Here is a 59,417-nt window from a genome sequence, read left to right as displayed (position 1 = left end):
CTGTATAAGATGTTTTCAGTTTTCTAGATAACTTTTAAATTAATTTCATATTTTTATATTATTTATTTTATACAAATTATTGGTTAAACTTTTTAAAAATATACATTTCTTATGTGTTTTTAACATCTTATTGTTTTTGTTATTTTTCCACGACATATGGGCTGTTTGTTTGTTTCACAACAAAAATAAAAATAAAAAATGGGCTTTTTGTTTTTTCTCGAAAAATAGAGAAATACTCGTATCTTTTTTACTTACAAGTTACAAATGTAACTATAGTTAAGTCAAATATCCAAAGTTCCAAACTATTTTCATTTTATGATGTTGTTTACTCGTTTAGCAAAAAAAAAAGAAAAAAGACAGATATCTTATTGTAAATAGCTAAATTTGGGAATCAGGTAGTAGAATATTTGGTTCTTGTGATGACAGATACATTTGTACATAACCTTTAATTCCAAAAGAAGTGGATAGCTATATGAATTTGGCCCTACTTTATTCGACATGACCTTTTAAATATTTGAAAAGCCATGGGCCAATTTATGTATTATATAACCGTGATAACAAAAACAATTTGTTCGTAGGAATAAATATACTTATAAGTTATAACATAACTTATCTAAATTACGTGACTAAGTCTATGTAAATAATGTTAATATTATCCCTTTTTTTCCTTGGTAATAATAATATATCATTCTTGTTTGGCACTAAATTGCACGTTAAATACCTGACAACTGTGTATCAGTGTATGGTTATAATCCAGTTTCAAAGAGATTCAGATAATTGTTTTTTTTATGAGGATTTCGATCGGCTGTGTTTTTAAAAAATAATTTCTAGGACGTGGACAGACTTTGGAGTTTGTATGATTTAGATTAAGACCAATGTATCATATCGTCACGACTCACGTAGATTGAATCTTGGTTTAATTGATTATATTATTTTCCTTTGACATTCAATAATTGGAGATCTCAGACTTTTTGATAGAAGAACAACATTAGAAAAAAAAACATTACAAAATACTAATACACGTAGTATAATAGTTTGTGCTACGTTCGTTATTATGTCATTACAAAAAAAAAAAATGAGAGACTTAATTCACATATTATTTGTTCTTGAAAAATAAATTATTTGTTGTTGACAAAAAAGGTGATTAGACACGGGAACTAGAAGATCCGTAACCTCTTCGATGGCATTATGGCTAGAAGATATGGTAGTAAGATGAACACGTTTTTTAAGAATATTCAAAACAAAAAAAAGAATATCAAAACAAATTCTTTTTTTTTTCCAAACTATTTTCTTTTTCAAACATATTATATATATATATATATATATATATGTGTGTGTGTATTGTGTATGTATTGTTGCATTGTTCCTGATTCAGAACATATATGTCATATAATTGATAAAAGAGAAATGGTAGAACCACGATAATTAACTAGTCGATTTTATGGTTATGACATATATATATAGATTATAGACTCTCACTAATCTAATTTTTTTATGAGTTACAGACTTACATCTATAAACTAATCAACAATTACATGACTCGTAATCTCTTTATATCATTATTACTTTCGCAGGGAGTTTCAGATCCTATAGTTTATTTTATCTTTAGTCGTAGCACTCTCATATATGGTGAAAATTGGACTGCAATGCATGAATACAATATTGTTGATGACTTAATGTGTACACATGCATATTCTATGACTTAATCTTACAATCGTTACAAAATCTTAATCATGAATAACTTAAGAACATTTTTTTTTGTCAACACATTAATTAAAAAAGATCTTACCATAATTGATAGCTCAATTTAGAGAATTTTTTTTTACAAATGCAATTTCAGAAGTTTAGAAAAGAGTTTATATATATATATATATATATATATATATATATATATATATATTATACTATAACTTAAGAAGTTGGACCAACTTCTTGACTCTAGTTTTGATTTGGTTCCTCAAGTTTGCCATTAAAACTACCTCAATATGATTGAGATTTTTTTCTCATATATTCTTCTACACGAAAAAATAATCCTTATCATATTTTATGCTCTATTAAGTGTTTGAATATAGATTTTTCTCTATCAATCAAAGGAAATTTTAAAGATAATTTCTGAAAATAGTTATAAAAAAAAAAAAAAAAAAAAAACTTAGAATCTATTGATAAATTATAAATTACATATAAACTCATTTAAAAATAGTAAAAATTAATCTTTGTTGTGATCCTCCAAAAAATAATAAACACAAAAGTTCTCCATGGTGATCCTCCAATTAAAATTTGTTGTACGTTATTTATAAATCGTATTTTTGTTCTAATACACTGATTTATATACATTTACAAATCTTTTATGTGTGTTACTATTAAAAGTGTATTTTTTACACCTAAATATATTTTATGTTATAAATATATTTTTTATCACCACCTAGAAAATGTCTATATGAACACATTAAGCCAACTATTTTACTTTCACTTCTGCATAGTTTTTTAATTACTAAAATTATCGGCTCAAAAAATATTTTGAATAAAAAACATATTACATAATATACTAATCAATGATGTATCATCACAATAATGTATGACCACCATGGAGAAAACCTCGGCTCCGCCCTCATCCCTTATGGAGAGAACCTTGCGTCCAACCTCCTCCACCGTGGAGAGAACCTTGGCTCCGCCTTCCTCCCTTGAGGATATAACATTGCGTCCAACCTCCTCCACCTTCCTCCCTTGGGGAAATAACCTTGCATCAAACCTTTGACACACCATGTGGAGAGAACATGTTCACGTCTTTTTGCTATCTCAAAATGGCTTGCTCCGACAACCAATTAAAGTAAAAAACTTTTTCTAACGTCACAAAATCTTTTGATAGTAACTAATTGTTAAATTTCTCAATGTATTTGTAGAAGTATCTTTGACACACCATGATGTAGCCTCTATCTCTATAACGCCTCAACCACTACCTTGCTTTGTGAGCCCATGTCCACTCTCAGTCCATGGGCCCACCTTCCTAAATGGTCCCTACATCTATTCCCGGCCCATGGACCCACCCATATTCGATGGCCGGTTTGTTACGTATGGGAGGCTTTAAAAACTTGTTTACAGACCCTACAAATCAACAAATGATATTTTCCTGTGTTTTGTCCTCACTCGCACAGTTTTGACAATCACTTCCAGGAAAGTCACCCATCATGAAGTTCTCTCAGGTGCCTTGACCAGAAAAATAAGTGCATTTTGGTGAAATATGTGGCTAAATCAATTCTTTTAAACCTTTCCGCAAACCAGGGTGTCACAGTCTTTGAGCTCCTATGGATCTATCAACAACGATTTATGTTCTTCTAATTTATCTATCAATGTTTGTTGTAACCTTGTGTTTGATTAGCCTATTTTATTTATCCATTAGGTTGATGAGCTTCTACTCGTTATCTCTCATTGGAACTGAATGAATGAATAATGGCAACAATTATGTTTGAAAAAAGGTTTATAACCAACCATTGAAAAATTAGAAGAAAATTAATTTGACATAATTAAAGAAACAATAGAAAATTATAAGCACTGCAATATATGAATTCCAAATAATTCAAAGATAAAAATATAAATTAAATAAAACAATCTAAAAATACTACAATAAATTTTAAAATACAATATTAGGAAAAGAAAACACATATATTAATTTTTCTTTTGGGTCAACATATTAATCTTACCTATTCCCAACTGAAAAAGTAAAAAGTATGAAAAAATTTTGGTTTAAAAATAAGAAAATTTTATTTTCCCATTAAAAAACATTTCTCAATCAAACAAAGTTGAAAACATTGTTTTTGAATAAATTATTTAAATATGAGACGATCTATATTTATATAAAAGTGTGTATTTACAAAATTTAAAATTGATAATTAACTGTATATTTTCCTTAATCCTTTTTTCTATTTTTGTAGAATTAATAACTTAAAATTAAAAATAAGTAAATAATTATTATAATTTCGAATTTTATGAAATATATATATATATAATCTCCTTATAGTTATTTTTAAAAAATTTGTATTTTTAATAAATTTTGTAATTTTTGATAATTATCTTTTTACATTATTAATTTTTTTTTAAACAAAATATTTTATATTTTTGTTGTAATCAAATTTCTCTTTTTAAATATTAACTTTTACACTTGTCAAAATCTGAGATTGATAACTTGACATATGTCAAAATTTTGTTAGTGACTAACTTTCAAAACCCAACTTTATATAATAAGATATCATGTATATATTACCATAGCGTGTCTTATTAAATAACGTAACTCTCAGTGTTTACTATTCACATCAGCTATTTGTAGGTTTCATGTCTGATTAGAGAAACACTTATCCATGTTTATTTAAAGGCATAACTTTACAATAATTAAGGTGACCTAAAAGCTTGTATTCCAAAAACAGAAATGTCATAGACATATGGTTCAAAAAGAAACTGGTTTCTATTTAATTATCTCAAAATATAAGATGACCAAAAAAAACTTGTCTTCCAAAAACAAAAAATGTCATAGACATATACTTAGAGGGGGTTATTGGTTCTATGATTTTAATGGATTTAGAAATCCAGACAAAAATCATGTGTTATTCAACCATTGATTTTAAAATACTTATCAAAATGATGTGTTATTGGTTCTATGATTTACAAATATTTGTTAAAATCTCATGTTATTCATTTAATGATTTGTTTTTGGATTTCAAAATCCATATTATGTTTTAAGTGGATTTGAATGGATTTGAAAGTGTAAAATAGAAGGATTCAAATCCAAGGATAAAACATGTTATTTCAAAATCCATGTGTTTTGATTTCTAGAATTTACAATTTCATATGGAATTAGAAATCACCTTTCCAATAACAGCCCCTTAATTTTTTTTCAAATAAATTGGTATGCATAAAATAAGATGACCAAAAAATAAGGTGACCAAAAAAACTTGTCAATCTTCCAAAAAAAAAAAAGGAAGCTAAACAGAAAAATAAAATCATTGATCTAATAAAATACTTATAGTAAAATAAAATAAAATAGAAAGTATGCTAAGTCATAATTTCAATAAGGTCATCTATGCATAAGAGGATAAAGAATTTATTGGAGCTGTTCTTAGGCCTAAAGCTTGGCCTTCTTTCATGCTGCAGTCTCATATTCTAGGAGTTAGTTTAAATAATATTTTAGATTGGAATTTGTTCTTAGAAGATAGAAACTCAAATCTTGGAGCTATGAGCTCACCTATAATAGCTAAGAGCGTCATAAAAGAGGATTATCGCCAATCGTATGTAACAACCAGATTCATTTGTTGGTTAAAACATATTTTTGAAGAGAATATGACTAGAATCTAGGGTAGTTTTAGCTTGGTTTTGCTCGGTTGATTGTTTTTGATCTTTTTGTAAATCGTAATGTGTTCCCGTTATTCATCAATATATAATCTTTCAGTGAAAAAAAAGGAAATAATCATAAAATAAATAGCCGAAATTTAGTCTTAAAGGGTCTTAGGCCTTATTTATCGGGAGGTTTATGATAGAGTTCTTAGTGTTTTGGGTAAAAAAAATAAATCAGAAATAGAAAAAATGGGAAGATCTCCCCTTATATAAGAGACCGAATATATGTTTAAGAGACGATACGTGTCGCCATTCTATTGGTTGAAAGAATAAAACAAAAGAGAAAAAAAACATTTCCCGATTTATTTCTTTTTCGTCTCTCTCTCTCGGTTGCGATTGAATTGACGAAACAAACGATGAATTTGGAATCAGAAGCTTGAAGGTTTTGAATCGAATGACCTGGAATCAGAGGAAGTGTATGGATTCGAAGGGAATGGAGGGAAAGAGATAAGTAGCAAAGGCGATTTGGAAGCCAATCGCCAAAGAAAGAATCGACTAACAGTTGGAGATGGATGCGGTATGAAGTTGGAGTCGATTAAATAGGTAGAGAGATTGAATCAATTGGAATCAGAAAGGTAAGTTTCTTAGTAGAATTGTTTGAATCGGAAATTGATCATTTGATTTGATTCCTGACCGTAATGCTTATGTAAGTTTTTGTAATGCTTCTGTGAAGGTGGTGAGTTGTTTGATAGGATCGTCAAGAGAGGTCATTACAGTGAGAGAGAAGCTGCTAAGCTTATCAAGACTATTGTTCGGGTCGTTGAGCCTTGTCCTCTCTGTTTTCTGCAAACCAGGTTTTCATTTTTTCTTGTTCTTTGTCTAATTTTGTTCCGTGATTGTGTTGGTGATGTTCATGAGTTACTTGATGTATGTGTTTAGATTTGATTACTGCATTAGTTAAGTGACTCACTCCCTACTGTGTTGATTTATGGATGAAGCATTAGAACTTGATGTTTTAGTGATAGAACATAATGAACCGTTGCTTAAGATCCCATCTTTTTAATTCTGTGACTCTTGAGTTTGTGTGTTTGTTTTCAGTTGAATTAGTATGTTTGGTTCGTATGTTTGATTCGTATGTTTGGAGTATAAGATATTCGATCCTGTGACTGTTTATTCCTGTCCGTTGAGGAGGGCAGGTGTTGGTTCTATCGGGTAGACGTAAGGGTAGTTTTGGGAATCTTGTTGAGAAAGATTTGGATAAGGAAACTTGTTTGCGATGCTGATAGGCAGGAGATGCTTAATGTTAAACTTGAACAAGTCGCCGAGTACATGGGTGATCCAGCTGATATTGGGTACTCACTACTGAACCACATTTAACTGCAAAATCATGTGTCAATACTTACATTGTTAGCATTCAATTGGCTCTCTCTGTGTAGAGAAGACACAGTTTAGCTTGTTGCTTATATAATTTGCAAGTTGGCGTTGAGTAGACTTTTGAATCTGCTTAAGTTACAAAAGAGCAGACTTTAAGTTTTTATTATATTTGATGAACTATGTATTTCTCTTTATTGTGGCACGAGAGCTATGGATAAGTAGTTATTATTTCACATGTGTAATGTGTGTATGTATACTCATTATTTTATTTTCCTGATGAAAACAGCAAGCAGTAAAGAGAAAGCAACAAGGTTGAGGAGGGCGGGTGTATCCCGACAGCTTCCTGTATCTCCTGAACGGTCAAACCTAGTCTCGAGGTTGCTCATTGGCCAAGACATCATCCCTGAGCGGGTTATAATCTTGGTGAAGAAAGCAACAAGTCACTTGGTGAAGTTAGGTTGATTCTGTCTATGTTAATTATGTATATGAAATGTTTACACATCTTTGAGTTTTGTCTTTGAGTTTGCTTGCAAAATGATTTGGTTGAGAATATTTGGGCAAAATTTGGAGCTAATTAGTATTAAAATTAATCATTCTCTCTATTTATAAATTGCACTTCTGTTGTAATATGTATTAATGTTTTATTATGTTTTGTATGTTTGAAAATTAATAAAAATGGAATATTTTTTTAATTTTATAAAATCTTAAATGTTTACATATTTATACCACTTCTATTCTATTTAAAAATTTTAAAAACAATATTTTCAAAAATAAGAATCTACCAATAAAAGAGAAAATTTTATGCAAGAAATCATGGGTTCTTATATTCCAAATAATACACAATTAATTCATAAAAAATTTAAGAACTCCCCTTATATGAACCCCGATAAACTTGCTCGAAAAGTCAGGGTTCGAATCATCTGCGATAAAGTCCACGTTATTGTTCAGATCGAAGACCGTAAATGTAAATCAACGGCTGTAAAATTAGCCACTTGTACTTTTATTACACAACAGAGAGAATAATACTCTCTCTTCTCTTCTCTTCTCTTCTCTATATCTTGTCTCTCCACTATATAGAAATTGGAATCTTCTTCTTCTTCTTCTTTGTTCGTTCGTCTCTCTTTATATAAAAAAAAAAGGGGACCGTACACGTCTCTCTCTATTTCCAGCAAAATTCGAATTCGTTTAAATTTTCTCAGTCCCGTAATTTTCTGGACTTCCTTCCTTTTTTTTTTTTTTTTTTTTCCCTTTCTCTTTGTTTCGTTCGTCGTCGTCGTAGAAAGAAGAAGAAGATTCTCTCAGGTTTTTAGCTTTCGAAGCTTCGAAATTTCGAGTTTTAACCTCTTTGAATCAGAATTGTTTCTTCCTGGAAGATATTTAGATTAACCAGAAGAAGAAGAAGAAGCTGTTGTTCAAGGTAAGCAAATTCAGATCCACCGTTTTGTTTTGTCTACTTTTGGTTAAAGCTGTGTGTTTTTTTTGTTGGTTTGTTGGGAAATTTTAAAATCTGGGTTTTTTAAAAAGTTCGACCTAATTCATGTCCCGTTGTGCTTGTTAGATTTGGGTAATTACCAAAAACGGGAAATTTTAACAATTTGGTTTAGGTTGTTCTCTCGTTTATAATATTTAGCCTTTTGGGATTTGTGCTTTTTTTTTTGTGTGTGTGTGTGTGTGTGTCTCAAAAGGCTCAGATTTGGATTCACTTTTTAAAACCCTTTGTGTGTTTTAATAATGTTTTTATGTTATAGCTAAGTCATACACAGCAGCTTCACTGTTTAGTCTCAGCTCTGTTTTATATCTTTTGTTACTGCAACTTTTCATGTAGAGATTTATTAAGATTATTTTTGTTTAATGATGTTAGTACAGGATTGGTTTGAATGGACAGCACGGAAAGATAAAAGAGATTTTCCGATTGTGCTGATCCATCCATAAATCTGACTAGTTTTTTGTACTTGATCGAATCTGGGAGGGGTTGGTGGATCTAGAAGATAAACAATGTTGGCATCACATCTCGATTCACTAGCGTCTAAATTGACGACATCTGATCACGCCTCTGTGGTTGCGTTGAATCTCTTTGTTGCACTTCTTTGTGCTTGTATTGTTCTTGGTCATCTTTTAGAAGAGAACCGATGGATGAACGAATCCATCACCGCCTTATTGATTGTAAGTTCCCACTGAATTATCTCGAGTAGAATAGAATAGGGAATCAATCATCTTGAAAATTGACATTTTTGAGCAAATGTGGTTTGCAGGGACTTGGCACTGGTGTTTCCATTTTGTTGATTAGTAAAGGAAAAAGCTCACATCTTCTCGTCTTCAGTGAAGATCTCTTCTTCATATATCTTTTGCCACCCATTATATTCAATGCAGGGTCAGTCATCATTTCTTACATAATAGTCTTTTTGTACAGTACGAGATCTGATACGTTTTAGTACCACGGGTTTTACCTACCAAAGTTAGTTACGCGAAACATGCATTATGTGGTTTCTAGATGACAAAAGTTTGGAGAAAGCTTTACAGATGTGTTTATTTATCTGCTTCTATAAATATAACTGTCATACATCAACCTTTTTCTAGTACTTGTGATTGTAATATATAAGGAGGGCATGATGTCTTTTTTTCTTTCTTTCTACTAGTTAGATTTATCCACGTGCAACTAAAAGTGGTCCTAGCTTTGTCTTAGTCATGGATTTACTCTGTTCAGCTTCATGCGCTTTCCCAAGATTGATAATTTTGTTTGTTCTTTTTGTCTATTTTTTCAGGTTTCAAGTTAAAAAGAAGCAGTTTTTTCGCAATTTCGTGACTATTATGCTTTTCGGTGCTGTTGGGACTATTATTTCTTGCACAATCATATCTCTAGGTAACCTTACTTACCATTCAGTTAAGCTGAAACACCGCTGAAGGCTGCATTTGGATTAGGTTCAGATAGTTTTGTATATCTTACTGATTATCTGGTGGTGGTGCTTGAAACACAGGTGTAACGCAGTTCTTTAAGAAGTTGGACATTGGAACCTTTGACTTGGGTGATATTCTTGGTAATGCCTGAACTAAGAGCTTTTGCTTTATTGGCTTTCTTTCTTTCTTTCCAGGGAGACTTGATTTGTTTGTTTGGTGTTTAATTCTCAGCTATTGGTGCCATATTTGCCGCGACAGATTCTGTGTGTACGCTGCAGGTAATGTGATTTGTCCAAAGTCACTGGAACTACTTATAAACTCAGAAACATAGTGAACCAAAAGTTTTGTTGTTTCTATGGTGTTGTGGTATAGGTTCTGAATCAAGATGAGACACCTTTGCTTTACAGTCTTGTATTCGGAGAAGGTGTTGTGAATGATGCCACATCGGTGGTGGTCTTCAACGCAATTCAGAGCTTTGACCTCACCCATCTTAACCATGAAGCTGCTTTTCATCTTTTTGGAAACTTCTTGTATTTGTTTCTCCTGAGTACCTTGCTTGGTGCTGTAGTAAGTCCATTGTTTTCTTCTCTGCCTTTCTTTCTCGTACCTTGCTCTTGTGTTCACCACCATCTAAAATATTTATCATTATCTTGCAGACCGGTCTGATAAGTGCGTATGTCATTAAAAAGCTTTACTTTGGAAGGTACATATTTGGTTTGATATATGTGACTGCTTTCTATAAGTTTTTTTCATGTATGGTCTAATGTATATGTCCCCCACATGGCTTATCTTAGGCACTCAACTGACCGAGAGGTTGCCCTCATGATGCTTATGGCGTATCTTTCTTATATGCTTGCTGAGGTTAGATTCTATAAAATCTTATACCAACCACTTGAGGTTGCATTCACACACAAAATATATCTGATGTTATATTATTTTGGCTTGCAGCTTTTTGACTTGAGCGGTATTCTCACTGTGTTTTTCTGTGGTATTGTAATGTCCCATTACACATGGCACAACGTAACCGAGAGCTCAAGAATCACAACCAAGTATGCAAACTCCAGTTTCTCCACCTTTTTCCTGAGATTAACTTAGTTCAAAAACACTTTGTACCTCCCCAATGCTTATCTTATGAGTTTTTTCCATGACACAGGCATACCTTTGCAACATTGTCTTTTCTTGCGGAGACATTTATTTTCTTGTATGTTGGAATGGATGCCTTGGACATTGACAAGTGGAGATCCGTGAGTGACACCCCGGGAACATCAATCGCAGTGAGCTCAATCCTAATGGGCCTTATCATGGTTGGAAGAGCAGCGTTCATCTTTCCGTTATCGTTTCTATCTAACCTAGCCAAGAAGAACCAAAACGAGAAAATCAACTTTAACATGCAGGTATGTATCATTCTACTTGGTACTAATAATAGATTCAAATAATAGTTCTGCATCTCACCTGTTTATATCTATCTTTTTTGCCCATCATCCAGATTGTGATTTGGTGGTCTGGTCTTATGAGAGGTGCTGTATCAATGGCTCTTGCTTACAACAAGGTATGATAAGAATATCTTTTATTTACTCTATATGAAGCTGTGAATAACACGAATCATTATTTAACACTTGTAACGGTTGCAGTTTACAAGGGCGGGACACACAGAGGTACGCGGGAATGCAATCATGATCACCAGTACTATAACCGTCTGTCTTTTTAGCACAGTGGTAAGTAATCTCCGGATATTCAAATTGGTTACATAACATATTTTCTTAAGTTGGATTGAATATTTGGTTACTAGATTCTTTTCAACCTGGTGTTTTTAGGTGTTTGGTATGCTGACGAAACCGCTCATAAGCTACCTATTGCCGCACCAGAGCGCCACAACGAGCATGTTATCTGATGAAAACACCCCAAAATCCATCCATATCCCTTTGCTGGACCAAGACTCGTTCATTGAGCCTTCAGGGAACCACAATGTGCCTCGGCCTGACAGTATACGTGGTTTCTTGACACGGCCCACTCGAACCGTGCATTACTACTGGAGACAGTTCGATGACTCCTTCATGCGACCCGTCTTTGGAGGTCGTGGCTTTGTCCCTTTCGTCCCTGGTTCTCCAACTGAGAGAGACCCTCCTGATCTCAGTAAGGCATGAGGCAAAAATGTGTAAGAAAAAGCTTTATTATTATTTTTTTGGTAGAAAAGGGTGATTAAAATTATGCTTTTGTGTAATTATCCATTTGTAATATTGTTTGTGAGGACAGAAATTTGTCCTACGTTTTGAAAGCAGAAAGCAAAACTTTGGGAAGGTCTGAGTGATGTATGTATATTCATATTTGTTTTGTTGTAACAAAACCATACATTTGTTTATGTTTTGAATTTTGGTTATTGCTTCGAACTTGACCGGATCTGATTGGTACTGCCGGGTTGGACAAGAAGAATACACAAAATGCTTTCTGTATTGTTTTACTCTTGTCACAATCTTAAACATATTCCACAATTTGTTTTTAAATTTATCAAAGAAAATGTAAACAAGAAAAGCTAACTTTGATTTTCCCCCGGCAAACTCACTTTTTGTTTCAGTAAGTTTGTGTAAAACTGTAAACATTTATAAACTCACTTTTGTTTTCGGCATACTCTTACAGTCATACTGAGTATATTTAGTTGGGTTTTCATGTAATCTACGAACGAGCCCTACCATAGCCCAAATATGTTGTCCCCAGTCACCGAGTTAATAATTCCATTAATACGGTGTCGTTTAAGCCGGACTACCTTATGCTATATATATACAGAATAAGTCTCATTTAGGAAAAACATTATTTTCATACCCAAGCTAAGAGGGTATGTTGAATTCATACCCCAGCTATAACATTGAGCAAATCCATATACAATGTTAAGTAAAATTCAAATTAGCTACCCAAACTTGAGAAATTGTGTAAGAACATACACAACGCGTAACGGTGTTATCTTTCCATTAACAGCTGCCACGTATGAAACGACGTCGTTTTGAGAAACAAAAGAAAGAGCTCATTTTGTTCAAAACGACGTCGTTTCCTTTATCTTCCTCTTCTTCCTTATTTCTTCTTTCCCGAGTCGAGAGAAAGTTGGTTCAATTGATTTGGGGATTTTTAAAACATTTAGGGTTTTTGGGCGAAATCGAGTAAGATGTCTTCATCATCAGCTTCTTCAGGTGAGTAATTGAGAACATTATGTGTTTTTCTTCAGGTGAGTAATTGAGAACATTATGTGTTTAGTTTCCTTTTATTTGTGTATTTTGATAGAAATTTTATTTGATTATGAATCGGTGAATCCCTTATTTGGTGAAGGAGTGAGCGACAGAGTCAATGTGACTGGAAGAGGAATCCCACGAAAATGTAGATGTGGTCGATTCTCTGTAATGAGAACTTCAAACACAATGAAAAATCCTGGAAGACTCTTTCATTGTTGTCCTAATGGATCCGACGAGGTAATCAATATAGTTGGTCATATGAAAATTGTTTGTTCTCATAACCTTCTCATAATGTGTATTTCCGTATTTTTGTATTAGAATCCGAATCATTTGTTTAAGTGGACCGACAAAAGCATGGTTGAGGAGATGGAAGAGGTTGAAAGTGTAGTTGACAAGATAGATAGAGAAGTGGGAAGCTTAGCAAAGGGATTAGATGAGGTAGAAGCTATCAAAGAAATCGCAGAAAGATGTGAAAAAGATATTGTAGAGCTCAAAGGTGTGGTGAGTTCTTATGAGAAAGAGATTCAAGAGCTAAGAAGCCTCAAGAACATGATTGTTTGTGGTGGTTTAGTTGTGGCTTTTGTATACTATGTAATATTTGTGTAATGTGTTGGATTGATTAATGAATGAATGGATTTGTTAAGTGTTTTTGTTGTTAAGATTAACATAAATGAATGTTCTACACATGTTCTCAAAATTCTGACCTTCATTGATTAACTTCACCTGTGAAAAATCCTCAAAGGGATACTTAAACCAGATTTTCCTCCCACAAAGAGGATCGTCCAATGCCGCCATCAGATTAGTCACAACTGTTTCTGCTTTACTTTCAAGGGTTAGAACCGATCCTCCTTCATATGTAGTTTTAATCCCATCAACAACTCCAAAAGACCCACCATTGTAGCATTGGAATATTACATCCTCATCGCTGAAAAAGATTTTAAAAAAACTATTAGATCTTCCACCACTATCGAATTTCTTTCAAACAAAATATCGAATTGAGTTCAAATCTATCAAGTTTTCTAAATAAACACTCCTAATTATATCAATTGAGCAAACCCCTAAATTTCGAAAACCCCTAAATTTTGAATACCCTAAAATTGAATTAAAATTTCATCTCCAAAATATACAAATACACAAGAAATCAATCACATTTTCCAAATAAAAACCCCTAATTATGTCAATTGAGAAAACTCCTAAAATTCGAAAAGCCCTAAAATTCAAAAACCCCTAAATTTTGAAAACCCTAAAAATTGAATTAAAATTACCTCTCCAAACTATACAAATACACAAGAAATCAATCACGTTTTCTAAATAAAAACCCCTAATTATGTCAATTGACCAAATCCCTAAATTTCGAAAACCCCTAAAATTCGAAAACCCCAAAATTTTAAAAACCCTAAAAATTGAACTAAAATTACCTCATTTTCGGATGCAAATGCAGTTAACTCCACTATCACACACTCCTCAGGATCGATAACCGTTGCTACTTGAATCAATTGGGTTATGGATGAAAAGAAGAGAGAAAACCCTAATTTTTAAGAAATCCCAAATCGCAACTTTCTCTCAGACTCGGGAAAAAAAGAAATAAGGAAGAAGAGGAAGATAAAGGAAACGACGTCGTTTTGAACAAAATGAGCTCTTTCTTTTGTTTCTCAAAAGGACGTCGTTTCAGCCACGTAAGCGGCTGTTAACGGACAGATAACACCGGAGCTGATTCTCTCGACACAGTATGTATCCAAATCCACCAATTGTTTCTTTTGTCTCAAAAACTCATTAATGGTCATCCATCAACAAACTGTGATCTGTTTGCAGGTTGAGATAGTGATGGGTTTGGAGGAAGAGTTTGGGATAACAATGGCGGAAGAAAGAGCAATGGAGATTGCAACAGTCCAACAGGGCTGCTGAACTCATTGAAGAACTTGTCCAAGAGAAGACCGCTTAATTAAGGAAACAACCAACGGCTTTTGTCTTTGTTATTGTCTTTTGCTCAATTGTGTCAATGCTTTGTTGTATGTCTCTGCCCTAGTGGTTAGTTGTGTCAATCTTTCGACTACTACAAAACTTTCGTTTAGATTATCAGTTAAAAGGAACAGAGAGGTTCACAACAAACTTAGATTTATAAAAGAGTATGAAACATGAGGGACAAGTACAGACAGACACACACAAGACTAAACCCTAAAATGTAACCCAAAGCCCGCAAAAGCGGCCATGACTCCTAGGAGATCCTACTCAACGTGTATATACAGATGATTCAGAAGATCAGGAAGATGCTTGTTATCCTAGTTCTATTCCCAATCAGAATCGAAAAATCCAGCATCCTTCATCTCTGAGTAGTATACATTCTCCAAGTTCAGATCTTCTTCCTGCACAAAGCCATTTGCATTTTAGAGAGAAGGAGAAGGAAAGCGACAGAGAGAAGATGAATGATGAGGACTTTTACCTGGAAAAAGTCTGCGAGAAAAGTAAAGTAAAGAAGAGGAAGGTATAAAGCGTGGTAGGAAACACTCATGATCCCATACAACCTGTAACGTATTTTGAGTTCAAAGGCAAAGAAAAGCTGAATATAAGACAATAATCTCTGTTGGGATGGTTTCAGATAGAGAGTTACCAGAATCCAAAATGTGCGCTGTTTGCAGTAAACACAGATGCAACTAGGTAAAGTCCGTATAAGGCAAACATGATGGCTATGTACTTGAAAAATGCAGGCCTTGCTGTTAAAAAGAAGAAGATATGAATGATTAGAAATAGAAAGAAACCAGTGAACAATATAATGGGCTAGTGCGACCATAAGGAATATAGAAGCTTCTGATCAACTTACCGGGCAATTTTTCTCTCCACCTAGAGTTGTACATCAAGAAGATCATCCCATAAACGCCAGTGAGTAGAAGCTTATGAATGATCCATAATCCCCATTTGAACGTTTTTCCATTTTCATTGTTGTCAATAAACAATGGCACACCAAATCCAAAGAGAAAAATTGCCTGAATATTAGGCGAAAAGAAATGGTAAGGCCTAAACTTATATCAGAAATTTTGGCAAAACCAAATGAAAGATCATCCTAAACTTGTCATTCCACCATATCTAAGATTTGTTCAGAGGGTAGAGTAGACAAAGTTGAGATGTGTCGTAGTTATGAAGAAGATTGATACCTTGAAAAGCAAATCAAGAGCAATAACAAACCCCGAGATAAGGAAAGTTCTCGTCAATGCTTCTGAACCACTCGCATAGTTTCCTTGGAAGAGAAAAGCCACTAGGCTAACTTCCAGAAACAACATTCCAGATGTTGTGACCAATGTTAACAGATTCCAAACAACTTCTTTCCCAGGAGTACATTCCCAACCCTGTAGCACAGAAAAATTACATGAAACATGATAAGCTAAAGCTGGAATAGTTAATGGATACAAGGGTCATTATTAGCTCATTTTCATGAACACCATATTGCAGTTACGATCTTCTTAACAAAACACATCTCATACAAATCCAGAGACACTACATACTATGATTTCGTTCTTAACTTGTGACCAAAAGATTTCCAGTTTGAGTTTCACAGAGCCTAGATTAGTCTTAATATCCCCATTCATTACATCAAAGTTGTAATCTTTCTGAAAGATTCTTTCATTAGGCAATAAAATATCCAGAAACCCTAGAAAAAAAACTAGTGTCTAATGACTACATTTATGACCAAAAAGTTTCTAATTTGAGTTGCATCATTCCATGTAAGCTCTGATATTTCTGGAAAAAATCTTAGTAATATAAGTTTCACAGAGCCTAAAATAGTCTTCATATACTCATTATTCAATCGAAGTTTTGATCTTTCTAAAAGATTATTCGGAATTTGAGTTTCCATGTGCCTAAATCAAAGTTCTGATCATTCTGAAAGATTCTTTCATTACTCGGATAACTGAATCGAAATCAAGAAACTGAATGGAGACAAGGAACAATTTGCCCATTTCTATGCACAGCAGGGATTACAGTTATGATCTTCCTAATAAAACACATCTTACTTGGATCCAAAAACATGTATCCCTCCCAAAGTACTACTAGTCTTACAGTTTCTAATTTGAGATTTAGAGAGACTAAAAATAGTCTTAATATACTCATGATTCAATCAAAAGTTCTAATCTTTCTAAAAGATTCTTCGGAATTTGAGTTCCCCAGAGCCTAAACAGTCATAATAATCTCACTCATGCAATCAAAGTAGCGATCTTTATAAAATCAAACAAACCTGGAGACAGCACCAAACAAGATTGAGCAAGGTAACAAGCCAAAGACACCCATAATAAGCGATCACGATATAAGATCTCCGATTCGAAAGCTTAGACAAGCTCTTCTTCGCCTCGTAAGCTAAGTAAGCGACAAAGAAAAGAGAAGCCGCAACAAGAACCGTGTTATGTAGGAAACCATGGCACTTATCGACCCATCCATATCCACTGCCCGTCGAATTAGGGTTTAGCCTTGAAATCAGAAATGGTGACTCTGCAATTTCCTCAAGAACTCTCATTTCATCAATGGTTAGAGAACACACAGAGAGAGAGAGAGAGAGAGAGAGAGAGAGAGAGAGAGAGCGAAACTGGATTTGGAAATTTGGGTACCTAATAAATGAGATTCCTGACCAAAACCAAACATTGAGGTTCAAACTAGTAAATATAAGATAGTTATTGGGTCTTATCGTAATTAAAGTAATATACTGGGGAGGGAAATATAATACGAAGCTTTTAAGAACATGTTGAAAAAACCACTAAGTAAATAATTTGATCAAATAGACCCTCCACAGTTCACTCCCTCAAATTGAAGTTATTATAAATCTCAGAATTACTTATTACTATAGTCACAGTGTTACTAAGTTAAGTAGCCAATTTATACAAGGTAGCTACCGTAGATGGGTTTACTAACTTATCAATGAATGCTTCGAACCAAGATCGAAAGAAATACCGTGATCTCTACTTGAGACAACATCGCAATATAGAACATCAGAAGAACGTAACACAGCAGAAAATATGCTCTAACCACACAATGACTAGTCCACATAACATGTTTTAAGTATGTAACGAGCGTTTCTAATAGGTCTTTTGATAAGGAAGAAAAAAACAAGAAGCAATAAAATCAAAGTTTTGTATATACAACAGTGAATAAATATCACCTAACATAGTAATTAAAATTAAGTCACCAAGAGTAGAGTTCTAATGGTAGCAATTCCGCGTAGCAAACAGGACAGTGGGGAGTATGCAGCAAGAGTAGAGTTCTAATGGTAGCAATTCCTATTACAAGTACAAATACAAAATAATGGAAATATGAAATATCTTCGTGTGACAAGTTTAAGATGTGTACTGTATAAAATATAGGGTTGTGTACATGAAAGCTTGCGTCTCTATAGAAGAAATATATTGGAGATTTGAAAAGCTTGTGTTTGTTAATTACTAATTCTCGATGACGACCGTCCAAGTGAAGGAGATGATCTATCTGACTGAGATAGAGAAGAAAATATTCGACCGGCTTCTCGGTACTCTTCGCTATTGCAACCTCAACACGCAGCTTCGTGTGGCGGGTGGTTGGGTGCGGGATAAGCTTCTAGGGAGAGAGAGTAATGATATTGACATAGCTATTGATAATATGTTGGGAAGTGCGTTTCTTAATAAGGTCAAGGAACGAACAAGTACAAGGAGTTAATATTATTGAAAAGAAGCCTGACCAATCCAAACACTTGGAAACAGCAAGGATGCGGCTTTATGACCAATGGATTGATTTTGTTAATTTGAGAAGTGAAGAGTATACAGAAACTAGTCGTAATTCCTACGATGATGAAGTTTGGCACCGCTGAAGAAGATGCTTATAGGAGAGACCTAACCATAAATAGTTTGTTCTATAACATCAATACTGGTTTGGTTGAAGATCTTACGAAAAGAGGCATCGAGGATCTTAAGTCCGGGAAAATTGTTACACCTTTCCCTGCGAAAGTTACGTTTCTTGATGATCCTTTGCGAGTTCTTAGGGCAATTCGGTTTAGTGCTAGGTTTGGTTTTACTCTAGATGAAGAACTTAAAGAAGCTGCGTCAAGTGAGGAAGTAAAGCTAGCTCTTGGAGGAAAGATAAGCAGGGAGCGGATAGGGACTGAGATCGATGCGATGATATCCGGGAATGGACCAGTTTCAGCGGTTACTTGTCTTTGTGATTTGAAACTTTTTAGTGTAGTCTTTTCCTTGGAGCCTACACCATCAGAGGGACGACTATGTAAAGCCTACTTGGATGCTATGTGGTGTCTCATCCAAACACTTGGGCTAAGTAAGTTCAGCGATGTAGAGAGAAGACTTGCTCTATATGCTGCTTTATTTCTACCTTTTAGGAAAACAGATTACAAAGACGAGAAGGGGAAGCTCGTTCCTGTTGTTAACCAAATCTTCAAACTCTCCATGAAGCGGAAGACCATTGACGCTGAGAAAGTTCTGAATATACACTGTACCGCAGAGAGGTTGATACCGTTGATTCGTCCCCTTCAGTCGAAGAATGATGTTATACAACTTGATTCAGATACTGATGTTCTTGATCCAGAGGTCCCAGTGGCTTCAAGACTAAGAGTACTCACAGGTTTTATTCTTAGAGAAATCAAAGACTTGTGGCGTGTTGCACTCTTAACGTCTTTGATGTTATGTACGTTTGATGGTATGAATGAAGATCAAGAAATCGGGCAAGTGGACTTCAAACTAGACAAGACGCATGAACTTTATCTAACAGTTGAGGAAACCATTTGTGAAATGGGTCTTGATAAAATTTGGGACGCAAAGCCACTGGTGAATGGCAGAGAGATCATGCAAATCGCAAATCTTACGGGAGGATCCATCATCCGTAAATGGCAACAGAAAGTGCTTACATGGCAACTAGCTTATCCTAGTGGCTCAGCAGATGAATGCAAAGATTGGATGAGAGAAACCAAAGGAAAAAAACAAAGAACAGAGTGAATTTAGAATGTAGAATCTGGTAGCTCGCTCTGTTTTGTAATCTTTAAATCTAATGAGGTTACTTAAAAGTTAAAACTGAGAATTTCTCAAACTTTGGCATTTTTTTATATAAATCATATAATACCACACACAAAGCTTAAACTTGTGATCTAAAATATAACTTGACGTAGCTACAAAAAAATTATTACCAAAACTCAGACTCACTGAATTTTATATACTAGACAACTGTATTTACCAAAAACTCCAATTAACTTTGTCCAAAAGGTAAAATTTGCTCATATATACCACACAAGAAGTAGTAGATACAAATATGTTTTTAATCCTGAAGTAGCACAATAAATAAATTATCTAGAGGAGGAGATATCAGATGTCGTCAGGACTCAGGAGGCAAATTTTTAGAGCAAACAAGGCATTGAGGAGTACTCGCAACACGGCAACAAAATGGTTCTGAAACTGAAAACTGTTTTAGCTTTTGTATATTATCGAGTTCTTTAACTAGTAATCAATATTTATCATTTAACTTGTCTAATCTATTAATATAGACATAGTCTTGTTTGTATTTATCTCATGACTTCTGTTTTTATCTTTAACTTTTACTGAAACCATAACCGTACCACAACTTCTAGCTAGTGCAATGTAAAACTCTACCACTTATATGAACTTTCTTAGGCTAGTCAAGTAATAAATATAACTTATTGAGAAATATAACTTTCTTAGGCTGATTCATTGGAAAATTTGTGTACGTTAGAAGATTCGTGTAATAAATATAAATTTAACGAGATAAAGAGTTTTGGTCTTGTACAATAAGTCAATAACGGTGTACTTGAAGAAGAATGGATTCAAAGGAATTAAGTTGGAGTGTCACCTTCTCATGTCCTATATATTGTGATTTAGCTATCTTGTTTAGGTCCATTAACTGTTGTTTCCTTTTACAAGACATTGTCCTCTTTTATTTTTTGTGTTCTTTTGTTCTATATATGTTTGAGAACTGGCTTTGTTGATGAGTCACAATCGAGTTGTGCATCTGACCAAAGTGGCAGAAGGCTTTTTCTTTTTTTTTTAAAAGAAAACAAAATCATACATTTGACATAAATCTCAAACAAGCCAAATACATACATCCAAGTGATATGTTTCTTGAAACTATTCATTTTTTTTTTTGCAGAAAGTAAACTATTCATTTTTCATGTAAATGATTTGGCACATTCTGCCAAGCCAATTAATATTTTCGTTGTTTTCAAACTTTTAAAAGTATTTTTTTCTAAAAGTCTGCTGGACTATCAGTTTTCATGTAATTGAGATTTGGCACATTCTCCGACACAATCGTTTCATCCTCAATTTAGTTTTGGTCAGAATATTTTTATAAGAGTGTTGGTCTAAACTTAAGGCGTTGAATGACAGTAGGGTTTTAGCATGGTTTATGGTCGGTTTATCCAATCAAGATTATAGAACAATTTTCTTAACAAAATCCAAAATCTCATTTTTATGAGTTTATGGAAATGTTACTAGATTTTATTTTTTATTTATTTATTTATTAATTTTCCAAATCCACAAACTAGAATTAAATCTAAAATTTAAAAACCAAAATCTAAAATCCACAACTATCTGAGAACTCTCAAACATTCATAGCCAATAACTTTTGGGTCTTTTAATTAAACTAGGCCTGCGAATTCGGGTAATTCGGATAGGTTTGGGTCAATTATTTTGGTTATCGGGTTTTTACTGAATTTTCTAATTGTTCCGAAAATAACCGAATTAATATCTCGTTCGGTTCGGTTCGGTTACCAGTTATTTCTGTCATTGATTGTTGCTTCCGAATTGAACCGTAATACAAGTGATGAACAACATAAATTAGCAAAAATCATGCAAATGTCCATACATGAGCTGGTCTTAACCACAAATAAGTTCATACCCAATAGTTCAGTAGTTCATACCACAACATAAAAAGTTCATGTTCAAACAAGTAAAAACTTCAAGTTCAAAAAGAGGCAATAGGTTCAAGTCATAACATAGAGTAGAAAGAGTGAAGAGAGATACATAGATGGTTTCCTAGCCACTGAGAACTGTGTGATCGCTGCAACAAAATTATATACAGAGACAAAAATTATTGAATTACCACTGAAGCAAAGAATTTGATTATAAATGAAAAGATTTGTAAAAGCACAAGTGTACCTACAGTTCTATATTGAGTCTCTAACCCCACCTGCAACTCACACAGCAGCCGGAGGTTGGTCCAAAGAAGGAGAAGCTACACAAGGAAACAAATATTCATAAGCTTGAATATGTTAAGTCTTAAAGCCACATGAACTGAATGAGATAATGTAAAAACAGATTCAAAACCGTAAATGATTACCTAGTGAGTCATGGAACTCCAATTCTTCAACCATTTGAGCTAAGTTAGCAACCTTTTCAGCATGCATAGTGTTTCTCAGCCACTATTGTAAACAGAGCAAAGCTTCGATCATATTGGGTGTTAAGGGTCTAAAATTCTCCCACTTATACTGAATGCTGACTCAGAAGCAATTGAAGACACTTGAATGGCAAGCACATCCCTAAAAAGCTCAGCCAATATAGGAAACTTCACACTATTACGCCTCCACCATGATAGCACATCATAATCCATTCCCAAGACATTTTTCAAACGTGGCACACGTTTCTCCATCAACTATATGTCCAACTCGCTAGTAGCTTCCTCATTCGCAGTTTCATTGTCCATCTCTGAATATAGAAACTCTCTATCATACCCATCATCATCTGACAAATCAAAAAGCACATCATTTGCTTGTTCAGAACCCCCCATATCACTCTTGGATCCACCTTGAGAAGAGGTACTTTGCTTAGAGACATACTCTTCATACAAATTCTTCATAACAATCTTAATTGAGGATCTTAGATGCTTACTCTCCTCATTGTCTTTATCGTAGAGCTTGTCGAAGCAAACAGATGCGAATTGCATCTTATTCCTTGGATCAAAGACACTTGCAATGATCACTAATGGATTCATGTTGAGAAGTTCATCCCAATACTTTTCAAACTTAGCCCTCATGGCTATTGCTTGTTTCTGTTGGAGCGGATCATTATGGTAGCTTAATGAAATGAGATGTTGCTCGATGATGACTATCTCATTGTAGCAAAGTGAAAAGGTCACTGTCTTAGATGCTGAAAATGACAAAGTGCAATTGAAAAACAATTTCAGAAACTTCACCAACCTGTGAATTTCATCCCAGCTAACAGAAGTTGGAGGCATAATCATTTTCTCTCCCTTCTCTCCCTTCTCTCCCTCCTCTTCAATCTCCATGAAGTAATCATTGTACAGTTTGTCTTTTGCCAACAACTTGTCAAATGCATCTCTGAAATTCAAGGCAGATGTCAGCATAAGGTAAGTCGAATTCCACCTTGTAATACAGTCCAATGTAACACTCCCTCTTGTTACATTCCCAAACAAGAGGTAATCCTCAAGTTAATTTGAACAAAATCAAAATCCCAAATAAATTGGAACCCTAAATTAATTTCAACAGCATAGAAACTCCTAATTTAACCATAATCTCATATCAATTTCAACAGAGAAAGTGAGAAACATAAGTAAAAGTCCTAATAAACCCGATAGAAAAGATTTGGAGTAAGAACTTATACTTTTGAAATTCTGAGTTCTGACTTCAAACAAGAAACTCAACGATTGAACGAACTAAGAAACTTCGACCTACGATTTGGAGTTTACTGAGACATAATCAAAGGGGAAAAGAAGAAGATGAAATGAAAATTAGAGAAAAAATCTACAGAGTGAAAAAGAATATGTCGGGACTCAAGTCGGCTGTCGAAAAATATGAGATTAGGGTTAAAAAACTTTTCTAACATAACCCACAATTTTTGGTTATCGGTTATCCGTTCGGGTTACCCGACCGAACCGACCCGAAGACATACCCGAACTCTCAACAGAAATTATGCCGATTGAACCGAACAAAAAAACATCAGTTCGGTTCGGACAAATCGGTTCGGTTATTTTTCCCACGGTAAAGTTAAACTATCTGAAAACTCTCAAACATTCATAGCCAATAACTTTTGGGTCATTTAATTAGATGATTATACTTGATGTCAAAAAAAAGAAAAAAGAAAAAAAAAAGCTAGGTCGATGATCATAACTCATAAGTGAAAGATCATTACTACAAAAAATTAAAAACATAATACTCCATTTGTTTATCCTTTTGTTTTTGTTTCATTTTATAAGATTTTTTTTTCCAGATTTTTATGCATTATTTATGTTTATTTAGCATGCTATAACTTATAACCATTTGTTTTTTTCAGTCTTTTATTACAATGGTTAATTTTTTTGAATAAATGTTTAATAATATTTTTTTATGTAAAAATAACCAACATTTATGGTTTCTTTTAAACATAGTGCTTTTACAGAAGAAGTCTTTACAATCTTGAGACATCAACTTTTCATTTTTGGGAGCTACCTATATACTCTATATATTCGGAGCTATTTATAGTTTGTATACATTTTTTTCTTTGATGATACTTAAAAAATGAAAAAATTGAAAGCAAAAAGTTAATATATATATATATATATATATATATATTTATATATATCATTAAACTGAACTCAATTTAAAAAAAAAACCCTAGTTTCTGAAAAACTCTCTCTACTTCTCAGCCGCCGTTGAAAAAAAAAATTTCGATCTAGAGCTGGAGAGTAGTGGCTTTCATAGCACCAACTCTGGCTCCTCCCCTGTTTCCTTAACTTGCTTTAGTTTATGCTTTCCTTTCTACTGCGGCTTCGTTTGATGAACCTTTCACCAGATCTGAACTGGACTTGGAATGGGAAGATGGTGTTTCAAGGGCTGAGCTTGCTCGTGGTGGGAGTTTCTCCTTCCGGCTATATCCCCAGAATCTAGTCTAAGACCGGTGGTTTTATCTTGGTGTTTGTGTTTTCGAATTAGTATTTCCAAGTGTAGGCTTTGACAGTTGTAGAGATTATCGACTAGCTTTATTCTTTTCCTACGGTATGGGGATTGAACAGGTAATGTCTTCCCGAGATTAGATGTTTAGTGATGGTTGGTTATCTCTCCCTGTTTGGTTAGAAGGTTGGGTTCCCTATCTTATTGTTGTTATCTGTCTTCTCGTCGTGGTGACTGCTAGCCCATCAAGTTCTGCTCAATCTATTTTGAGGTTCTTTAGATTCATTTTGGTTCGATCTTCGCCGATCTTGTGCTTTCGAGTTTGGTGTTACCAGGATGGATTGTCGCTCCTTGTCTCTGCATTTCAGATCTGATCGAGATCTGGTCCTATGGTTTTGCTTCTATCTAGGTGTAAACTGTCGCCTTGTTACGACGTCGCCGTATCCAGAAGAAAGTGTGAAGAACTATGGCTCATATAGTCTATGGGTGGTTCTATCTTGCTGGGTTATGAAGATTAGCATAGGAGTTCTGTTTCCTTAGGCAGTTTGGCTTTTAAATAGGAGGTTTGGATTATCGTTGGTTGGCCGAGGGCATCTTCGATATGTACTAGTTAAGAATAGATTGTTTTCCTTGATGGGTTTAGTTTGTTTCCTTTGTATCGGGGTATTCAGTTTAGGTTTGCCTTGCAATGGGGATCTTCTTCTTTCCTTGTATCCTTTTAGCCTTTTAGGGCATCTCCAATAGCTCTCCTCATTTTGAAGGGAGAAAATCCTCAAAATGAAGATTTGAAGGTTGTTTACTCCAACAATCAATCCTCAAAAAAATCCTTAAAAACTAATTAATTTGCAATATAGTCATTAATATTTACAAAATTCACTAATAATGATAAAAACTCATAAATAAATACAAAAAAGAACTCAAGAGCAGCAACAGCAACCTTCATCTGGACAATATTTTTGTGATTTGGGAGGTTCAGGATCCGATTTACCTAATTACTAGTATATTGGTACAACTTGTAATATATGTAATATATGTGTGTTCAAGTAATTTACATATGTGTATTTTGCTTTAATTTGTGTTAAGTTTGTTTAATGTATTTTTATTTTGTGAGAATCTTGTTTAATGTATCTGTTTTGTAACTTTGTTTTAATATTATATTTTGTTTTGTACTTTGTTTTTAATATTACAAATTATTTTTTGTTTATTAAATTTATTTTAGTATGCTTAAGTTTCTTAATTAAATTTTATACAATAAATTATGAAAGACATAAATATAGGGACTAAACTGAAAATAAAAAGTAGTTTTGAGGTTCTGAATAGTGAAAGCTCAAAATTTGAAGATTTGAAGACTTGATGGGTTGTCAAAAACCTCAAAATTTGAGGGGATAAGGGCTTGTTGGAGATGCCCTTAGTATCGATCTTTGCTTCCCTTTTTCGAGCATTAGATTCTGGAGAAATCTTGTTTTCTGTCAGTATAAGTTTGTAATTCACCGGTGCATTCCACCAAACTATATCAATAAAATTCTAGATGACCAAAAAAAATATATATATATATATTTATATATATAATATATGTGATATTTTTACAACATTGACATAATTTTGATTTGACAATCAGAAAGACAAGCATGTTATCCCATATGGGCCATATGACATGTTAGACGTAAAGTTACTAGTATTTTTTTTGTTTGTTTTTGGTTTTTGGTTTTTAAAATTTTGACGGCAAAAAAACTAGTAATTAATACTATTAAATCATGATTAGAAATGTTTACAGGCAGTTAGGTTTATTGAAATTCGAACCGAACCAAATATAAGCAGAGATTATCTCTGTTTTTAAAACCACACTTTCGCGAGTAATGAATAAATAAAGAGATAAATTAAGTCTCTTTTCACAAAACGGCGAAAATAAGGAAGACACACAGTTGAAGCACTCGTTCGTACACACACACACACACACAAAGGTCTCTCTTTTTTCCCTTCTCTTCTCTTCTCTTTCTCTCTAGGGTTTGATTCTTTGATTCTTCCTTCTCTGCCTCTCATTTGCTTCTCCGAATTGCGGCTTACACTCCTTCGTTATCTTCTGTTCGTTTTCAAAACCCTAATTTTCTTACAGTGTTCTCTGTTCAGTCGCTGGTTCCTGTACGGAAACGTCGCCAAAGGTACGGTCTTGTTTTTGTTACTGTCTTTTCTCTGTCTCTGTTTTTATTTACTCTCTGGCTTGGAATCTGCCTAAAGGTGAGAGCTTTATCGAGATTGAAGGTGATTTTGTGTTTTTTTTTTGTTTTCTCTTGTGGGTTTTTATTTATTATTATTATAAGGATCTCTTCCGTGGAGTTGAAGAAATTGAAAGGAATGGAGGAAGTAAAGGTTGAGGACGAGATAAAGCTTTGTGATCTGAAAAAAGAGAATCTTCGTAAAACGATGGAGAAGATTAAGTCTCAAGCCTCGGATGTACTTATCTTGAATCTTCAGTGGTGTGATTTGGAGGATCATTTGAAATCAGCGGGGGATAAGGTAGAGAAGAGGTTTAGGGAGTTGGTGTCCAAGGAGGTTGAGTTTGAGACGCGAAATTTTGCTCTTGAAGAAAGGGTTAAAGTGGTTGAAGCGGCGGAAGCTGTGATGGGTGATGTGGAGATGAAAGCTAATGGCTTTAGGAGTGAAATTGAAGATAAAAAAGAGGAATTGGCTTCTCTTAGGAAGTCGCTGGAAGAGTGTAATGTTGAGCACAGGTCAAAGACAGGTCAACTTAATGAGTTGGTGGAATTGTTGAGAAAGACTCAGGTTGATCTTGATTTGCGGGGGGAACAGTTAAGTGGGATGGTGACTGATCTTGAGAGATATCGTGTTGAGTTAAACGCAGAGAAGGAGCATTTGTGTAGGACTAAGAATGACAGGAGAGAATTGGAAGTGGAGTTAGAGGGGAAGAGGAAAGCTCTCACATTGGTTCTGGATAAAATTGTTGAATGTGATAAGCTGTTTGAGACACGGTCCTCGGAACTAATAAAGACTCAGGGTGAGGTTGAGTTAAAAGCGGAACAATTACAACAGATGAATGTTGATCTTGAGAGATATCGTGTTGAGGTCAGCTCAGAGAAGGAGTGTTTGGCTAGGACTCAAACTAACAGGAAAGCATTAGAAGAGGAAATAGAGGGAAAGAATAAGGATCTCAAATTGGTTGTCGATGAAATTGCTAATACTGAGAAGCTGTTTGAGACACGGACCTCGGAGATGATAAAGACTCAGGGGGAGGTTGAATCGAAATGGAAACAATTAGAACAGATGAATATTGATCTTCAGAGGCACCGTGACGAGATCAGCGCAGAGATGGAACATCTTGTTAGGAGTCAAACTCGCAATAGAGAGTTGGAGGAGGAAATAGAGAGAAAGAAAAAGGATCTTACAGCGGTTCTCGATAAAATTGGAGAGTATGGGAAGCAGCTTGAGTCGGTGGAAGAGCGACTAGCTTCTCAGCAGAAGCTGTTTCAGACACGGTCTCTGGAACTTGTTTCTAAAAAGAAAGAGTTGGATGGACTGAGTCTGGACCTTGACCTGGCCAACTCACTAAACAACGAGATGAAAGAGATATGTCAACAGGTTAAATCAAAGGGTAAGGAGTTGGAGAAGATTGAAAGGCTGATTCAGGAACGGACTGGTCACAATGAGTCAATCAAAATGCTCCTCGAGGAACACAGTGAAGAACTTGCTTCTAAAGAGAAGAAACACAGTGAGATAACTGAGGAGATTCGTAAACTATCTTTAGAGATTGTCACTAAAGAGAAAACTATCCAGCAACTCTCTGAGAAACAACATTCAAAACAGAACAAACTGGATTCGACTGAAAAACATCTAGAAAAATCCACTGCAGAATTTGTTTCCAAGGAAAAGGAACTTTGCGCTGTGAAAGATACATACAGAGAGTGTCTCCAAAACTGGGAAATGAAAGAGAAGGAGTTAAAGTCGTTACAAGAAGAGGCTAAAAAGATTCAAGACAGCTTCCAATCTAAAGAGGCAGAGCAAGTCAAACTAAAAGCATCGTTGATAGAGCGTGAAAAAGAACTTGGAATGAAGGAGAAGCAAGTTCGTGTTCGCTCAGAAAATATTGAACGGAAAGAGAAAAAACTTGATGCTCGGGAGGAAAGGATTGATAAAAAAAATGAGCAACTGAAATCCACAGAACAAAAGTTGGCTAAATGCGTTAAGGATTATGAGCTGGAAGCAAAGAAACTTGCCAGCTTTTGTCAGCAAAACAACCCTGATCAACGAGTTGACTTGGTACGTGACGCTGGTATACGTGACGAGAAAAGTTTGCAGTTAGTCTTACATGGGCATCTGAGGAAATGTCGTCAGCTTCACCTTGATGTTTTGTGTGCTCTAAAAGCCTCTTCTGACCCGGCAAAGCTTGTGTTAGTCACAATACAGGAGCTTCATGAAAGGACGGCAATAACAAAGCTTGAACCAGATAGTGTTAGAAGGAGTAGCATTTGTTTGCTGGAATGCTTAATGGATATGTCACCAGAACCCAAGACTGATGTACAGGGAGAAGCTATCAAATCAGCCACTGAATGGAAGAAGACAACACTGGTCAAGGCAGAAAATCCAGTGGCGGTTTTGGGTTTTCTGCACTTTCTAGCTGCATTTAGTTTGGCATACACTTTTGATGCTGACAAAGTCCAAAATCTGTTTGATGCCGCCTTTCTTTGCCAATACGCTCCGAGTCTGTGTGAGGCTCTTGGAGTATCATCTTTAGCACCTGGTCAGTTTTCTGAATAAAAAGATTTACTTGTTCCCTCGTCTTCAAGTAGCATAAAGATTCTTTTATGATATTTTTTGTTCTGCTATTAAATGTATTCTTTAAACCCGGATCCCACATAGTCTAGATATCTACCAGCAAAATATTACTAAAACTTTAGACCGTTAAGAAATAACAATTAAGTCCTATAATGTAGTCTTGTGATGCTTATTGAAGTTTTTCTTTTTACTTTTTGCGCAGTCAACACTCTACTATCTTCATTGGATGATAAGCCTGAACAGCACCCTGAAGCACCAGGCAGAAATAGTCGTAATTCTCCCCACCCGGATGTCCAAGAAAACATAGCATCATCTGATTTGGGTAATGAAGATGCTCTTTGGGACCCTGAGGTCTCAGCTTCTTTTTCGCCGAATGAGGTCTTTACTGGACTTCAAGTTATGACAGATCCAGCCGGGTATGTTCTAAATTTGGTGAACGATGAACTCATGGGTGCTCAGCAGAGAGGGGAGTTGAGTTTGAAAGAGCCTATAGTTAAGCATTTGGTTTCCCTTTTGGATGTGCTGCCACGTGTTGTAAGATCTAGCAAACATCTACTGTCAGATGCATTACAAGTGGCAAATCGATGGAGCCTGATGATGGGAAATAGTGCTCAGATGTCACCGCTTGAAGCTTGGGGCTTTCTGCAACTCATTGTGGCGTATAACTTAGTGCAGAGAACAGATCGAGATAGTACGTTACGATTTGCCATGAATGTTGCTCATTTCAAACAGGCTCCGAAACTCTTTGAATCTCTTGGTCTTCGTTATGCCATCTCAGGTAAGTTTTACTACTGCAACATATTGTTGTCTATGTGTTTTTTTTTTTTTTTTAACAGTTTCTTCTTTGCATTAGTGATACTCAAAAGATTGATGAAGTATGTCTGACTCTTTGTTTATCGTTGCAGGCTTGGTCAGACAACTCCTAGACGAACGCCAATATTTTCTGGCAATCCGCTATGTATTTTATTTCAACCTGAAGTGCAGCTTTTCTCCCCTAGTGTTCTTGAAAGAAGAGATCATCAATCTTAGACGCTCTCCCAAGGATAAGAGAAGATTTGATTCACAGGTTAAAGCTTGCTTCTGATTTATGTCTTCCCAAACTGTGTATTCTATTGTCATTGTTGGTTTATATATATGTTATATGTTGGCTTCTAGGCTGAAGACAGAGATGGTGCAAAACTGAGAGAGATAATTGAACTCATTGAAGAGTTCCAACTGGAAATCGATCTTCCTGTGGACCTTATCGTCAAATTCATGGTTCCGCGGGGAATTCAAAATCAGAATCAATATGCGGTCTCATCATTTGCCCCAGTTCAACCTCCGCAGCTTCATATGCAGGCTTCACATACAGTCATTAAAAGCTCATACATCACCACTCAGGGCTCGAACCCAACCTATCCTACCAGCGGTAGTGGATCACCAAATCAACAGGTCCTAGACAACTTGGAAACATATCAAGCTGGTAGTTCAAGTGTGTACTATGGTCAATCTTCACACCAGGCTGGTTTTAAACGCCCAAGGATGGATCCTGCGGTTTCTAGACCTTTGATTAGACCTTGCTTCAATCCATCTAGCTATGACAGCAGATTCTAAGTCTTAAGTCTGAAGCTAGTACTTAGAAAAGTAAAATACTAAGGTATAGTTTGGTATTTTGGTCTAGATTGGTTTGTGGTTAATAGCTCTTAATCCTTTTGTAAAGTCTAATGTAGAAAGAAAAAAAACAAGAATATGCAGAGGGAACATCCTCATGTATGGGAATGCTTTTATTCTTCAAGATCTCTTTACATATAAATTCTCTTGTGCAAATCATATTCGTATGCTATAGTGATAATTATAACTTGGTTAGTTTACTAGTTAAAGAACAGTTAGTTGAATAGAGTAGGTTGCATTAGGTGGTAAACTACGTTTGAGGTTAGTTTACCGTTTTCGAATCAGTAACTCTTAGAAACATTTGTGAAACTATATTCTTGCAGTTTGAAGAATATATAAATCACTCAAATTTAGTAAGATGATGGTTCAAATCTTTAAGTGATGCTTACATACAACAATTAAAAAAATACTAGATAAACTTTTATTTTTTCTTTGGTCAAAATACAAAAAAATTCATTTAAGGCGGTGAGGTGTATTTTTCCAATTATATATATTCCCATAATTGTTTTCTATTTTTTAATTAAAAAAGGTATGAAAATTAAGGAAAAAACAAAATACCCTAAATATTTTTGTCATTATCAACATTCAGATTTCAGGCGCCGAGAGAGAACAATTAAAGGAGAAAGTGAAGAATTCAAAGTTGTTGGTGAAGGAACGTATTAGTGTTTTTGTGTGTGTGTGTGTGTGTGTATGTGTGTTTAGTTAATGAGTAGTAGCTTGATGGAGAAGGTAACGAGTGGTTTAGAGCTTGTTGATTTAAGCAAGCGCAACCTCCGCAAAACCCTAGAATCTCTGCAAGACGGTGCTCATTCGGTTCTTCTCCTTACGATTCAATGGAAAGAGATCGAGTCCTATTTCGATTCCACGAGAAGCGTCCTCGAGGAGCGAGCCAAAGAGCTAGACTTGCTTCAGGAATCGATAAAGGTCCGAGCTTTGGAACTGGAGACGAAGGAGAAGGAGCTTTGTTCGAAACAGAGCGATTTCGAGAAGAAGGAGAAGGAGTTTGATTTGGAAAAGGAGGCTGAGGTTGAGAAGAAGAAGGGAGAAGTTGAACAGTTGGACAAGTTTACGACGAGAATGGAATCGGTGGAGAGGTTTTCTGATGACAAGTTGATGGAACTCGATGTGAGAGCTAAAGAGCTTGAATTGAAGGTGAAGCAAGTGAAGGAACAGAGTATGGCCAGAGATAAGTTGAGAGGTGAGTTTGAGCCATTGGTTTCCTTGTTGGCTAAGAACATGGGCTCAAGTGTGACCATGCCCACAAAGTGTTCGGCTTTATACCTCAATGACGATGCGGATGATTTGGTTAAGAAAAACACAGCCTTGGCGAGAATGGTTCCGTATTTGGATCCGGCCAAGTTTGTTTTGGATGCTATACAAGGGACTTTTAAGGAATACTTGAATAAAGATTTAGGAGAAGCTGGTGATAGATTTGATAGTCTAGTTAAGAGTTGCATTGCTCTGTTAGATACGTTGATAAAGATGAATCTGAAAATGACAACGAAGGTGAAAGAGGAAGCTACTCAACTAGGGGCTGTCTGGATTGCCAAGGCTAAAACCAATCAGAACAATAACTCGCTGGTTTTAGGTTGCTTGCTGTTTCTGGCTGCTTATAGTTTGGCCTCTCTGACTACTCATGAGGTGCTCTTAACACTTTTAGAGCGGTTCCTTTCGTATGATCTAGCCCCGAAACTGTTTCGGCTTATGGGGTTAGAAAATAAAGTTTCTGGTAAGGCCTGCTTTTTGTTTTTAGACTGATTAACAACAGTAGTTGTTGTCCAAGAATTTGTAACTTCATGTGAATTTCTCTGTAGGTGCGGTTGAAACTCTAAAGAAAAAGGACGATTATCTCGCAACACTGAAATTTATCTGTGAATTCCGGTTACACAAGCTTTGTCCAGAAGGACGACCAGGAGAACTTTTGCTTGACTTCTTGATTTCCTCAGATAAAGCTGCCCGAACGATTGCTGGGAATGGAAATTCAGTGGAGGCGCAGGTAAGCTAACCCCTCTCTTTGTACTCTATTCAATCTGGCTTATGATGTGTGTTCTATTCAATCTAGCTTATGATGTGTTTTCATGTCTGATGTAAGTTGATTAAGCTTGTTGACATGTTTTAGAAAGCAAGGAGGGAGAAGAAAAGAGCTGATGCAGTCATGGCCCTTAAGTACATCAAAGAGGTCAAAGCCGAGTCTATGTTTCCTACTAAAATCCTTAACAAGCTTGTTGTACTGAAGAATGATGAATCAGTTCAGAAAGCAACGGAACCAGTTCATAAAAGTTATGAAAAAAGACAGAATACAACCAAAGCTGTAGGGAAATCTGATGCTCACTCGATTAGTCCGTATGAACATAACAATGAAGCTAAACGTCAAAGATTAACTGAACCAATAGCTCCTTCTCAGAATTCAACAGGTATCTTGATTCATGTCCTTGCTCTTGTATTAGCAGCTAGACCTTACTTATCTGTGACATTTGTTTTCACTAACTTTCACGCACGTAACACTTTAAGTTTCTGTTTCATGTGCCTTTTGGTTTGCGTCAGGAATTTTACAGAAAATTGCCTCTATAAGTTCTTTTGTGGGGACTTGAGACATAAATTCGATCAGAACATTAAATTGACATTTTTTTTAATTCCTTTAAATCATCCAGCGAAGCAGGTCGAGGTTGCGTCCATTCCTTCTGGGAATCAGATTAAAGAACCCGGAGTAAATCATCAGCCAGACGCCATAGCAACTCACCCGTCAAGTACTGAAACCAAGTCCAACATCCTCCCTGCTTTAATTAATGCAGACATGTTAAGGGAGCTAGTAAAAAAGCAACCTCCAAAGGAGAATGAGGATCTCTCCAATGCTCTCAAATGCACACCAGATCCAGCAAAGCTTTTTCTAGACACGTCCATGGCTCTGTGTCCTACAAACGCAGAAGGGGGATACGAGTTCAAGCTGCTGGTTACTTCAGCTAGCTGCTCCTTATTGTTGAATCAGCTGAAGAAGCTCCTGCCTCAAATTGGACATCCTGTGAAAGGCGATGCGAAAAAACTTGCCGTTCACTGGAAAGATAAGATTTTGAAGAGCAAAATGGATGAATTGGAAGTCATTTGTTTCCTACAGTTTCTTGGTATCTTTGGAATTGTGTCAGAGTTCAAGGCTGATGACCTTTTAGGCCTACTAGACAATTCTTATTGGAAAACTGTATCTCCTGATCTTTGCCAGTTTCTCGGGTTGGACAACGCCATTCCAGGTGATTCCCTTTTCTACGCTCTCCCGCTTTTACAAACCGCTAGGCCTATAGATTATATTACTGAACTATAGATGTCTTCTATTGAAAATGTTTGAACTCTATGAACTTGTTTAATCGATTTACCCTATGCCAGTTTACTGTGTAGACAGCTTGTTCATATGGTTTTGTTTCGACAGGTTTCATTCAAAATCTCTTAAAAAGCGGGCATCGTATCAAGGCAATCGACTACATATACTCATTTGGTATGGTCCATAGATTCCAACCTGTTTCCGCTATTATAAACGACGCCTTGAGGATAACAAAGGAATCTGCAGAGAAGTCGTATAGAGACGCCAAGAACGAATCTGCAACGCAGGTAAAATTTCAGCCGTTTCTTTTGTTCTTAACTTCTCACAATAAAATCTTAAAACGAGATTTTTGTAACACAAAACAAACATATTACAGGTTGCAGCCATAGACAGACAGATCAGAACACTTAGAGCAGCCATTAAATGCATATCGTGTCACAAACTCGAATCAGAGTTCAAACTGGAGAACCTCGAGGAACAAATCAAGTCGCTTCTGAAGCTTAGAAAAAACACATCTAATGGATCTGTATCCAAATCCGCATCCAAACCCAATTCAACAATCCAACAGCCCCAGACGGAAATACCACCAAATGTAGCAGAGGTTGCTTCTGTCACTAGCAACACACCAGTGGAACCTTCAAGGGAAGCTGCTTCCTCCTCCGTGAGCAAACCGTCTTCGAATAGGAAAGATAAGAGAGCAGGCAAAAAACGCAGCCTGTCAGGAAACAATCAGAACTCAGGACACGTTGCTTCGCACACAAGGAATCACTTTACCAGACAGGACTATTCCTTGAATCAAAGACAAACTTGGCCTGTCGACAACTACGACAGAGGAGGCTTCACCGGAATTCCTAACTCCGACTACAATTATAACGAGTGGAGACATCCAGAGGGACCCCCAGTTTACCAAGTTTATCAACCTTTCAATCCTTTATACAGGAACTTCTAGCCACTGCTTGCTGCTTTTAAAGGTTCTTGGAGGATTTAAGTGTCTCACATAATGGTATATATAAATTTTAAACGTTCCATTTAGTCTCTCTCTTTTTTTTTTTTTGGGACTTCTTCTATGTTTTGTTTAGTTTGAACAAAAAGTAAACAATACTAGGATTTAACCCTCCGTACACCACCGTACTATAATTTATAAAATTTAAAATTTATCTTGTATTTGTTTGTAATTTTGTTATTGTTTTATTAGTTTTTAGATTTTTCTAGTTATCAATATTTATTTGATTTACAGAGACGATTTTTTTTTTATATATAACTTTATGTTTTTTAAATAAAATGATTAAGTTTTTTTTTTTTAATTTTTAATATAGATGTTAAAATATTATTTAGGTTTTGACCTGTGATATACCACATAATTTTGTTGTATTTGGAGTCGTTTTTAAGAACTTTATTAACGTCAAAATAATTATGGGGATTGTAAATTTTTTGTTATAGAAAATTGATTATATCCTTTAAATTTGAGAGGTTATATTATCTCTAAAGATAATTTTGAATATTTTATGGGAATAAAATTTTAATGGATAGAGTAGTTTTTGGAAAAATCAAAATGTATAGATATTGTCTAGATTTTATGCGAATAAACGTAACAAAATTGGTTCATTTAAGATGTTTTAGGAAATGAGTTTCTGTGCAATGTTATTTTGGAAATTATTTAGGGATTAATGTTGTAAAAAAAATTTAAATAAGTAAAATTTAAACAGCATAACACAAAATGTACTTCAAAAATGTTAATATAGATTTTCGATATGCAGTGAAAGCAGGTTTGGTTTTTTAAGTTAACCTTTTTTTTAGCAAAACCTTACAGGCTTACACTATGCTAGGATTATTTTGTTTTGGCTTCTTAGAGCATTCCTATCCCACATACTATAGGGATGAGTATCAGAAAATAATAATAATAAAAAATAAAAAGAAGGAGAGAAAAGATTAAATTTTCACATAAAATATCTCTGCAGAGACACTCAAACAAAAAAAAAAAAAAAAAAAAATCTGCAGAGATACTCAAACATCCGGGTGTGAAAAAAACCTTCCAACTGTTTTATTTTTATTGGTTGTAGACAACAAATTTAATTAAATAATAAAATAATATATATATATATATATATATTAAAAAAATTGAGACCCTCCAAACGAAGATGACCGATAATAATGCTCTTAAATGTGTATTTTTGCCACGTTGTGTATGTACTATTAGGTCACAATGAAATTTGCTCTATATGTGGAGAGTGAAGAAGACTCATTGAACAAATTGCTTTTTTTTTATTAAGTAAACCTTATTGAATTAAGCTAGAGGAATTATTTACTTTTGTTCAAATAATTAAGCTAGGACATACACAAGGACTATCTTTTATGTGACGATAATAGTAGTATATGTACAGCGCAAAATGTGGAAAACAGGTACCTTCAGCTTAATAAATCAAAGTAAAAAACAGTTGTAAATTTCATATAGAAGCACAAACAAAATTCTGTGAAGAAAAAAGCCAAAACAAAAGTGTACACATAAAATAATTTCTGTAGAGTTTTTCTTTTTCTTTTGTTATTATTATTATCAAAATATCTCTATTGTGCTACTGTTTGTAATACATAAAAAAAAAAAAAAAAAAAAAATCTGAAACTTTATGTGGATGCCTATGGACCAATAAAAAATATACTAATGATGGGTAAAAGGCCCAATAGATTTCCAAAATGCGTTTTATATTTTATTATTAAAAACAAAAAAAGAGAAAGAAGAGAGAAATGATTATCAATCCTTTTTTTTTTCTTTCTTCAATTGTTTCAATCGTTTTCCTTTCCACCCCTAAGATTTGAAATATTGCACTGATGAACCCTAATTGGCTAATTCCCACACCCTGAAACGAGAGCAGTCCAAGTAGCGTTTCGGTTGGGTTTCTCAAGCTTCCAATTTCGAATTTTATGTTTTTGTTTCTCTAGCCTCACTTTAATTCTAGGGTTTTAGTTTAGTTTCCCTTTGGTTATTGTTGGTGTTCGCTAAATTGTGTAATTTGGAGTATGATGACTATTTTTGCTAATGACAACTATGGCTACTTTTTTTTTTTTTTGTGTGTTTCAGGAATGAGATATTGGTTCATTTGATTTGATGTTGTTGTTGTTACTATGGCACTCTGAGAATTTTAGCTGATTTAAGGAGGTTTCTTGGTTTCAAAATGGACTGCAATAAGGAAGAGGCCTTTAGGGCAAAAGCATTAGCTGAGGATAAGATGAAGAATGGTGATTTTGTTGGGGCTCAGAAGCTTTTGTTGAAGGCTCAGGGTCTCTTCTCAGGTCTCGAGAGTTTACCGCAAATGCTAGCTGTATGTGAGGTCCATTGTTCTGCCGAGAAGAAAATCAAAGGTCTTGAGAACTGGTACGGTATTCTTCAGGTTATGCATTTTGCTGACGATGCTACAATCAAGAAGCAGGTCAGGAAGCTCTCCTTGCTTCTCCATCCTGACAAGAACCAGTTTCCCGGTGCAGAGGCTGCTTTCAAGTTGGTTTGGGATGCTAACGGATTTCTCGCTGACAGGGATAAACGGTCTCAGTATGATATCAGGCGCAGAATCTATTTACGGTTAGCTAATCTCCATTCGACTGTAAACTCTGGTGTACAACAACAATGTGCACCTGCAAACAATGCCAGTGATAGTAAGATCGACAGTGTTACATTTTGGACATGTTGTGCGCATTGTGGCTATAGGTATAAATACTTGAGAACATATGTGAACACTCTGATGCGCTGTACCATTTGTCAAAATTCCTACATGGCCTACGACACTGGATTTAATAGAGCACCACCTAAATCAAACACTGGTCAAAAAGAAGTTCAAAATCAGGGGCCGGGTAACACATCTGTGAATACAAATGTGGAATCTACTGCTGCTCAACCACGAACTGTAGCAGCTGATGTCGTTAAGAAAGAAACTTTCAGCGAGAAATTCAACAACAACAATAATGGAGGAGGCGAGAGCAGAAAAACTGAAGCGAAAAAACGCAAAGTAGAGGCTGAAACATCCGTTAAGAATTATGTTGGATCAAGTAATGAGAGAAAGAGGAAGAGTGCAGCTAAACTACACAAGCCACAACCTGAGGTTACAGAACCTCAAAGGGGTGCATCCAATTCTGTACCTGATGAGTCAGTTTCAAGGAGTGATAAAGCACCTTCTGTGAGAGAGGACAAGAACAAGAGAAGAAAATGTGTTGAGGATCCCATGGAGAGTAACAATGTTGATGCCTCTGATATTATCAGGGATAAAGCGGATTCAAAAGATAATAATAAGAGGAAATCTCCAAGTAGAAGCCAACAGAGTTCTTACGCGGAGGAGGTAGGCAGTGATGATTTCCTAAGCCCTCCAAAAAAGAGGTCAAGGTCAAACATTGGATTAAAATCTGAGCAAACTACAAAAAAAGGATTCGGAGGTGTTGGATCATATAAACGTCTTGATTCTGGTGGTTCATTTCCCCCTTCATGTGTGTCTAAAGGAAAAGCTAAGAAAAATTTGGATTCTGGATATCAAGAAATCTCATCAACCAAAGGCAAAGATGGTGACAAATGTGAAGCAAATGGAGAAGGAGTGGTTATGGCAAGAAAGATGGACAGTAACCACAACGCTAACATTTTGCCTGATCCAGAGTTCAATAATTTTGAACTGACAACAAACTGTTTTGCTGTCAACCAGGTGTGGTCTATGTATGATCCGACTGACAGTATGCCTCGGCTGTATGCTCGGATAAAGAAAGTGCTGGATTCTGAGTTCAAGATGTGGATTACGTGGATTGACCCACTGCATGAGGATAAAGATAACTCAATTCCCATTGCTTGTGGGACTTTTCGGGATGGTGATTCACAAGAAGAAAACGACCACTTAAAATTTTCTTGTCAGATGTTTCACTTAACTCGCAACAATAGCATCGCCATATATCCAAGAAAGGGAGAAGTTTGGGCAATTTTCAGAGGCTGGGATATCAGTTGGAGTGCTCACTCAAAAAATCATAAACAGCCTTATGAATATGACTTTGTTGAAGTTCTGTCTAATTTTAAAGATGGCGTTGGTCTTGGAGTGGCCTATCTGGGAAAAGTGGAAGGGTTTGTCTCCCTCTTTCGCCAAGAGGCACAGTATGGAGTTCTCCAACTTCAAATTCTGCCAAGCGAGATGCTGAGGTTTTCGCATAAAGTCCCGTCATTCAAAATGACTGGAAAGGAGAGAAAAGGTGTTCCTCCTGGGTGCTTTGAATTAGACACTGCTGCTTTACCACCAGAAGAATTGTTCGAGGGTGATAATTCTAAGGCTGATGTTGGGTTGGATAGAGAAAGGCCGGATGGTAAAACTATTGGTCCTTTTCCTGAAGCTTCCAAGGTTGACATGCAGGCAGATAAGAGCAGTCTATTTGAAAAGAAACGTCCAAAAGTCAATGACAATCATGGTTCATTATCCAGTGAATCTGATGGTAGACGCACTAATCATGACATGAACTCAGTGAAGAAGTCAAGAAAGAGTGTGAAAGCAGTAGATGACTTGAAACTGCGAAAATCTCCTCGTCTGTTGAGTCAAACAAACAGTCAAGTAACTTCACGGTCAGGCGGAGAAATAGCTGAGAAGAAGAGTTCTAAAAATGGTGAATACTGTGCACAACCAGGTGGGTTTTACAAACTGACAGGGAGCCTAAAGAAAGATGGGAGAAATGATGATTCTGCTGCGAAAAGCCCAGAACCAGAGACTCTTGTGCCATCCAATTGCCAAACCGAGAAAGAAAACAATTTCAACTTTGAGAAGCAGAGATCTTGGGACAAATTCCAGATTGATCAAATATGGGCCATTTATAGCAATGACAAAGGGATTCCCAGAAAGTACGTTCAGATCAAGGTAATCGACAATATCCCTGAATTCAAGTTACATGTAGCACCTCTAGAGCTGTGTCGCCTTCCAATACACATGGCACGACCCGTGTGCTGTGGCCGCTTCAAATTGAAAACCGGTAAAGCAGAAGTCCTTTCACCTAGCAGCTTCTCACATCAGGTTAAAGCCGTGAAGAGTAAAAAGAACAGATTCGAAGTATACCCAGGGAAGGGTGAGATCTGGGCTCTGTACAAGAACTGGAATACCACAAACTTTGCTGAGGCTGAAGAACTTGAGATTGTAGAAGTAGTGGAAACCGACAAGCAGAGGATACAAGTGGTGTCTTTGATTGCGAAAGAGTTCAATAACAAGCCTTTCTACGAAAGGAGTCAACAGTCAAATGCTGGTTGTGTAGTAGACATTCCAAAGACTGAAGCGTGTCGGTTCTCGCTCTCGCATCAGATTCCTGCGTTCAGACACGAGAGAAGCGTGACACCGTGTGGTGATGGTGAATACTGGGAGCTTGACCTGAAAGCAGTTTGGGGTCTCAACTCAAAGAACACATAGGTCTCTCTTCCTTTTGTCAATCGCACATATCTTTTGCGACATAATTTGGAGAATGTGTTGGTGTCACTAAGTTGGAATATACGTTAGTGTTGATCAGACTATGCCGAAGCAACGATGTTAGTAAATTTTTAACATGTTGGGTGATAATATTGCGGTAAGAAAATAGGACAAAAAAGTAAAAATATAAAATCAAACGGCAAAGACTGAAAAAAGAATGAAGATTAAATTAAGTAATCAAACGAAATAAACCGGAAATTAAGTTGATTTTGATTGGAGACAAACCAAAACAGATTAAACCGAATAAAACCGGATAATCCCAGGTCTAAATTATGAGACCGTCTTTGAGTTGTAGTGGATACGGCGACGGCGAGGTTGTGGCCGGGGAAATTTAAGAAGAAGAAGAAGAAGAAGAAGCAATGAAGAGTGACTTCCTCACTTCCACAACGCACTTCAATCCTTCAATTTTTCTTCCCAAAATACCCTCAAGAAAGTCAAAAATATCAGTAACGTCATCTTCTTCGCCCGGAGTACGACCCGACCCGTGGTCACTTAGCGACAGTAACCCGGAAAAACCGAAACCGAGATACGAGAGGCCGAAACATCCGTTATCAGACGACGACGCTCGACGAATCATAAAGAAGAAAGCACAGTATCTAAGCACGTTGAGAAGGAACCAAGGCTCACACGCTATGACTCCCAAATGGATTAAGCGAACTCCTGAGCAAATGGTTCAGTATATGGAAGATGATCGGAATGGTCAGATGTACGGGAAACATGTGGTGGCTGCGATTAAAACGGTGAGAGGCTTGTCACAGCGGAGACAAGGTAGTGGTGATGATATGAGATTCGTGATGAGTAGCTTTGTAACGAAGCTGAGCTTTAGAGATATGTGTGTTGTTTTGAAAGAACAAAGAGGTTGGAGACAAGTTCGAGATTTCTTCTCTTGGATGAAATTGCAGGTTTGATTCTCTTCTAAAAACCTTTTGCTTTTGAGGATTCTGTAGATTTTGGTTTAATGAAAGCTTTGGTGATAGATTTTTGTGTTAAACAGTTAAGTTACCGTCCGAGTGTAGTTGTCTATACGATTGTTCTCCGTTTGTATGGACAAGTCGGGAAGATTAAGATGGCTGAGGAAACTTTTTTGGAAATGCTTGAAGTGGGATGTGAGCCAGATGCAGTAGCTTGTGGTACAATGTTGTGTACATACGCTAGATGGGGACGTCACAACGCTATGTTGACGTTTTACAAAGCTGTTCAAGAAAGGCGGATCGTTTTAGCTTCTTCCGTGTATAATTTCATGATGTCGTCTCTTCAGAAGAAATCACTTCATGAGAAAGTGATTGATTTATGGTTAGAGATGGTCGAGGAAGGTGTGCCACCGACTGAATTCACGTATACGTTGGTTGTGAGTTCATATGCTAAACAAGGTTTTAACGAGGATGCGTTGGAAACTTTTGGTGAGATGAAGAGCTTGGGGTTTGTTCCAGAGGAAGTAACTTACAGCTCGGTTATTGGTTTAAGTCTGAAGGCTGGTGATTGGGATCAGGCTGTTCGATTGTATGAGGACATGAGATCTCAAGGAATCGTTCCGAGCAACTATACTTGTGCTTCTATGTTGAGTTTATATTACAAAACTGAGAATTACCCGAAAGCGCTTTCACTCTTTGCAGACATGGAAAGAAATAAAATTCCAGCTGATGAGGTCATTCGTGGGTTGATCATCAGAATATATGGGAAGCTTGGACTTTTCCATGATGCGCAAAGTATGTTTGAGGAGACTGAACGCCTGAATCTACTGGCTGGTGAGAAAACGTATTTGGCAATGTCTCAAGTTCATCTGAACTCGGGAAATGTTGTCAAAGCATTAGATGTAATTGAAATGATGAAGACCAGAGAGATTCCTTTTTCCAGATTTGCCTTTATTGTCATGTTACAGTGTTATGCTAAGATACAGAATGTTGACTGTGCTGAGGAAGCATTTCGAGCTTTATCAAAGACTGGACTTCCTGATGCTAGTTCTTGTAACGACATGCTCAATTTGTATACCAGACTCAATTTAGGAGAGAAAGCTAAGGTTTTTATCAAGCACATAATGGCTGATCAAGTGCACTTTGATATAGAGCTTTACAAGACGGCTATGAGAGTGTATTGCAAGGAGGGAATGGTATCAGAAGCTATAGAGTTGGTAGAGAAAATGAGTAGAGAATCCGAGGTTAAGGATAACAGATTTGTACAAACACTTGCAGAGGCAATGCATATCGAAAGAAACAAGCAAGTTAAACACGAAGCAGTTATAAACGTGAGTCGACTTGATCTCACAGCTCTCGGATTGCTGCTCACTTTGCGACTAAAAGAGGGAAATTTGAATGAGACTGAAGCAATACTGAAATTAATGTTCACGACTGATCATGGTTCATTGGCAGTAAATCGAGTCATAATTAGCTTTGTGAGAGAAGGTAGGAAGTTCAATCTGGTTCTTTGTTGTTCGTTCTGGATGCTTGTTAACAAGCTCTGGATATGTTGTTGAAGATTAAGTTCTTTTTTATGCAGGTGATGTATCTAAAGCAGAGATTCTTGCCGATTTGATTATTGAACTAGGACTCACGATAGAGGAGGAAACAGTCGCGACTTTGATTGCTGTTTATGGGAGGCTACAGAAGCTTAAAGAGGCGAAGCGGCTTTACCGTACAGCAGAAGAATCTAAAAATCTGGGGAAATCTGTTATCAGCTCAATGATTGATGCTTACGTAAGATGTGGCTGGCTTGAAGATGCATATGGACTCTTCATGGAATCAGCAAAAAAGGGCTGTGACCCAGGAGCTGTTACCATCAGCATACTTGTTAATGCTCTAACAAATCGAGGTATGTCAAATGGAAAATATCATCTCCTTCCTTCCCAAAAAAAAGTTCAGAGAAATCAGACCCCCAAATTATCTTATTATTATAGCACATCATTGGAAATTTGGCTGAAGATTTTTCGATTGGCTTTGAATATTGTGTGTTTGATATATGACGGTTACATTTTAACCAACTACTTGCAGACTTCAGTGTTAATAAACGTTCTATATTACTGTTAGTTCCAGACTTCCAGTGTTAAAATGCTATGTAAGGAAACTGTATTATCCTAATTACAGGGAAACACCGGGAAGCAGAACATATATCACAGACCTGCCTTGAAAAAAATATGGAGCTTGACACCGTTGGGTATAATACTCTTATCAAGGCAATGCTTGAAGCAGGTAGAACAGAATAGATCGTTTATCAATTGCAGCCTAACTTTATGGTGTAGGGAACCAACACTCAAACCTCTGTTGTCACAGGTAAACTACAATGTGCATCCGAAATTTATGAGCGGATGCATAATGCAGGTGTTCCTTGTTCGATTCAGACCTATAACACAATGATCAGGTAACTGCATTAGAACTGGTTACTTATGTTTAAGACTGAAGTTGGTCAATACCTAATATTCCATCCATTGTGTGATACAGCGTGTATGGGCGGGGTCTGCAGCTGGACAAAGCAATTGAGGTTTTTAGTAACGCCCGTAGATCGGGATTATATCTGGACGAGAAAGTATACACAAATATGATTATGCATTATGGAAAGGCTGGTATGCACCTAATCGAGAAATTTATATTTATGTGTCGTCGTGTATGAAGTAGATTCACAATTTATTGCAGACGTGGAACCTTTGTGTAACAGTTACCTGTCTTTTATTCTGGTTATTTACAGTAACAAATGGAATTTTCTATTTCCAGGAAAGATGAGTGAAGCATTGGCATTGTTTACTGAAATGCAGAAGAAAGGGATCAAACCTGGAGCGGTAGGTTTAACGTTTTCAAGCAAAGTTGTTCTTAGGGTCTATTTAGTGGCTTTATGAGATATTTCTTAAAATCTAAGAATGGATAATTGTTAATTCTGGGGAGAATAATTGCAGCCTAGCTACAACATGATGGTCAAAACATGTGCAAGCAGTAGACTCCATCGCGAGGTCGATGAACTTCTGCAAGCAATGGAAAGAAGTGGTCGCTGTACCAACGACTCATCATCCACCTACCTCTCTTTAGTTCAAGCTTATGCTGAGAGTTCACAGTACGCAGAAGCGGAGAAGACGATAACTCTCATGCAAGAGAAAGGCATCCCGCTATCTCACAGCCATTTCAGTTCATTGCTCTTTGCCTTCGCCAAAGCTGGGATGATGGATGATGCCGAAAGGATATACTGCAAGATGTCTGAAGCCAATATAAGCCCGGACAGCGCTTGCAAGCGCACGATCCTAAAAGGATACATGAGCTGTGGTAACGCCGAGAAAGGGATATTGTTCTATGAGAAAATGATAAGAAGCTCTGTGGAAGATGACAGATTTGTTAGCAGTGTAGTCCAAGATCTGTATAAAGCTGTTGGTACAAGACTACAAGATGTATAAATTTAAACAATTTAAACAAAATTTTATACAGATTAAAATAAATAATAATTTAGTTTTTTTTTTTAATACAAAAATATCTCTCAAAAACTCCAAAGATAAACTCACAAACAAAAAGGGGAAAGAAACAAAAAGTTTCGTTTCTGTGTTAAGCTTCTTTCTTCTTTTAGATCGATCGAACCATGGAAGCTTCAGCTTTAAGCTCTGCAGCAACAATCATCTCGTCCTCATCTTCGCCAGTCTCCATCTTCTCTCCAAAGAAGAGAACAGACTCATCATCTTCTCCCAGAATCGTCCGTCTCTCCAAGAGTATACAAAACTTCAATTTCCATTATTTCTTCCGATCAATCTCTCTCGAGATCGTGATTTTATTTTAATTTTGTTTTCGAATCGTTATCTCAATCGTAATTTTTGTTTTGAATCCAGAGAAAGAAGACAAAGATTACGATCATCAGCAACAATCCGAATCGAACTCATCAAGCCTCGTTCCTCTTTTCCAAAATCGAACACTCTCGAATGTAAAAAAAAAAAAAAAAAAAAAAAAAACCTCGATCTCACTTGTGGAAATCGAAATTGATTAGGTTTTTGTTTGATTCGTGTGATTTGATTTGTATATTTAGGATGAAGCAATGGGATTGGTGTTGAGTGCAGCCTCGGTTAAAGGCTGGACAACCGGTTCAGGTATGGAAGGACCTTCTCTACCGGCTAAACCCGATACAGAGACGGTTTCGACGTTTCCATGGTCACTGTTCACGAAATCGCCTCGTAGGCGAATGCGTGTTGCCTTCACTTGCAACGTCTGTGGTCAGAGAACTACAAGAGCTATTAATCCACATGCTTACACTGACGGCACTGTCTTCGTGCAGTGCTGTGGATGCAATGTGTTCCATAAGCTTGTGGATAATCTCAACTTGTTTCATGAGGTTAAGTATTATCTTAGCAGCTCCAGCTTCAACTATAGAGATGCTAACTGGGATGTTACAGGGTTGAATCTTTTCGATGATGATGGTAATGCTCATGATGATGATGATGATGATGATGCTGGCGGTAGCAAAAACCATTTCCCTCTGTAAAAGAGGGTTTGGACTAAGTTATGATTTAATAATAACCCTCTCTGTACAATCTTGTGATTATCTGGTGTTTTATATATCTGTATATATAATAGCTACTTTCTCGTACCTTCTTAGCATCAATAACATTCGGATATAATAAAATTGGTCATGTATATAGCTCATGTTCTGAATTTCTCGGGGAGGGTAGTAGATTTGGATGTAAGACTGCTTCCTTGTTACTTTGAATTTGAAACCTACCTATTTTTAATGTTAAATGTCAAACACTGTATTGAAGTGATTGGATACTGTTTTTCTGCTAGAGAAAGTAGTTGGGATCTCTAGTAAAGCTTACAGAGAGACATTTTTTTTTTTTGTGAAATTATGGTGGCTTTTTGTTCTCAGGCTTAGAAAGTTTGCATTTTGACTGTATGCCAAATGGAATGTGTAACTCTGTTTCGGAATGAGCTGATGTTTTACAGTGTGGTCTGGACTTGACATCTGTATCATGGGTGGTTTAATAACGGCTCTTGGAAATTGTGGTGTCCAAAATTCATTGTTTGTGGCCTCTTTCTGGAGTTTGGGTTAGAGATTTGTTCATGTAGATGAAATCTCTGTCCAATTCTACGAGAATAGTGGTGGATAGATTGGTACCAGTTACAACCCAAGCGTCATTAGGTTTATGTTCCGCGTATACCATTAGATTTAGGGGACAAGGACATGCTATGATACTTACTGAGTTAAGCATTTTAATTCGAAATGAAAATAAAAACATAATTGTTAGTCAAAAGATGCTGCCCTTTATTAATGAATGTATTAAAAAAATGCTTCTTTACATGATGAATCTATCCGAAATAGAAGAGAAGACATTGGATTTCTATATATCAGAAGGATCAATGGAATCTTCTATGATTTGGATACAAGATCCAACAGATTCTCCCTTGGACATAGCCTGAGCGAGCTTGGATCGAGCTATCTCATGGCGACGTAGTAGCAGTATGGTATTGAGGACTGACCACCTTACCTGCGAGTCCGCCTTCTTTTGTGTGAATCCCAAACTCTTCACCAAACCATCTAACTGTTCCATCAAAACCATCAAGCATATTTAAAATGCCTCATTGGCTGTGCAGTACTGAGTATATTTACAGAACTATAAGAGGGTTTTAGGGGCAAAAGATAAGGGACCTTGCTGATATCATCAAGGCCACCTTCAGCATAACCATACAGGAGATATTCGGTTGCTACACCAGCAAGAGCAATGCATGAGAATCTGTTCAGCATCTGGTTTTGGAATAGCAAAGCACTTTTTTTCGGTTAGGCTAAGGAGATTGAAACTGTTTTGAACTTTTCTATGAGAAGCAAATGAAAACATACGGTAGCGGAGACTTTTCCAGAATTAACCTGCGTTTTTCAGGTTAGCAAAAAAGTAGTATTAAAAGATCTGGATTTGAATGAGTTTCTGCTTCTTTAGGGGATGTGAAAAAGATTAAAGAGAGGTTAATTACTTCTTCAAGGAATTCATAGTCCACGAAGGCTGAGCCAGCTTGAACGTTGAGAGATCCTTCTTTCTGTAAAGCTTCAAGGCTTGAGAGCGTGTATCCGCGTGGTAGAATCCCGATCAAGTAGGCCACCAAGAAATGACCTGCTTCATGCTGCATTATAGAGGATCTCAGTTCAATGAAGATGATAAGTTTAAAATGTTCACATTTAGTTCTGATATACACACATTGTTGATCCCTAATACTGAAGAAGATTCGTATCAGAGTTAGTGCGAGGAAGGTCTTATTACCTGAACAACTCTATTGTGGTATCTTTGGCTGAATGTATGACCGACTGTATCAAGAACCAAACTCCCAATACCGCCATTAAATGAGACCTATAACAAGAGAATTGCGTAATGAAAGGACATATGATTGAAGAGACTATATTTGTGTGTGTGTGTTTTTTTTTTTTATCTGAAGAAGTCATGTTTGAGTTACCAAGTCCAAAGTCCACAGGAACATAAACCCAAGAGAAAGGTAAAAGAGCTGTTGAGAACTCAAGTCAAAGGCTTTCCAAGCAACTATTCCCCCTGAGACACCAGCGATCTGAAGATTTCTTTCGATGGAGCCAAGCGTTGTATCTGTTGGCGAGAGAAGTGAAGCTGCGTTAATACCATTCAGTTTCAGTTCTTCCAACGTGTATAGTCTCTGAGGCACCTAAGATAAAACACAGGCAAAAAATGAAAAAAAAGACAACAAATGAGATTAACCGATCTAAGCTAAATGTTAATGATTATGACACACAAGCTTAAACATAGACCAATCAACTCCATCAAAGATCCCAAGAAATGGCCACTAAAATAGTCCAAGGGACCAAGAAATCTAAACTAAACCTATCAAAGCACCAAATCTTGATGATTACGACACAAAATCTTAAACATAGACCAATCAATCCCATCAGAGATCCCGAGAAAGAGATTCACATTCACATTATGATACATGCCAAGGGACCAATTTTTAAGCTAAACTTATCAAAACTTTGATGATATTATGACACACAAGCTTAAACATAGATCAATCAGTTCCATCAAAGATGCAGGGAAGGAGACTCACAATGACATTATGAAGATTACATACACAAATTGCAATCTAGAACTCTTTTCTTACTTGAAACAAAGCATTTTTACCTGCCTGGCAGCGCCAAAACATCGAAGCCCATCAGGTTTGCCTTGGAGATCTTTGACAAGGGAAAGTGCAGCTCTTTCGTCTCCACTAGACAACTTAGAATCAAGTTGCTCCAACGCTTGTCTTCTTGTGGACAACCCTGTTTCAGATGAACAAACTATGCATCTATAACTGTAATAACTATGGAAGACAAAAGACTTTTGTGGGTTTGAACATGGAGATAGTCCCACACTAGTACTATGTAACAACAACATAACCATTCAGCAATAACAGATTCTTTGTGAAACTAAATCGGGAACCCAGTAAAGGATTTGCAACAATAATACTGAGTTAGATGAAGACATTCATCAAATGAGAAAAAAAAAAAAAAAATTGGAGATTTTTTGCAGTGGGTTTTTTTGTCAACCACTTGTTATGGATAAGCAATTTTGGGTTAAAAATATTGTTGAAGAAGAGAAAATTCCTTAACCAACACGCAAAAGAAAATAAAATTTTTTAGAATAAGTCTACCTCATTTTATTAAATGTATATGATTCTGAGTCATTGCTTTAGAAAGATTTCACTCCAAAATTGGTAAATGGAGGAAAGCGATGAAGATGTTCATAAAATTTTTAGTTGTGCGTTTGGCTGCTAAGCGTTAAACGACGTCGTTACAATTTATTTCAGTTTACTTTAGAAGGAAGGGCTATATGTGCGATATGCCTTGATCATATATCATTGTTTTTGTTTCACGGCTAACATCAAAAATATTATGTGCTAGGTCGGCACGAATTTAATACTCGACTAAAGATAAAATTATATAAATGAAATTAAATTATTTTGAATAGTTAATGAATCAAATAAAAAAAATTTAATTTATTTGATAACCAAAAAAAATATCATAATTCAATATCATATATTTACCCTTAGTTAATAATTACAATTTAATTATTATTTTTAAACGTTGCATAATTTTGAATGGAGTTACAAACATTTTAGTTATAAATCAAAACTTTTGTGTAATCACTTTTCGTTCAATTGCATAAATCACTTTTATGATCAATGTTTTCACTTCTTAAGAATCAACTTGTGTTAGACATTCCATATATCAATATCACTACTATTAAAAACTTTTGAAAAATAAAGCACATTAGAGCATCACCATCGGTTCCAAATTATAATATGTTTAGGGGTTATTGGTTTGGGATTTAAGGAGAATTTTAATGATTTTAAAGAAAATCATAGAAAGTATAAAATGAAGGATTCTAAGAGATTGTTTAGAAGTTTTTTCAAATCTTGCAGATTTGTTTTTTCTAATCTTGTAAAATCTTTCATAAAATCTTGCAAACTTTCTCAAAAAATATTGCACAATATTTTCTTGATTATTCAACGTTTTTGTTAAAAAGAGAATAAAAAAATATAAAGACAAAGAGAAAACGAGATCAGAGGAGGACATGCTCATGCTGGGAGGTTTTGCTCTGTTTCCCACTTCTTGTTACGGAAGTGATGATACAAAAAAGGGTGTCATGATCCTTTTAATATACTCGGATTAAACAAACGTGCACATACACAGAGAAGAGAGAGATGAATATAATATACATTGATCTCTCTGTCTATGAGGATGCACATGCTCATTTCTCTATTTCAGAAGTTATGATGGAAGATGATTGGGAATTTGATGGAAGATATGATGGAAGATGATTGAGAATTTGCAACGTTGTTAAACGTGGCTCTTCTTCCTTCCAAAAAAATCATGGACTATGATTCTCACAATCTCTTTGTTTGATGACAGTGTTTACATGACTTTTTTATGAAGAAAATAATATAGAATCCTAAACCAATAACAGAATAGTTGAATTCATCAACAATCCAAAATTCTTTTGCTTTACTTGAAAAACAGATGACTTTTAATGACTTGATAAAACTTTTAATCCAATAACACTAGATTTATGAAAATTTTAGATAACTTTTTATAAATCCACAACTAATAACACAAAATTTTATAAGAGTTTTGAAAAGTTTTGATTGAATAATAACATATTTTACATAACTTTCAAAGTCATTAAAATTCTCCTTAAATCTCAAATCAATAATTTAATTAGTAATCTCTACTAAGTTTATTTATTACAGAAACTAACCTCTAAAAATAACTATTTAAAAATAGAAAAAAAAATCTCTCTTTGAGGTCCACCCACCACCAATGACTGACCCAACAGTCGTCGTCACACTCTCTGCTTCTTCCCGGACGCGTTGGACTCGAATGCGCAGATTATACTCCATAGTCACACTCATGCTAAACTACGCAGATATTCGCGTTGGACTCGAATGCGCAGATTATACTCCATAGTCACACTCATGCTAAACTACGCAGATGTTCTTATCCACCACACTACACCGCTTAGAATATATTTTTTCACTTTAACCCCCTTCCTTATTTTTAGTTTCGCTTTTTTTTTTTTTTATAATAATATGCTCCTTCATTATTAAAAAAATGTTAAACCATATGATCTGACGTTTAAAAGCAGGTTTTTTTTTTCTATTTCCAGATATAAAACTTTACTCATCCACTCTCCGTTTAGTCATTTACCAAAATATTTCCCTTCTCGGCTCAAAATCCTTTTCATTTAATCGAAAAATCTTCGATCTGGGTGGGATCGTCTCTCTTTTGTTCTGTTTACTTGGTAATAATAAAGAGGAATTTTTTTAGTTTTTTTTCAATGGCTGGGAGCGAAGAAGTTAATCTTATTGAGAGTAAGGTGAGACCTTTTTATTTTTATCAATTCTTGATTGAAATTGTTTGATGGGTGTTTGGGTATTTAACTGTGTTCATGGGATTGTTCTTTAATTTCTTTGTGGTGTTTTGTTGGAGTAGGATTCATGTCTCTCTGTGTTTGTGTTTGTGTTTTTTTTTTTTAATCAAAGCTTGGGGCTTTTTATCGTTTAGGGTGATGAAACGTGTCGGTTCCGTGATGCGTCTTTTCTAAATTAGGAGCTTTTCTTGGCTTTATTTGTGGCTTTCTCTGACCCTTTGTGACTCATTTTTGATTCTGGTGAAATCTGATTTTTTTTTTTTCTTCTTTTGTGGTAGTTGTTGTTGTTTAACGAATTCTTTAGATGCAATCAACTGACTGACTTGACTCCCAATTTTTGATTTTGTTATTTCCATTTCTTGAAAAAGAAGGGTTAATCGAACTTGAACAAGCTCTCTTATAAGGATTCTTTTGGTTGTGTTTGCATATATTGTTACTGTTTAAGTCGTTTGTGAGATTCATTAAGTTCTGAAAAAATCTCTTATTATAGTCCCTTCTCTGATTTATTTGGTCTGTATTGTGTTGTTGCTGCAGACAGTGGTTCCTCTCAATACATGGGTTCTGATATCCAACTTTAAGCTAGCCTACAATCTCCTGCGCCGTCCTGATGGAACCTTTAACCGTCACCTCGCAGAGTTTCTAGACAGGAAAGTCCCTGCAAACGCCAATCCTGTTAATGGGGTCTTCTCCTTCGATGTTATCATCGATCGCCAGACCAATCTCCTTAGCCGAGTATACAGACCGGCTGATGCTGCTGCAGGCCCACCGAGTATTACCGATCTTCAGAATCCCGTTGATGGTGAGATAGTACCTGTTATTGTCTTCTTCCATGGTGGGAGCTTTGCGCATTCTTCTGCAAACAGTGCTATTTATGATACTCTCTGCCGTAGGCTTGTTGGTTTGTGCGGTGCTATTGTTGTCTCTGTGAACTATCGCCGTGCACCAGAGAATCGTTACCCTTGTGCTTATGATGATGGCTGGGCTGTTTTGAATTGGGTCAACTCCAGTTCTTGGCTTAAAAGCAAGAAAGACTCAAAGGTTCATATTTTCTTGGCCGGTGATAGCTCTGGGGGTAACATCGTGCATAATGTCGCACTAAGAGCGGTGGAGTCAGGGATCGATGTTTTGGGGAACATTTTGCTTAACCCTATGTTTGGTGGGAACGAAAGGACCGAGTCTGAGACACGTTTGGATGGGAAATACTTTGTGACGGTCAGAGACAGAGATTGGTATTGGAGAGCGTTTCTTCCCGAGGGTGAAGACAGAGAGCATCCAGCTTGTAGCCCGTTTGGCCCGAGAAGCAAGAGCTTAGAAGGGTTGAGTTTCCCCAAGAGTCTGGTCGTTGTAGCGGGTTTAGATTTGATTCAAGATTGGCAGTTGAAGTACGCTCAAGGGCTCAAGCAAGCGGGTCAAGAGGTGAAGCTTCTTTACTTGGAACAAGCCACTATTGGCTTCTACTTATTGCCTAACAACAATCATTTCCATACCGTTATGGACGAGATAGCTGCGTTTGTAAACGCAGAATGCCAATGAAATATCTCTTTTATCTCTCATTAACAAACGGGGTGAAATCCACCGCTGGAGGTGTGTGTATCCCCGAGATTCTCGTTTTAGTTGCTCTTTGTAGTGAGTCAAAAGAATGGCGTTTAACTACTTACCACGGTGGAAGTGGCTGCGTCTGCGTTTGTCAACCGTGTGAAGCTGGACTCTGAAAGCAAAGCAGGAAGAAGAACAGTGAAGCCGGTAATGTTTGGCTTTTTAGTGTTAGCGTTTTGACTTTTTAACTATAAGAGCTGAGTTTTTATCAGCTTGCTGTTGAATAGTAACTTTGGGCTATGTTGCTATTATGATATTTTCCGTAAATATCTATATAGTATATATACATACATCAGCAATATGTTTAATTATAAGTTTTCTTTTCTTGATTTTGGTTTTAGTATAATTATAAGTTTCTTGCAATGTAAAACTAATGTCTCTCATATTCACTCACTGATAGGCTTTATTTCAATGTAATCATTGGCAAAAGATTTGATGTATAAGTCTTTGTAATCCCTACTTTAAATGTAAAAAACCAAAATGTCTCATGGAGGAAGGTGCATTGCATCTGGACCACACAGCAAGGAAACCAAAAAGAAAAAATTGACTCTTCGAAGAATATGCAATAATGTTATTTTCTTTTCTTATGTAAAAAAGGCTTGAAAGGGTTTTGTTTTTATATGAGATATATCTTTGCACAAATGATGAGAATATAGTTGATAAGCATGTGGATCCCAAACAATAGAAAAGAGAGCAAACGATACAAAATAAGCTAGTTTTCTAAATCTATGGAGTCCACTTAAACTAAGACGTAGATATGAAATTGTAACCAAATGAATGAAAAGACAAGTTGGTTTGGTAAGAGGCTTCAATCTTCCTTTTAAAATAACAAAACGTTATGAGAAATGTGGTTAGAGTTAGCTATGATAGATAAACATGTCTTCACCTACTTATAATTTATAATTTATATGCTTACTCCAAAATTTATCGTATCAATGGAACTACGTATTATGGTAGAGAGACAAACTTGACCAATAATATATATAGCTTAATATATGAATATGAAACGAAGATGTTTATTAGAGTTTCTGAGAATCAACTACATGTTCTGAGAGAAAAGTAGCAGAATCACAGACATAGAGAGAGCTAGACATGAAAAGAAAAAAGGTTTACATCATAGTTATTCATGAACCAACTAAACATCATAGAGGAGTTATGAGTCTAAAGCTCATACGATGCTCAAGATGGTTTAGAAGTTAAACAGCAAAAACTGAGAACTGGATTGCGGTAATGTTGTCTGAAAGTTATAGGGGTAGTACCATCTTCAGGTGTTCACTTGATCGAAGCAGCATACGCAACAGATGCAGCCATAAGGAGAGAAGTAACAGATGACACAAGGGTCCAAAAGCTCTTCTTCTTGTGTGCATCTTCAACTGAATGCTTCATTTTCTCTACTTCCTTCTTCATTTCCTCAACCATGCTTTCTTTGTTTTTAAACGATTTCTTGATCGCTTCTAGCTCCACAGTGTAAGAATCCATTCCTTTTTCACGCTTCTTCTCGCCTTTTTTGTTTTCTAAACCACCTACTAGAGTGGCCACACTCTTCAGCATTGTTAGACTGTTTTTTGCATTGGCTCTAGCAGACTCTAGTTCTGTTTTCAAAACACCCATAGCTTTTTTGAGTTCTACAGTATCCTTCTGAAGGATACCCTTCTCGTTTCTCAATGACTCAGATCGATTCTCCACTTCCTTCTTCTCTTTGACCAATCTCGCTCGCTCAGCCTTAGTCTTCTCAAGCTCTTTACCAGTAGATTCAATCATTTTCTCTAATTCTGCAACTTTATCCTTAAGAGCCAACCGATTTCTCTTCTCCTCAGCAAGAGCCTTCCCAGCATTGTCTCTCTCAACCTCAACCAGCGCCAGAGCATCCTTAAGCTGGCTAACATTGCAGCTAAGATTCTCACTAGTCTTGGTTAGCTCATTATAATCCTTTTGCAGCTGAACTGCAACATGCTTTTGCTCATCCGCCAGTTTACTCAGCTCAACAAACTCAGCCTCCTGGTTAACAACACGCTTAACAAGCTCATTCTTCTCGCACAACAATTGGTCAACCAGTTTCCCCTTATCAGAGGATTGCACGAGAGCCATTTCCATCTGCTTCTTAACTGACATGTTCTCCATCCACACACACTCAAGCTCAGATTCCGTAATAGACTTCTCTTTCACCAATGCATTGATCTGCTCCGCCCTCGCTTTCGCTTCCTCCATAACCTCATCAAGATTCCTCTCTAACCCAATAACCTGATCACGTAACCCCACCTCTTCCTTTGTCAAGCTCTTCACAGTCTCATTCAAATTTCCCAACTTTTTCTCCAACTCAACGATCGTCTCCTTCTGATCACGTTTAACCATCTCTATCTCCATCTTCTCTCTAATAACCCCATTGATCTCACTCTTCAACCCATCAATCTCCCTAATCTTATCCTCAAGGTTCTTCTCCATTTCACTCCTCTCCTTACTAACCCTCTCAATCAACTCCTCTCTCTTCTTCCCCTCCTTCACCAATCTACCATTCTCAGATTTCAATCTCCCAACTTCTTCACCCAAACTCACTTCTTTCATCTCCAGCCTCAACACACTCTCCTTCAACCAATTCATCTCCTCACTCTGCAAATCAGACTCACTCTTAATCAAATCCCTCTCACCACAAACCCTACTAAACTCATCCCTCTCACTCTCTAACTTCCCAATCAAAACACTAGCTTCTCTTTTCAAATCCCTAATCTCACAGTCCCTATCACTCTTCTCCTTAACCAACCCATCTACCTCAACAACCATTTCCTTAACACGGCTCTCAACAAAACCCATAAACAGATCCAACTCAATCTTCAACATGAACTTCTCATCGCTCGAACCACACAACTCCTCCTTCAGCAAAGTCTTCTCCTTTCCGGAACGGGTCAGCTCAGCCTCCAACGCATCTTTCGCCTGGAAGAGAGATTCAATCTGCTGCCTCTTCTCCATGGTTTGCTGGAGAAGAATCCCATTGAGTGATTTCAAATTCTGAAACTTTTCCTCCGACGAGTCATGGTCCTCCATTGAAGACTCTCGACTCAGCTCCGCCGCCGGTTTCTTGTAAGTGACCGGAGCTTTCTGGCTCTGCATTTGTTGTTGCTCAACGGATGCTCCATTGGTGTTACGAGAAACTTTCTTCTTCGCCATTAGAACAAAAGTGGCGGCTGAGATTTTTAGGGTTTGGGGAGTCTCAGGGTTTTGCTTTAAACGGCTAAGCGAGAAAGAGAAGAAGACTAAGAGACCAAGTTTGGGGGTAACTTTGATAATTTCAAATTTTGGGGACCAGTTTTGTATTTTTCTTTTTGAAGTTTTTGATTTTGTGAAGTTGTGGTTAGATTTTAGACTCTCTTATATAACAGTTGCAGACCACAGTATCCTTATTTCTTCTTATTAATGCAATAGACTAACTTTTGATACATTTTTTTTATAACATAACATAATTACAATTACTCAAATTTTGTCATGTATCAAAAATTAGCTAATATTTGACAGATGTTAACAAACAAAAATAATTATTTTAAACTAAAATTAGTTATGACTATCAAAAGAAAAACACTAATTGGATATGTTTTTATATAGTATACATCCAGGAAAAATCCAACATATGATATACTTACAAATAATCAAATTTGGAAACATATCAAGAATTAATAAAAATTTGACATATGTAGATAATAGACTAACTTTTGATACAATGATACGTGTCAATATACTATACTATATATAGAGATATTTTTATATACTAAATGTAATTAAAAAATGAACTAAAAGTAGATTTCTCTAATAAAAAATATTGACACATGTTTTCGTTAAAGTGAGATATTATTTTTAAAATAGTTTAACTAATTTAACAAACAAACATGTAATTTAATTTTAAAATTTAAAACGATTCCAACAAAAATATAAATGGAAAAAAAAATTAACCAAAAAAGACGCTATGATTTTAATCTTCTATGATTTATATTGGCAAAATTTTTGATATGAAAATACTTTTTCCAATATAAACAAAAAGTAACATTGTTAGATGTGTTACCCGCGAACATTCAATAGACTAATATTTGATACGTTACATTTTAAAAACATAACATAATTACAATCATTCAAATTTTGTCATGTATCAAATATTAGCTAATATTTGACAGATGTTAACAAACAAAAATCATTATTTTAAACTAAAATTACTTATGATTATCAAAAGGAAAAAACTAATTTTTTTTTAACTATAATATAGTATATATCCAGGGAAAATCCAACATATGATATACAAACAAATCATCAAATTTGGAAACATATCAAGAATTGATTAAATATTGGCATAGATAGATAACAGAATCATTTTTGATACGTGTCAATATATCTATACTAGTATTTTTGCAGCAGTTTTTGCTCAAAAATACTAATAAGGAAAGTTTTAGCAATTAATGCTACTAATGCAATTAATTCTGTCGACCTCTAGCAATTTTATATGGACCTCTTAGTATTTTATGGGCCTCTTGATAATTCATAATTTAAGGGCCTCCATTTATTTAGGTTGTAGACAAAATGATGTCTAAAATTTCATAAGACCCGCGAAAATATACTCTTTTGCTAATAATCTAGACAAAATTTCCGGAAAATTAATTTGTAGAAAAAATTTCCGGAAAATTACATTGCAATAACTACGACATTAATGATATTCTCAATTGCCAAAATGATTCTGAATACAAATGAGTAGACTCTTGATTTATCAGGCATTCAAACTTTAAAAACTATTATTTGGTTTATTTAAAACTTTAAAGATTTTAAAGATTTTAAAATTTTTATTCCTTATTTTAAAGATTTTTAAAAGGTTAAATATGAAAAATATTTAAAACTTTTAAAAAGTTAAATATGATAAATATTATACCATAGATACACAATAAATATTAAAAATTAAGATGATATAGTGTGAATTAAAATATCTCGGGACAGGGTTATATAGCGGGACGGGTTTTATCGATATTTATATAAATTAAAAAATATTAGTAATTCGGTGTTACACGGGGAAAACATCATTTCATTATTTTGTTAACACTGTTAGTATCAGAGAATAGACATATCTAATTAAATTTAAATAAATATTATATAAAAAATAAATTATATTACGGTATTATATGGTTTATTTAACAATTATTATATAATTATAACATATTTAACTAATAAATACAATTTATAATTTTAATATTTTAATTATAAATAATTTTGCCCCTCGGTGTACCATGGGTCCTAATCTAATTCTACTCTATAAAGAGATATTTTTATAAACTAAATATGATTAATAAAAATGACTAAAAATAGATTTCTCTAATAAAAAAATTGACACTTGTTTGTTTTTGTTAAAGTGCAGTTTCATTTCTTAGTAACGTTCAATTCTTTCGCCGAAGAAGCACAAAATAAAAGTTAAGACCCATTAGGCCTTTATTTGAAACGAAAACATGAAAAGCAAAGTCAAGAAAGAAAGAAAAAAAGTTTGAACAGAGTAAGGCTTTGTTCGTTTATTCATCTACCATCTTAATGAACCATTCAAATGTTGTTTGTTTTAGTCAAAAAAAAAAGCATCATCCAGAATCATTCACATGGATTATCTAAATGAGTTTTAAAATTTTAAGCAAAAATTTGAAACTCATTTGGATGATTCTAGTTGGACCATTTGGATGAAGATGGTTCATCAAAAAATAACAGGGGAACAGGGGCGGAACCAGCATAAAATATTAGTGGGGGCAGTTCATCGTACAAGGGAATCGAACCCCTTACCTCAAGGGATTTAAATGCGAATCTAAACCACTTTGCCACTTAAGTAACTTTGTTTAGAATAAAATGTTTTTTATATTTCAAAGTTACTGGTGACACTTGCCACCACCAACCATAACGTGGGTCCGCCACTGCAGGGGAATCATTGATGTACCATCCAAATGAACTATTTTTTGTTTTGTTTGTTGGGTAATTTAACATTAAAATGAATCATTTAGATAGATCATTTAAATATATTATTTAGATGGAAATGCTAAATAATGAACAGGGTAAGTAAATATGATAACTATAAGTGTTTAATCCT

General features: G+C 35.7%; 10 protein-coding genes, 3 long non-coding RNA genes and 1 pseudogene across 20 annotated transcripts; 10 read left to right on the top strand and 4 right to left on the bottom strand.

The window, feature by feature from the left end:
* The first annotated feature begins 5,623 nt into the window (after nt 1–5,623).
* LOC104771240 (uncharacterized) lies at nt 5,624–7,298 on the top strand. 3 transcript variants are annotated; one of them, XR_002036907.2, is made up of 4 exons: nt 5,624–5,957; nt 6,056–6,176; nt 6,519–6,674; nt 6,983–7,298. It is a non-coding gene; the product is annotated as an uncharacterized LOC104771240 (long non-coding RNA). The 3 variants fall into 3 exon arrangements; XR_002036908.2 differs by having other exon boundaries at nt 5,652–5,957; nt 6,609–6,674; XR_764753.3 differs by lacking the exon at nt 6,519–6,674 and having other exon boundaries at nt 5,644–5,957.
* A 304-nt stretch (nt 7,299–7,602) lies between these two features.
* LOC104771239 (sodium/hydrogen exchanger 1) lies at nt 7,603–11,978 on the top strand. Of its 2 annotated transcripts, none has more exons than XM_010495737.3 (14): nt 7,603–8,113; nt 8,563–8,859; nt 8,949–9,067; nt 9,459–9,556; nt 9,672–9,731; nt 9,823–9,869; nt 9,964–10,158; nt 10,248–10,294; nt 10,386–10,452; nt 10,540–10,640; nt 10,745–10,985; nt 11,078–11,140; nt 11,223–11,306; nt 11,406–11,978. In XM_010495737.3, exons 2-14 carry the CDS (start codon nt 8,692–8,694, stop codon nt 11,733–11,735), a joined length of 1,620 nt encoding a protein of 539 aa, XP_010494039.1. In that variant the 5' UTR covers nt 7,603–8,113; nt 8,563–8,691; the 3' UTR covers nt 11,736–11,978. The 2 variants fall into 2 exon arrangements, with proteins under 2 accessions (XP_010494039.1, XP_010494040.1); XM_010495738.3 differs by having other exon boundaries at nt 8,558–8,859.
* Nucleotides 11,616–14,374, bottom strand: LOC147919283 (uncharacterized). Its single transcript, XR_015594033.1, has 2 exons — nt 14,228–14,374; nt 11,616–13,734 (listed from the first exon to the last, which is right to left on the bottom strand). It is a non-coding gene; the product is annotated as an uncharacterized LOC147919283 (long non-coding RNA).
* Nucleotides 14,375–14,467: 93 nt separating this feature from the next.
* LOC109131282 (uncharacterized) lies at nt 14,468–14,862 on the top strand. Its single transcript, XR_002036905.2, has 2 exons — nt 14,468–14,536; nt 14,622–14,862. It is a non-coding gene; the product is annotated as an uncharacterized LOC109131282 (long non-coding RNA).
* LOC104771238 (protein CANDIDATE G PROTEIN-COUPLED RECEPTOR 8) lies at nt 14,861–17,423 on the bottom strand. Its single transcript, XM_010495736.3, has 6 exons — nt 17,035–17,423; nt 15,959–16,150; nt 15,628–15,790; nt 15,418–15,520; nt 15,250–15,331; nt 14,861–15,172 (listed from the first exon to the last, which is right to left on the bottom strand). Exons 1-6 carry the CDS (start codon nt 17,308–17,310, stop codon nt 15,095–15,097), a joined length of 894 nt encoding a protein of 297 aa, XP_010494038.2. The 5' UTR covers nt 17,311–17,423; the 3' UTR covers nt 14,861–15,094.
* Nucleotides 17,424–18,236: 813 nt separating this feature from the next.
* On the top strand, nt 18,237–19,762 carry LOC104772655 (tRNA nucleotidyltransferase cca2-like; annotated as a pseudogene).
* A 6,691-nt stretch (nt 19,763–26,453) lies between these two features.
* On the top strand, nt 26,454–31,237 carry LOC104771237 (uncharacterized). Of its 3 annotated transcripts, none has more exons than XM_010495733.3 (6): nt 26,454–26,618; nt 26,771–26,816; nt 26,976–29,410; nt 29,648–30,223; nt 30,351–30,511; nt 30,601–31,237. In XM_010495733.3, exons 3-6 carry the CDS (start codon nt 27,010–27,012, stop codon nt 31,036–31,038), a joined length of 3,576 nt encoding a protein of 1,191 aa, XP_010494035.1. In that variant the 5' UTR covers nt 26,454–26,618; nt 26,771–26,816; nt 26,976–27,009; the 3' UTR covers nt 31,039–31,237. The 3 variants fall into 3 exon arrangements, with proteins under 3 accessions (XP_010494035.1, XP_010494036.1, XP_010494034.1); XM_010495734.3 differs by having other exon boundaries at nt 26,499–26,618; nt 26,785–26,816; XM_010495732.2 differs by lacking the exon at nt 26,454–26,618 and having other exon boundaries at nt 26,668–26,816.
* A 376-nt stretch (nt 31,238–31,613) lies between these two features.
* LOC104771236 (FRIGIDA-like protein 5) lies at nt 31,614–35,577 on the top strand. Its single transcript, XM_087506598.1, has 6 exons — nt 31,614–32,824; nt 32,910–33,091; nt 33,215–33,509; nt 33,747–34,337; nt 34,514–34,692; nt 34,782–35,577. The coding sequence occupies exons 1-6, from the start codon at nt 31,801–31,803 to the stop codon at nt 35,352–35,354; spliced, it is 2,844 nt and encodes a 947-aa protein (XP_087362724.1). The 5' UTR covers nt 31,614–31,800; the 3' UTR covers nt 35,355–35,577.
* Nucleotides 35,578–37,057: 1,480 nt separating this feature from the next.
* LOC104771234 (uncharacterized) lies at nt 37,058–40,902 on the top strand. The gene is made up of 2 exons (XM_010495730.3): nt 37,058–37,288; nt 37,479–40,902. The coding sequence occupies exon 2, from the start codon at nt 37,573–37,575 to the stop codon at nt 40,804–40,806; it is 3,234 nt and encodes a 1,077-aa protein (XP_010494032.2). The 5' UTR covers nt 37,058–37,288; nt 37,479–37,572; the 3' UTR covers nt 40,807–40,902.
* A 120-nt stretch (nt 40,903–41,022) lies between these two features.
* On the top strand, nt 41,023–45,306 carry LOC104771233 (pentatricopeptide repeat-containing protein At5g27270). Of its 2 annotated transcripts, none has more exons than XM_010495728.3 (8): nt 41,023–41,765; nt 41,858–43,262; nt 43,357–43,668; nt 43,941–44,045; nt 44,127–44,214; nt 44,295–44,416; nt 44,565–44,629; nt 44,744–45,306. In XM_010495728.3, exons 1-8 carry the CDS (start codon nt 41,223–41,225, stop codon nt 45,230–45,232), a joined length of 3,129 nt encoding a protein of 1,042 aa, XP_010494030.2. In that variant the 5' UTR covers nt 41,023–41,222; the 3' UTR covers nt 45,233–45,306. The 2 variants fall into 2 exon arrangements, with proteins under 2 accessions (XP_010494030.2, XP_010494031.1); XM_010495729.3 differs by having other exon boundaries at nt 41,138–41,765; nt 41,841–43,262.
* Nucleotides 45,307–45,335: 29 nt separating this feature from the next.
* On the top strand, nt 45,336–46,458 carry LOC104771232 (uncharacterized). The gene is made up of 3 exons (XM_010495727.3): nt 45,336–45,538; nt 45,656–45,747; nt 45,850–46,458. The coding sequence occupies exons 1-3, from the start codon at nt 45,412–45,414 to the stop codon at nt 46,300–46,302; spliced, it is 672 nt and encodes a 223-aa protein (XP_010494029.1). The 5' UTR covers nt 45,336–45,411; the 3' UTR covers nt 46,303–46,458.
* A 600-nt stretch (nt 46,459–47,058) lies between these two features.
* On the bottom strand, nt 47,059–49,618 carry LOC104771231 (uncharacterized). Of its 2 annotated transcripts, XM_087505677.1 has the most exons (8): nt 49,455–49,618; nt 48,947–49,083; nt 48,258–48,476; nt 48,068–48,154; nt 47,784–47,930; nt 47,653–47,679; nt 47,464–47,559; nt 47,059–47,356 (listed from the first exon to the last, which is right to left on the bottom strand). In XM_087505677.1, exons 3-8 carry the CDS (start codon nt 48,279–48,281, stop codon nt 47,156–47,158), a joined length of 582 nt encoding a protein of 193 aa, XP_087361803.1. In that variant the 5' UTR covers nt 48,282–48,476; nt 48,947–49,083; nt 49,455–49,618; the 3' UTR covers nt 47,059–47,155. The 2 variants fall into 2 exon arrangements, with proteins under 2 accessions (XP_087361803.1, XP_010494028.1); XM_010495726.3 differs by lacking the exon at nt 49,455–49,618 and having other exon boundaries at nt 48,947–49,379.
* Nucleotides 49,619–51,256: 1,638 nt separating this feature from the next.
* Nucleotides 51,257–53,769, top strand: LOC104771230 (gibberellin receptor GID1C). Its single transcript, XM_010495725.3, has 2 exons — nt 51,257–51,679; nt 52,268–53,769. The coding sequence occupies exons 1-2, from the start codon at nt 51,641–51,643 to the stop codon at nt 53,264–53,266; spliced, it is 1,038 nt and encodes a 345-aa protein (XP_010494027.1). The 5' UTR covers nt 51,257–51,640; the 3' UTR covers nt 53,267–53,769.
* Nucleotides 53,770–54,325: 556 nt separating this feature from the next.
* Nucleotides 54,326–56,754, bottom strand: LOC104771229 (uncharacterized). The gene has a single exon (XM_010495724.3). It carries the CDS (start codon nt 56,489–56,491, stop codon nt 54,602–54,604), a length of 1,890 nt encoding a protein of 629 aa, XP_010494026.2. The 5' UTR covers nt 56,492–56,754; the 3' UTR covers nt 54,326–54,601.
* Between the last annotated feature and the right edge of the window lie 2,663 nt (nt 56,755–59,417).

This window comes from Camelina sativa, chromosome 20 (genome assembly GCF_030686135.1).
Source record: "Camelina sativa cultivar CO46 ecotype springtype chromosome 20, ASM3068613v1".
Taxonomy (NCBI): Eukaryota; Viridiplantae; Streptophyta; class Magnoliopsida; order Brassicales; family Brassicaceae; genus Camelina; species Camelina sativa.
Note: the sequence above shows the minus strand (reverse complement) of the source record. Positions and strands in the feature narration are given on the sequence as shown.

Coding starts and splice junctions, on each gene's coding strand:
- LOC104771239 (XM_010495737.3), top strand. CDS start 8,692: ATGTTGGCATCACATCTCGATTCACTAGCGTCTAAATTGACGACATCT. Junction 10,453..10,539: donor TTTCTTATATGCTTGCTGAG/GTTAGATTCTAT, acceptor TTTGGCTTGCAG/CTTTTTGACTTGAGCGGTAT. Junction 11,307..11,405: donor TCTGTCTTTTTAGCACAGTG/GTAAGTAATCTC, acceptor TGGTGTTTTTAG/GTGTTTGGTATGCTGACGAA.
- LOC104771229 (XM_010495724.3), bottom strand. CDS start 56,491: ATGGCGAAGAAGAAAGTTTCTCGTAACACCAATGGAGCATCCGTTGAG.
- LOC104771233 (XM_010495728.3), top strand. CDS start 41,223: ATGAAGAGTGACTTCCTCACTTCCACAACGCACTTCAATCCTTCAATT. Junction 41,766..41,857: donor TCTCTTGGATGAAATTGCAG/GTTTGATTCTCT, acceptor TGTGTTAAACAG/TTAAGTTACCGTCCGAGTGT. Junction 44,417..44,564: donor TATGCATTATGGAAAGGCTG/GTATGCACCTAA, acceptor TTCTATTTCCAG/GAAAGATGAGTGAAGCATTG.
- LOC104771232 (XM_010495727.3), top strand. CDS start 45,412: ATGGAAGCTTCAGCTTTAAGCTCTGCAGCAACAATCATCTCGTCCTCA. Junction 45,539..45,655: donor AATCGTCCGTCTCTCCAAGA/GTATACAAAACT, acceptor TTTTGAATCCAG/AGAAAGAAGACAAAGATTAC. Junction 45,748..45,849: donor AAAATCGAACACTCTCGAAT/GTAAAAAAAAAA, acceptor TTGTATATTTAG/GATGAAGCAATGGGATTGGT.
- LOC104771238 (XM_010495736.3), bottom strand. CDS start 17,310: ATGAGAGTTCTTGAGGAAATTGCAGAGTCACCATTTCTGATTTCAAGG. Junction 15,791..15,958: donor CTCTTGATTTGCTTTTCAAG/GTATCAATCTTC, acceptor CCTAATATTCAG/GCAATTTTTCTCTTTGGATT. Junction 15,332..15,417: donor AGCGCACATTTTGGATTCTG/GTAACTCTCTAT, acceptor AATACGTTACAG/GTTGTATGGGATCATGAGTG.
- LOC104771234 (XM_010495730.3), top strand. CDS start 37,573: ATGGACTGCAATAAGGAAGAGGCCTTTAGGGCAAAAGCATTAGCTGAG.
- LOC104771230 (XM_010495725.3), top strand. CDS start 51,641: ATGGCTGGGAGCGAAGAAGTTAATCTTATTGAGAGTAAG. Junction 51,680..52,267: donor TTAATCTTATTGAGAGTAAG/GTGAGACCTTTT, acceptor TTGTTGCTGCAG/ACAGTGGTTCCTCTCAATAC.
- LOC104771237 (XM_010495733.3), top strand. CDS start 27,010: ATGGAGGAAGTAAAGGTTGAGGACGAGATAAAGCTTTGTGATCTGAAA. Junction 29,411..29,647: donor AGTATCATCTTTAGCACCTG/GTCAGTTTTCTG, acceptor CTTTTTGCGCAG/TCAACACTCTACTATCTTCA. Junction 30,224..30,350: donor TCTTCGTTATGCCATCTCAG/GTAAGTTTTACT, acceptor TTATCGTTGCAG/GCTTGGTCAGACAACTCCTA.
- LOC104771231 (XM_010495726.3), bottom strand. CDS start 49,204: ATGGTTATGTTGTTGTTACATAGTACTAGTGTGGGACTATCTCCATGT. Junction 48,155..48,257: donor TCCTGTGGACTTTGGACTTG/GTAACTCAAACA, acceptor CTCTTGTTATAG/GTCTCATTTAATGGCGGTAT. Junction 47,931..48,067: donor ACCACAATAGAGTTGTTCAG/GTAATAAGACCT, acceptor TCTATAATGCAG/CATGAAGCAGGTCATTTCTT.
- LOC104771236 (XM_087506598.1), top strand. CDS start 31,801: ATGAGTAGTAGCTTGATGGAGAAGGTAACGAGTGGTTTAGAGCTTGTT. Junction 33,092..33,214: donor GAAATTCAGTGGAGGCGCAG/GTAAGCTAACCC, acceptor GACATGTTTTAG/AAAGCAAGGAGGGAGAAGAA. Junction 33,510..33,746: donor TCCTTCTCAGAATTCAACAG/GTATCTTGATTC, acceptor TAAATCATCCAG/CGAAGCAGGTCGAGGTTGCG.